We start from the raw sequence: 72089 nt of genomic DNA, 5'->3' as shown, positions 1-72089 counted from the left end.
ACCTGGGTTACCAGCAAGTTGCGTCCGGTAAAACAGTCGTTCCACCGTGACCGCAGCAATACATAGTGCTGTGTGACCAAACACCCTTGTGTTTGGTCAAGAGAGAAAGTAGCGACTGGAGACTCGTGGAGAAAAAATAGCCGAGGGTTTTTTTTTTTTTTTTTTCAACGGTATATAAATCATGACTCACGCGTTTTATGTCTCGAATATCCTAGAGCAAAACATTCAAAATTGCCGGCTTTATATAAAGTAGGTGGACCGTGCACTTAGTTCTATGGTACTCATGAAATCACATGCAAGCACAGAAAATCCCAAAGCACTCAGAAATTGTACACGTGGCGTATATTAACTCAAGTAGCAGTAGTAAAACGCATTGGAAACAGTGTAATTGGTCTGTAGTCAGATTAATCAAACAATCACTGGTCGGTGCTTAATTTGAATTGGGAATCATAATTTGGACTGTTTAATTTGACTTGTCATATGCGATGTATGCAATTTCTTGGTGTTTGCGTATGATCTATCACGCTCTACTAGTGTATATGTTCCCTAGCGTCTATTTTCACTATAGTGGGGACTCGGATTCAATGGATCCACTGAATCCGCGTCCTATAGATAGGCACGGATCCTCTGTTGGCCAAAAGCACGACTTTCCTGCCTTTTTTTCTCGTTTGCTACAGTGATTGGTCCATTACAATGCAATTACACAATCATCACTGTCCATTTCAATGCAATTACACAGTCAGTTAGACTGCAACAACCACAATTTCGCTGCTTGACGCAAACAGAGTATCCGTATTCCTTTTTAAAACGGACTGGTTGTTGAAACGAGGGCCACACAAGACAGCTGGCGCCAATGTTGTCGCCTGCCCAAGCGGGGGGCCACTTCGACTGCCAATTGCAGCCCGTCGTGGTGGCTCCTTAAATATTCTTTTTTGACTTTTCTTCCCCACTCTACCGGAACTGACTTATTCTCTCCGTTTCAGGCGCACCGGAATCTGAATCCAAACCTGTAACGATGGGCGCCGGCGGCAGGATGTCGATACCCACTCCGGCAACGGCGAAACAGGGCGTCGTGCAGCGCGTCCCCAGCGCCAAACCCCCGTTCACCCTCAGCCAGATAAAGAAGGCGATCCCTCCGCACTGTTTCAAGCGCTCCGTCCTCCGCTCCTTCTCCTACGTCGTCTCCGACCTCACCATCTCCATTATCCTCTACCACCTGGCCACCACCTTCATCCCCCTCCTCCCGGTCCTTCTCCGCTACGTCGCATGGCCCACCTACTGGGCCATGCAAGGCTGCGTACTGACCGGCGTCTGGGTCATCGCCCACGAGTGCGGCCACCACGCCTTCAGCGACTACTCGTGGCTCGATGACACTGTCGGTCTCATCCTCCACTCCTTCCTTCTCGTCCCCTACTTCTCCTGGAAGTACAGCCACCGACGTCACCACTCTAACACTGGCAGCCTTGAGCGTGATGAGGTGTTCGTCCCCAAGCCCAAATCGGAGATGCCGTGGTTCTCCAAGTACCTTACCAACCCTCCTGGCCGTTTCCTCACCCTCGCTGTCTCCCTCACCGCCGGCTGGCCGCTTTACCTCGCCTTCAATGTTTCAGGCAGGAAGTATGAACGCTTCGCCTGCCACTACGATCCCTACGGCCCCATCTATGGCGACCGCGAGCGGCTCCAGATACTCATCTCTGACATTGGTGTCCTCGCTGTTGTCTACGCACTCTTCCGCATCGTCTCAGCCTACGGTCTTGGGTGGGTCGTGTGTGTCTATGGTGTCCCGCTGCTGATCGTGAATGGGTTCCTGGTGCTGATCACGTATCTGCAGCACACGCACCCAGCTCTGCCCCACTACGACTCGTCGGAGTGGGACTGGTTGAGGGGCGCGCTGGCGACGGCGGATAGGGACTATGGGATTCTGAACAAGGTGTTCCACAACATCACGGACACGCATGTGGCCCACCATCTCTTCTCGACGATGCCACATTACCATGCGATGGAGGCGACGAAGGCGATCAGGCCGATACTCGGGGAGTATTACCAGTTCGAAGGGATGCCCATCTACAAGGCGATGTGGAGGGAAGCCAAGGAGTGTCTTTACGTGGAACCGGATGAGGATTCTCAGGATAAGGGGGTGTTCTGGTACCGCAATAAGTTCTAAGGCTGTCTTTCTCAGTTTTGGACGGTGATGATGACGACCACGGTGATGAATGGTGATGATCGTGTAAGGCCCATCATCATGTAAGGTATGTAGGGTCTAGCTATTAGTGAACGTTTGTGCCTGGGAATAAGCCTAATGCGGAAGGAGTAAGATTTTGATGGTTATATCTTAGTAGTCTGTGTTTGTGCTTTAAGCCTATATTCAGTGTCAATTGGCATCTTTATTATATAATTAGGGGTACCTAAACGTGGAATATTATCATATGAGAAATGCTCCGCTGCAGATGTTCTGGGAGCATTGTAAGTTATGGTGCTCGTAGTCGCATTGGAACACTTGGTCCTATCCATTGAATCTAGGCTCTTCATTAGGTTTATCACACATTTCATTCTTCATCACAGAAATATCACACTTATCGGACAAATGTTGGCCTTTAATTTGGACGATCAGGATCATTTACATAAAAATAGGCCCATTCAACTATTTGATCTATCAATCCGTTGAGTATCATCAACGACTGTAACCATCCATCTATGGCTTGGAAAAAGGATGGCTATAGAAAACCAGACCAAGTCAACATTGGATTGGATCGTCCTATCAGTGTGCTTACCCCATCAGCATTTCCCATTTATGTACATAGGGGGTATTGCTCGTGCAACTCACATGAAGAGAGGTGCGGGGAAAGGTGCAGCAGTTGAGAGACAAAGAATGGTGTAGAATAGTCGCAAGGGTTGGTGACCCATCCTCACCCACATGGGAGGACAGGCAAGTATACATGCAGAGAGAGAGAGAGGGGGGGGGGGGAAATGATGGATAATGTGACCCACCTGAGTTTTTTTGGGCTGGCATTTAGGTGTGCTAATGGGTCAAGTCGAGTTGGATTGGATGAGGGCTCTGGACCCAATTCATTTAAGAATCGGACCAGAATTTTGTATCTTAATTCAACTAATTAGGATTCAGGTCGTTTTGGTTGTGGTCCAAGTAAAATCTACATGCCACATTTAATAAGTGGCTCAGTTCTGGGTATTGGAAAACACGGGTCCAACCCATTTATCACATAATGATTTAAACCATCTAGCCGAATAATAGAATGCTAATGATTTAAACCATCTAGCCGAAGAATAGAATGCCAAACAGTTCAAATTTAATAGTAAAATCAGATGCTTAGTTTAGGTATATTTTTCATCGACTGAAGGGCCCATGATTTGCTTGGTCTAGATTGTCACAGGTAGTGGATGGATAACCACACTTTAGGAAGACGTGGTAAACCATTATTGTAGTCTAGACCAAAGACAAAATTACTTTATTAACTAAGTTCCTTAGAATCTTGGTTGGGTCTTTTAGCATGGTCGAAGTCAAACCCTTTATAAAACAAGGCCCGATTGAGTCGAGTTAGGGAGGACTTGGACCTTGACTCGTCCAATATGTCTAAATTTTATACCTAGACCCACGAATTGTCTGAGTTGGGTCTAGTGAACCAATAGACCCAACCTATTTACACCCACTAGTGACACGAACACATGTACATGCAGGATGTCGAACATTCATTAGGGTCAGCCCTATAGCTTTTATTTCATGGGCTCCCTAGTTATAAGATTCAAAATTGATATGCCCCAGGTGGAAATGTGGGTGTAGGCAACTTCTTAATAGTTAATACCATAACATAGATAGTATACTAATTAGGGATATTAAAGTTATTTAGCAATTAAATTCAAACTTCAGTAAAATATAATACATAATCTCAATACATTTAGGGCCTGTTTGGCCAGGCACATTAAGTGGTATTAGATGGGATGGTATTCATAATCCCATCTAATACAACTGGTTGACATGTTTGGAATGGAGGATGAAAATCATTTTGAGATTGGTGCCCAAACACCGTGGTTATGGGTGGGATTTTGCCATCCCTCATTGATTCTCTGAATCCCACCTCTACGAGTTGTAAGGGAAGGGGCCTCCACTCGTGGGTCCCAACTTGATGTGTATGTTTCGTCCAAACTGTCCATCCAATTTTCCATTCTGTTTTATCCTTAAAACCTAAAAATGAAGTCTATCCTCATCCTAGGTGGGCCACAGAGACCGAAAAACTCCTACCTCACACTCGCATGCATAGAATTTTATAGTGGGTTTCTACTTATGGGACCCATAATGAGGTAGCTGTTAAATTCACACCATCCACCTCTTTAATTAGGTTATTTTGACCACTGGAACCAAAAATCAAGCTGATCCAACCATCAATGGACCAAACTATAGGTGACGGTGGGTTGGTAAGACCCACTCACATCACTGCTCGCTGAGGTGGGGTGGGGTGTCCCGCTCGTGACCCCACCATGATGTATATGATATATCCACACTATACACCAGTTTCTATATATCATTTTAGGCTATGGGCCAAAAAATGAGGCAGATTCAAGTTTCAAGTGGCCACACAGAGGGAAATGAACTCCTACTGTTGAAACCTTTCAAGGCTCTCTGTGGGGTCCCTGATCATCCAAACGAGTCAAAGTTAGGATCCATAAGACCCGCTCGAGCTAACCTACTTGGTGAATGGGTCGGATTGTCCAAATGGAGCCCACCTCGATGGTGACACAAAAAAATATATAGAAATAGTTTAAACATTTGCAATCTCATGATTTATCTTTCCCAAACAGGATTTGGCTCCAATCCTGTTACATAGAAGTTACTCTCATGTCTTCCAAACATGCCATTAAAAGGTATGGGATACACCCAGTTTAGAGACAATACCTTATACATACATTTAATACTACTTTTTCAATTCCATCCAGCTTAATCCCTCCTAATGCAGGTGGCCAAACCGGGCCCGATACTGTTGAATTATAAGGGATTCCAAACGCAAGTTGCCGAAAAACAACTAGCTCAGAATCACCGTTGATTCCGAATCCAGGTATTTAAAGTGATGGTTGTACTGTGATGTGGGGGTGTCTCCCAGGTACTGACCAGCTGTGTCCTTTGGCACCTTTGCTTTATTTTCTTTCCTGACAAGTATATGATTTTGTGATCATTGGTCTTTGCATCTTGCCAGGGATTTACCATCCCCAAGAAATATCTCAGGTTGAGAGATCCTAGCCACCAATCTTGAAACTTTTTTAGTTGAATGTGGGCCATTGACGTGCGTCTCTTTTCAACTATCCATTGGCAGGCTATAAATATACGTACTTGATCGGCCCATTTGGATGGCTCAACTCAACTGACCATTTATGTAAAGTACTGAACCATGGGCACCACTTGCATGATTTGACGTATCTTCGAAACCAGTACTTTTTACGCAGGTATCACCCATGAACACGATATGCCTGGATCGGGCCATATCCGTCCAAAACAGTCCAGTTAAGCAGCTGTGGAACTCCACATACCTACACCGATTTGAAACGATCGTTGCTCTGTCACATCTTAAAAACCCAGTGCCAACTGGAAAGTTTTTCGCTTTTTTTTTTTTTAAGTTGAAGAATTAAATCGATGGGATATGAGACGAATGGATGTTGTGATACGAAAGGAGATAAGATGCGATAGAAAGGGCATGACAGTCGTCCAAAGTAGGAATCTCTTCCGGTTTTGTAGATGATAAATGCTCACCAGTGGTACCTGTTGTGGTGGTCATGGGCACACACCCAACTCATCCATACATCACAGGTATCACAAAATCAGCCCAGCCAATACTTAGGTGGACCTAGTTTGGAGAATAAGATGGACGGAAATGCCCACCCTTGATTTGCACCCGACCCCACTTAATTTGTAGAACAACCCCATTCTCATGAACCTCTCATCCACCGTTCTTCTCTCCCTGCAAAGAGGATGTGGATTGAGCGGTGACCCGCACACCAGGGATATCCTTAGTCTCTCGCACCCAAATCACGTTCAGAGCAAAAAAAAATTTAAAAATAAAATAAATTCAAGTCAAATATCAAAAGAACCCAAACAGCGACTGCAACGAAACGATACTCCCATCAATCTACAACAATAGCTGAGAGAGAGAGAGAGAAGGAAAATCGATTGAAAAGGAGGGAAAAACGAATGGGAGCTTGCTATTCTTGTATGATACTCTTGCTCCCTATGACACTTGATACACAGCCACTAATATTGCACACGTGATATATAATAACTCACATCTAAACCAATCCGAACCTAGCCCAATCCAATCCGACTCGGTTTTCCTATCGAGTCGGGCCCGGATCGGATCAGGCAATCCACATTTCGGATCGGTCCGAGTCAAGTGACCCAAACTCGGTAACGGATTGGTTCGAGTTTGGGTCAGCCCAATGAGATTTCGGATCGGATCGAGTTAGCCCGAATTCAATCCTAGATCCGATGCCTAGCTCTAGTTGTATTATTAGCTAAGTAGCTTAAGATTCATGCCCTAGCAAAATAGATGGGTAATGTGGATAAAACACATATATCTCAATGAGCCTCGTAAAATCATGCCACCATGGACATTCAGCTCTCCTGGCAATCTACATCCCCCCCAAAACTTAAAACTTACAGCAGAGCTATATGTATTCAAGAAAGTAGTATTATTAGCTAAGTAGCTTAAACAAAAGTGCATGTGGTCAATTCTACTTATCACATAAGGACAAGTACTTGCAAAATACATATGATTATTAAAGATTAAATTGATTGTCTTTGCTAAAGAGGTTGAAGTACTTATCATAATTTTATGCATATGAGAAACAGCCCTCCATATACATGCTTCATATGTTTCAAATGTGTCACATGTGCAACCATGCCAATTCAAGTACTATATGCATGCACATGTAGCACTAATTTTCAAGCATCTAAAAATGGAATACATGTATTAATGTGCCACCATTCATGTTAAGCTCATATATGTGCCATAATTTATCTTACTTTAATATTCAATAGAACAATTAATCATGATAACATGTCCATAAACAATCAGTCCTAACACCAACCTAACTGATAGGTGAATAGGCGACCCATGATATCAATGGGTTGGGTTTGGGCATAGAAAGACCCAGACCCAACCCATTAAAAAAATGGCTCTAGCTTTTTTATTTTTTTTTATTTTTAGACCCCACCACCTAGACCCAAATTTTAATGGCTTGGGCATGGAGCCAAAATTTTGATATTATTAATAAATTGTACACCATCTAGCCATTTGAGAAGCCATAAATCCCGTAATCAGTCTGATATCAGAGATACAGCCATCTACAATGTGCCAGTAATCAGTCTTAAAATTTTATTTTATTTTAAGACTCCACAATTTGGATGGTCAATGAAGGGCCATCATTTTCAAAATGAGGTGGTCCATTAAGAGTCTAGCTGGCAAAAAACCGAGTAGATTTCTTAATGGGCCAGCCCAAGGAAAAACCTAGCTAGTCCAAAACCTAGACTGACCCAGGCCCATCTTTAGACAGCCCTGTTTCTTAGCAAGGTTTGAATATAGGATAGGGTGGCAATGGGCTAGATTTGGAAGGGGCATTGCCTAGATTTGGAAGGGGCGAAGCTAGGCCTGAGGCTGGCCCGACACTTAAAGATACAAGGCCCAAGCTCGACCCAACCCACATCAGATATATTCCAACCAACCTCAGTAAGAACAGAGGAATACGTGCAATCGAAAATCTCTTTACAATTTTCATGGATTAGGATACGACAAGACTCTTAAACCGTTTGTGTTATGTGCCCCCACCTTAAATATTCAAAAACTAATATCCAATAGATTGGAATGCTTAACCTTTTGATAGTTCGATTCTTTTCTTTGAATAGAAGAAATCTTCTTGTTTTAATCTGAGACGTTTGTTGGTTTCCCCATCTACGTAGTGGCTCATAACATAAACAGTTGGGTTATTTGAAAAGCCCCAATCTAACAGCTATGGACCCAATGTCTACCATTACCATACGTTGGTATGTATTACAGAAAAACAATAGTAAAATACAAACCGTTCTCTATTGAGGAAGCATGACACCAATTCATGCACGGATATTTTGGGAATTATAGGTTTTTATGATTTTTTGAAAAATGCTTGTAGGGAGGTTTAAGTAATATTGAACTTGTTCAAAGTAGTTGTATGTATTTTTTTTTTTTTCGACTAGGAGTGAAGGGTAGTTTATACACTGTAGTAGGAGGTCCACGTTCATTCCTTATCACTTTCTGAGATTTGGGTCCGGTCACTTTGAAAACTTTTCAGCACTCGAACTAGTAAGGGACCGTTTGAATTTCAAAATTTTCTAGTAAATACAGGTAAAAAGGTAATAATAACTCCTTGGTGTTTAGGTATTTCCATTTCAAAAACGGTTCAGAAAGAAAATTGTTGAGTCTGACTTAAATTTGTGGCCCCACCATGATGCGTGTGACTTATACACGCTGTCCATCCATGTTATCACCACATTTTAGGGTATGAGCAAAAAATTGAGGTAGTTCTAATGCTCAAGTGGACCACATCATAGGAAACAGCAGCCGTAAGACGTATACTGTTGAAAGTTATTTCCTTCCTAGGGCCCGTAATGATGTGTATTTGTCATCTAAACTCTCTATGAGATCACATAGAAATGGATAAAAGGGAAAACACAGATATCAGTTAAATCCAAAACTTTTGGGCCATACCAGTTAAGCTTTAGATGTGCCTCATTTTTCAGCTCAATCCCTAAAATGAGATGGTAGAAGGAATGGACGGCATAGATAAGTCACATACATCATGGTGGGCCTCATAAATTTTGTGCAATTCAATAGTTTGAAATGAATATGCCTGTCAACCTTTTTGGGAAAACAGTAAAAATTACAAATGGAAATAATTATTATCCATTTACAACTATGTACAAAGGAAATAAAAAATCAAACAGGCCCTTTAGCTTTTACTTTCCCATGTTTGGGAAGAGTTTAAGCTTGGATTATGTCTATTTTAAGGTAACCTGAAATCAGACCCATTTAAAGGCAAGTTATAGGTTAGGTTTGACTGAGTTAATTTTTAGAGGTTTTCAATGCCTGAATTGTTTAGCAACTTGGTTTGATATCTCAAGTCCAAACCCACTCTTAGGTAGATTTCTCATGGTCTAAATCAAAATCATTTAAAAACTAATATTGAGTTTACTTGGGTCAAGCAGCATTAATTTTGAATGATTCCAAACAGAAGTAGATTGCGACTTGATGGTGCATTTAGTAAACTTTGTGGGGCCTACTATGATGCATGTATCTTATTTGCGATTTCCATCCATTTTACTAACTCATTTTAGGGCATGAGCCTAGAATAGGACTATAGCTCCAGTGAAGCACACCAAATAGTGGGAATTAACTGACAACAGTTGAAAAGTTATCAAAGGCTACAAAAGTCAAAAGTCATGGATGGAGCTGATATTTATGTTTTCCCTTCGTCCCTGTCTATGTGACCTTATGAACAGTTTGGATGACAAATACATGTTATTGTAGGCCCTATGAGGGTTGGATGACAAATAAATGTCACTATGGCCATAGGAGGGTTTCAACCGTGGATGTCATTGTCTTGATTATTTCATGTGGTCCCGTCCACTTGAGCTTTGGATGTGATTCAATTTTGGGCTCATGTCTTAAAATGATACGAAAAAAATGGATGAACAACCTAGATAAGACATACATATATAGTGGACCCCACTGAGTTTACTCAGTAGGCAATCCACTTGGGTCCCAAACAAGGATTTAATTTTGAGATGTCCTACCTATGCTCTTAGGACATTCCTTCTAGCTGGCCTTAATGAGACTAATTTAATAATTGATATTGAGTTTGGTTAGGGTTGAATGGGGTTAATTTTAAGAGGTTTCACTGCCGGTCCATTTAATATTAGAGTTGAATTTTTTTCAATCGTGAATTGGGTGGTGACCCATAGCTATTTGGTGTAAGGACTTTGTGGGGTCTACTATGATGTATGTGTTTTATCCACAGTGTCCGTTCAATTTGCCTGCTCATTTTAACGAAGGATTCAAAAATTGAAGTATATCTAAAGTTACATCACAGAAACAGTTGGGATTGAATGCCTATAGTTGAAAATTTCTTGCCTACCACTGAAAACTTCTCAGGGACCACATAAGTTTCTGATTAAGGTGATATTTATGTTTTCTCTTCATCCAGGTCTCAGTGACCTTTTAAGCAGGCTAGATGACAAATAACCATTACTGAGACCCAACGAAGCTTTCAATGATGGACATCATCATCCCTTCTGTTCCATGTGATGTGATCCATTTTTGCTTTGGATATGCTTTATTCTGGCTCTTGCCTTAAAATGAACCAGAAAAATAGATGGACAGTGTGGATAAAACACATACATAACGATGGGCCCACAGAGTCCTGAGGTTTTGGGCCACCCACAACAGGGAAGGGAATTGCATACTGAGTAAACAATGTAGGGTCGACCGTGATTTATGTATATAAATCAACTATGTCCATCCATTTCAACAGATAATTTAGGGCTTGATCCCAAGTATATACAAAGCTAAAGCGGACCTCACCACGGAAATAGTGTGAACTGAAACTCCACCGATGAAAATTTTTTAGGGCACATAAATTTTGGATCAAGCTATTATTTGTATTTTCCCTTCATCCATGTCTTTGTGATGTTATTAGCAGGTTGGATAACAAATAAACATCATTATAGGCCCTAAAAATGTTTCAACGGTGAAAGTCATCATTACCACGGTTCCTATGATGTGGTCCACTCAAGCTTTGAATATGCTTCAATTTTAGGGTCATCCACTAAAATGATATGGAAAAACGGATGGATGGCATGGATAAACAATATACATTCACATTGAGCCCAACTGAGTTGACTCACTACGATGCAAGCATACGCAACTCGATTTGCGTCCAACCTTTGAAATCGAATTGTGCCCTCTTATCATACTGAGTAAACTCAGTTGGGCCCTCCGTGAATGTATTTAATTTATCCACGCCGTCCATCCGTTTTTCAGATCATTTGAGTGGTTGATCTCAAAATTAAACCATATCAGAAGGTCAAGAAGTAAACCATACCACAGGAAACAGTGGGAATAATGATTTTCACTGTTGAAACCTTCATATGACCTACGATGATATTTATTTGTCATCCAACCTGTTCATAAGATCAAAAATACATAGATCAAGGGAAAAATAAATAAAATTATCTGCTTGATCCAAAACTTCCATAGCCTCCAATAAATTTTCAATGGTAGACGTTCAATTCATATATTGTTTCCTATGGTGTGGTCCACTTCAGATATTTATATTCTACATGATAAAATTATCTTTTAAAATAGATGGATGGAGTGGATAAAATACATAAATCACGGTAGGCCCCACAGGGTTTACACAGTACGCAATCAGCTTCCCCAACCTTTTCAACTAAACGTGCTCCACGTGTCCGACTTTTAGACATGGACTCAGTCACCGGGTCAACCTGGCATATCCGTACCCCTCCTTTTCTTCGTGGGATAGCAATCGCCAAAGGGACATCATGTAGGGATGTACACCAGGGAGTTTCAACTCTTGCCCGGGTGGTAGACTCCCGGGCGTTTCTCCCGGTCAAGGGTTCAAGCATCCATACGTGGGGAAATTCCACTAGCGTGAGTGTGTGTGGGTGTGTGTGCGTGTAAAAAAAAAAAAATTTTAATTAAATAATTTTAAAAAATGTAGGGGTGTACCCCCAGTTGATTGAGTCAAGCTAGTGTCAATTCGACTTAGCTCAGCCACTAGCTGAATTCAACTCGAACTCGGCTTGGCTCGGTCCTAGAGCCTGGCTGGCCAGCTCGGCTCGGTTCAGCAAGCAACTTGGGCTAGTTCGAGCCGAGTTTGCCGTTGTAGCATTTTCACAAACACTTAAACTACACCTTTAAAATCTCACTGTATTTTGACAACAGCAATTGTTTTATAGGTATTTTATCAAATGACTTCTAAGTAACATTAAAAAAAAAGTATTGGTTTCATAGACATACCTTCTTTGCTATCGGCCACACTTAAGACGTGTTTGGATCGCAAGCCCAGAATGTACTGTATTGTTTTATTTTAAAATAATATATTATCTTGTATTTGAATTGGATTTGAAATCCGATATACATTAGCCGCCTATATACATCTCCGAACCAGAAACGGATGAGCACACGTCTCTGTTCTAACATCTACTCAGACAACGGATCTGCAAACAACCCCAATTTACTATCAGAACCTTAGTCTTCAAAGAAAAACCCAAATTTTTATAACCAATCAAACCTATTACAAGACCATAATCCCACTTTGCCCCATCACACTCTCAATCATCCAAAGACGCTAAAACAAATCAAATCTAATCCTGCTTTGCCCCATCACACTCTCAATCATCCAAAGACTGATTTTGAATTCCACCTCTTTCAAACAGCTACTTCCATCTCAAAAAGGTAGCTTGTTCGTAGCAGGAATTTGCGAAAGCAATCAAAGGAAACAAATGATATTTTTTAACGAATTTGGCAATGTTGGGGTGGAATTATCAACATTAAGGGTTTAAAATACCAGAAAAAACAAGGAATTAGGGTTTTTTCACTGGAGGGACCTGCTCGAACTCTGGAATCAAGCTCCTTGTGCTGGAGGAGCTTTTTTCGGTACCAACTGACGACACTGCGGCGACGTACTGCTTCTTCTCCATTGTTCATCTTTGAATCGACGATTAATAATTAATCAGATTTTTTTAAAAAAAAAAAAATTGGGAGACAGAGAGGTTGCTTTGGAGAAGGGTAACAAAAGAAGGAAAGTAGGGCTGTTGGAATATTTATAGAGGGGATGAGATACAGTAGAGCCGGAACAACTGTGATATGGTAGAGCCATCTCTTCACGGGATAAATGATTAGAAGATGTGTAAATTAGGATACTTTTCGTACTAGGGAGTCCGTTCCTTGAACAAACATTGAATTCGGTAAATTTGCTAATTACATTTCTATACCAAACATTCTATTGATCAATGATAATACTCATGGATACAATGTACAATGTCCAGAGTATATGCATTTTATAGTATTACATCGCAATACAATACTATACGCGAATCCAAACAAGCCCTTATTTGAGTCATTTCATCAGACACTTGGTGAGCAACATCAGTTTCAAAGTAACCGAGTCATTGTGTTGGTTTGATCCAAGTTCGATATGAGCCGGGTTCGATCCAAGTCGAGTCGAGTTGGGGCCAGCTCGAACTCGGCTCAAACTCATTTTCGAGCTTGAAAAATCAGCTCAACTCGGCTGGAACTCAACTTCAACGTCTGATCAAGCTTTTTCGAGTCAAGTTGAGCGGGCTAACCGAGCTTGCTCGGTTCGTGTACGCCTAGGGACATGTAAGGAGAGACCTATGATACCACCCCAGCACACGTACAACAGTTTCCCGCCTGTGAAAGATCTGGGCCATGTACAAGGTAGGGATCCACATGAGCACGCTCTAGCTCAATATCCAAGCCGTTGGTTTTCTTCCTTCCCAACTGTCCATTCTCCTCAAACTAACGCGACCCCGTCTGATGATCCAATTAGCCTCATTCATGATCCATATGTAAATTCTAACTTAGGCTCCACTTGATGTTTGGGTCCGATCTTTCACACGTATTCTAATTAGGTACGTGTGCCTCGATTCATCTCTTCAATATCTCTCCCCGCGAATCGCCGTATCATACCCATGGGAAAATACACTGAAAGTTGTATCTGAAATTAATATACATCGTTTCTATTTTTGCTAAAATCTCATGTTTTCATAAAATCCGATCCCTGTAAGATATTTTCATCATAATAAATATCACATTTGGAAGAAAAAGAAAACCGAACCGTTTATTTGTAGGGCCACACCATTGAAATTGACGAACAACGGATAGTATGAACGTGTGTGGTCCATATGATCATTATATTGTACAAATTATCATTAAATATGATCTTCGTGTTATGTACATTCGTTTCACGGCTGGGATATTGTATTAAAGTGACAGATGATCAGTAAAGAGGAACGCTGAATATTACAGTTAACATACAATGTTGTATTTGGTCATACACCCCCCCTCTCTCTCTGTCAGTTTCTTCGGCCCTTCCTCCCTGGAAACGGATTTTGGCTACCATACACCCTCTCTCTCTCTCTCTCTCTTTCTCTCTCTCTCTCTCTCTCAGTTTCTTCAGCCCTTCCTCCCTGGAAACGGATTTTGGCTACTTGCCCTTGCCACCAGCTCCATAGCTGATGGTCGGTGCTCTGTGGGCCCTACTATGATGTATGTGTTTCATCCATTTTTACCTATCATTTTAGGGCTTTATGCAAAAAATGAGAGGGATTTTAATCTCGGATGAACGACACCATAGGAAAACAACAGCGATTGGATATCCACCATTAAAATCCTCCTAAAGCCCAGTGAATTGTTTATTTGACATCCAATTTGTTGATTAGGTCATATAGACCTAGGTGATGGGAAAAAAAACAAAGATCAGCTTGACCCAAAACTTTTATGGCCCCAAAAAGCTTTTAATGATCTACGTTCATTCAACATTGTTTCGTGTAATGTGGTCCACTTGAAATTTGGATATACCTCATTTTTTGTCTCATGCACTGAAATGATCTATAAAAATATAAAAATAGATGGAGAGATAGATGAAACACATATATCATGATGGGACCCACATAGCACAGACCACTAGCCATTGGCTGGGGCAGGGGAGTAGCCCATCCAATTCGGTAGCCAATCTCGGGAAGGAAGGAAACGGCTTGGCTACTTCCCTTGCCACCGGCCCCAGTGGTGCGTGGTCAGTGCTCTTTGGCCCTTACATTATGTATGTGTTTCATCCATTTTGTTCATCCAATTTTTCAACTCATTTTAGTACTTGATCCCAAAAATTAGAGGAATATAAATCTCAAGTGAACCACACCATAGGAAAGCAATAATGATTGGATATTGACCATTAAAATCCTCTTAAAGCCTACTGTACTGTTTATTTGACATCTAATCTATTTATTAGATCATAAAGGCTTAGATGAAGCGAATAAAAAAACAAAAATCATCTTAATCCAAAACTTTTATGGCCCCCAAAAGGTACTTAATCGCCGATGCTCATTCAACACTGTTTCCTGTAATGTAGTCAAATTGAAAATGTAATATTCTAATTTTTGGTTTCATACCATAGAATTATCTGAAAATATAGATGGACAGCATGGATTAAACACACATCATGGTAGGGCCTAGAGAGCACCAACCACCAGCCATTAGCTGGTGGGAGGGGGAGTAGCCAATGCGTTCCCTTTCTCTACGTGTTACTGTAGAGTAAATTTATTCTACACGGGCTGCACGTGGGGTCAACAGGCCTGTGTTCATGGAATCTAACCCTTCCATCAGGATGATACTACAGTTAAAGACGGAAGCAACAAAAGTCGGGCAGATCCAACCATCATGTTGGCCACTGAGGGGTTGGTGATTTTGTACGGTTTTCCATTGTTTGCTGTGGTAGAGTCCACTGTGAATTTTTTAAATATGGATGGGCACGGTTTCGGTGGATCCCTAACTTTGGGGTTGACGGTGATGTATGTTACTTACATCCATACTGTCCATCCGTTTTGACAGCTCATTTTAGGGCATGATCCCAAGAACGAAGTAGATGTAAATTTTATGTGGATGGAAACAGTCGTGATTGAATCCCCACCATTAAAAACTTCAATGGGCTCCCATCATTAAAAACTTTACGGAGACTACTGGAATGTTTATTTACCATCCACCCTGTTGATAAGGTCACAAAGACCTCGATGAAGAGACCATAGAAATATCAAATTAATTCGAAACTTTCGTTGCCCACAAAAATTTTTAATGGTCAATTACCACTGTTTCCTGTACTATGGTCGATCAAATTTTTGAATCATGACCTAAAATGACTTTTTAAAATAGATGGACGGCGTGGATATAAGGCATATAGATCAATGTGGGACTCACAGTCAGAGATCCACCACTTGGGTGGATCGGGATCCACCAGAGTGCATTATAAAATCAGGCTTATAAAATCATTCGATAAGCCACAACATTAACCAAAAAAAGAAAAAAAGCCAAAATTCATGTGGGGTCCACATGGAAGTTCGAACGGCCTGATCTTGGCGCATCCAAATTTCATGGTGGACCGGCCCTGCTGGACGGTTTAGCTGCCGCCAACACACCTGGTGGGTGGACCTACACTCAGCACGTGTAAGATAAGCTTATTCAACCGGGATAAGTAGAGAAGCCGCAGAGGATCGGCCTCTCCTCTTCTATCTTGTTTGTCTTTCCGGTAAAAATCTCAAGACAAGGAGGCGGTGCAGTGGCTTGAAACCGCGATTCTTGCGTCGATTTTCCGCTATTTTCAGAGGCGAAGCCGCTAAATTCAGTTTTAGATTAGGATCTCCTTCAAAGCCTGATATTTTTCAAATTCCCGCTATCCCCTTATATTTGAAGGCGAAAAAGCAAGGAAAAAAGGAAGAAGAAGAAGAAGGTTGGTTTCTCCTTTTCCGTTTCTACCCCTCTTTTATTTCTAGGGTTTTTTGTAATCTGAATATAGATTCATATTAGAAAAATCTCAATATGGGGCTGTGTTTTTCAAGGAATTGATATCTAGACCCACCTTGTTTGATGGACCCACCCTCTCTCTACTTTTGGTAATAAAACAGTACAAGCTGTGCTGCTGAATTACCAAAAGTGGAAAAGAGAGGGTGTGTATCTATCAATAATAAGGATTGATGTATGCAGTGGTTTCCCAAATTCAGAGACATGAATTGAATTACTCTCCTCTCTCTATCTCTCTATTTTCATCTTTTTAATCTTTGTATTTTCAGTGGAGACGATGCGAAGGCATGTAATGAAAATTGCTGATGGGCGTTCGGCATTCTGGAGATTGAATTTTCCAGTATTTTCTAATTTCCTGTGGGGAGGCCTTGAAACGGTATCTCTAATTCTTTGTATTATCTGTGGAATTATCTATTCTATCATGTTATATTTTTTTTTTCCCTGCTGAAATTGTGTGTTTGATTTTTTTCATTGTAATTTGTAAATTTTCGAGGTGTGTTAGGAGAAATACTATTTTTTAGAACCGTGTATTGTCGACCACATCTTGGAATGGCCTGATTTTCAGTGCGTCTTGTTGTCCTAGTGGGTATTGTCAAATGAATGGATTGTGTGGCATATAAACACCATGGTGGACCCAATACACAATTTGAAGGTTTTAGTGTTGGATGTCCCCATCCCAACTGTTACCTGTACAGTGGCCCAGCTGAGTTTTGGATTGGCCTGACCTTTTGAGGTAAGTGCCAAACACTGGCTGCAAGTTGTGGCCTCAGCCTTTTCTCTCTATCTTTAGTGCCAAAAGTAGAATAGGGGTTGTGCATCTAAAGTGAGGGTTGGGCTGGGGTGGTAAATGAGATTCTCCGTAGAGAGCACTATAATTGGGACGCGGATTGCCTGTCCCCACGGCCACAGGAAGTTCCTGTAGTCAGAAGCTGTGTGGGGCCCATGGAGATGCCCGTGACAAATCCACTCAATCCATCAGTTTTGCAAGACCATGATAGGACAAGAGTCTAAAGGTAGGCAAATCCGAAAATCATGTGGGCCATACCACACGAAACAGCAGGGTTTGAACGCCCACCATTTGAAACTTTGTGGGAACCACAGAAGTTTTGTATCAGGATGATAGTTGTGCTTACAGTTTATCTGAGTGGTGATAACCCTATGAACGGTTTGGATGCCATATAAACATCATGGTCGGCTCTAGGAAGGTTTCAACGGTAGATGTTTCCATTCCCACTGTTTTGTTTGGTGTGGCCCACATGAGTTTTGGATCTGCCTGATCTTCAGATTTGTGTCCTATTGTGGTCTTGCAAAACTGATGGACGGAGTGGATTTGTCACGGGCATCTTTGTGGGCCCCACATGGCTTCTGACTACAAGAACTTCTGTGCCCATGGGCATAGGCATTCCATGCCCCTACAATTGACAAAGATTAAAATGAGAAGAAAACAAGAAGAATTGCCTAACTGTAGGAGATAGGACTGCCAGAAATAGTGTTTGTCTTGAGACACCTTGTCAACAAGATCTTCTGTGCTCGATACCATTGATCTCACAAAATTCAATTGCATACAAATCAAATTTTAGGATTTTAGTTGTATGAACTAAGGATGGGTTTGTGTTGCTATTTCATAGTTTTATTAGTTTTGGATTTCTTTTACTGAGATTAAAATTGGGATGCCTAATTGGGTTAGGTTTTGGAGGTCTTTTGGGGTTTCATATGGTTGTAAAATTTGTAGTGGGATTCATGCAGGGGAGTTTTGAATTGAGAAATAAAGAATCGTCATTGTTTTAGGTGTCTCTTGTAGAAGTCCTTGTAGAGGCTTTCCACCATGAAGACCCTTCTAGATCCTTACGCCCCTCCCCATGTTAGTATGGATGGAGTTGAGAGGGAGGGAAACTACCATTTGTATGTTTGGGAAGCAATGTGTTTGATCCAATACATTTCCATTGCCTCATAATACGATGTAATTCCATCCTGTTGAACATGTGGATGAATCATTGATTTCAACCATTTGCCTACTGCAATAAAGAAAATCATATATATATATATATATATATATATATATATATAGAGAGAGAGAGAGAGAGAGAGAGAGAGAGAGAGAGAGAGAGAGGCATGCTCACCTACGCACCTACGCACGTGCGCACCTTTGCACACGTATCATGGGTGTCGAATCCGAATGGTCCATAAGATGCGGAATCCCATGAAACCTCAGGGGGTGAATTTTCACCCTGATCTAAGATTCTGGTGGACCATAGAAAAATAAATTCAAATCAAGGGAAGAAACTGTTTGCATTTTTCATGGCCCACCGAACTTTTGGTTCAAAGTAAAAATTGGTACCAAGGGGTTTCAAGAGGTTCTGCTTCATGTGGACCGTTCAGATTTTTGAGACTCATCAGATATGATGAGTTCTCAGAGAGAAGGAGAGAGTCGTGGAGTTGCACAGAGAGAGAGAGAGAGAGAAGAGAGAGAGAGAGAGAGAGAGAGAGAGAGAGAGAGAGAGAGAGAGAACAACACCACCTTACATTAGCTATGCCCTTTGAAGGAAGGATCCATACTGTTGAATAGAAAGTCTGCAAATAACCTGCCTAAGAAGCAGGTTGGGCGAGTTGACATCAGGCCGACCCAACCCAATACCAACCCTATTCTTTTTTATGACTGCAGTGCAGCGCATAAAGGCCCGTGTTTAGCGTCTTCCAGCACTCGCCCTTCCTTGCGAAGCTTACCCCAAGATCATTGAGTCCGACGCTTCAGAAATTGGCTGGGGCGCTATCCTTAAGCAGCTAGCTCCAAGCGGTACTGAGGAACTAGTTCAGTTCGCCTCTGGCACTTGGAACAAAGTAGAAACTCTTATGACTATAAGAGAAAAACTTTAGTAGCTGTTTCCTCACTTGGTGACCAAACGAGTATCAAAGCATCACTGGGAACTACAACATCTCAATTTTTATTTTTATTTATTTATATATTTTTATTTTTTGAGAATTAACGAAATTGCATTAAAAAGGAAAAACATATACAGCAGAAAAGGAAAGAAGAAACAAAGGACAAAAACAAAAACTAAGCAAGAAGGCTACGCTGAGATAGCAAGAGCCTTTAAGCAGCAAGAAAAGCAAAATCCACTTCCCTTAAGGAGTCAGCGTACATAGCCCATTCGATCACCAGATTTAAAGCTCTAAAGGAAACTGTCTCAGCAGAGGAGGAAGAGTTACGAAAGCATCTATCATTCCGTTCAAGCCATACAGACCACTAGATGGCGAGAATGACCAATCTCCAAATCCGCGTCTTCGTCTTCCCAATCCTGATGCCATGCCAAGATTTGAGCAGAAGATCTACTGAGCCTGAAATGCACCATTGGATGTTGAATCTTCTGGCAAACACAGCCTAGATAGAAGAAATAAAGGGGCAGTGAATCAGCAGATGGTCGATCGACTTTGCGTTCTTCATGCAGCACAAGCATATATTGGGAAGAACCATCCCTCTCTTCCCCAGATTGTCGACCATCAATATTTTCTTGTTGGTAACCAACCAGGCAAAAGCCACAATTTTGGGAAGGGCCGAATAAGACCACACATGAATAGACGAGGAATCAGATGAGGTAATCTGCATGGGAAGAAGATGATTGTAGAGGGATTTGACTAAGAAACATCGAGGATTTCTTCTTTCTCCAAATGATTCTGTCCGTGACGAGGGGATTAGGATTAGTACTGTAGATACATTCCAGCAACTTGGCGTAGTCAGGGATCTCCCAGTCTTCTAAATTTCTTCTGCAACAGATATTCCATTCCACCTTGCCTTCTATTAAAGAGAAACATTCAGCCACACTTATGTCTGTGTTGGGGACTAACCTGTAGATAGAGGGGAAGACATCTTTAAGGGGGCTATCTCCAACCCAGAGGTCCTTTCAGAAACTGATCCTATTGCCAATACCAGGCTCATAACCAACGCCTTTGAGCACCTCATTTTGGAGGTGAATAATGCTTTTCCAGATAGTCGAGGCCCTGTATTTTGACGAAGGATTTGTCCACCAGCCCCCGTGCAAACTTCCATATTTACACTTGATTATGGAATTCCAAAGACTGCCACTTTCCGACCCTAATCTCCATATCCACTTCCCGAGCAAGGCCCTATTCATCTGCCTGAGATCTTTGATGCCTGCTCCACCGTCTCTGTGATGCTTGCAGACTTGCTTCCAACCCATTAGATGGAATCTCTTCTTATCCTCTTTTCCGTGCCATAAGAAATCCCGTCTCAGTTTGTCAATAGCGGACAGAATAGAGGTTGGGCATCTAAATAGAGACATGAAATACAGCATTTCAAATTGGCTAGGCCAAATGTTGCCTTCATCCTCAAATTGTTTCCCATTTCATTCATGTGCCTATAGTTGATCATTTCAAAATTATCAAGCAAATCTTATGTTATCAAAAGCACTATTCATCATGGATCGCCATTTTCTACACAAAAGCAAAGTTGATTTACATGGGGTTGTACATGCTGACTGGGTTGGATGTCCTGATACTAGACGCTTGACATTAGGGTATGAAGTTTTTCTTGACGCAAATTGTGTTTTGGGAAGTCCAAAGCAGCCCAACATGGCTTGATCCACTGCATAGGCAGATTGTTAATTCTCACTTCTATAACAGCAGAATTGATGTGGATCACGTACATTATTCTTGATATATGCATTTTTCTATCAGCTCCACACCAACCTCTTCTTTTTTTTTTTTTTTAATAACCAAATTGCCTCTCATACGGCATCAGATCCTGTCCATACTCAGACAAAAAACAGAGTTGGATTATATCTTTTCTAGAGAGGGTAGCCTTTGGGTTCACTTGTTCCATCATGTCTTTAGCTTGCTGGTATCTTTACAAAAGTCTATTGTGTATGATGTTGTCGAATCACATATGCAATCATGTGCGATCTCACAATCGCATATGCAACCGCTTATTTTATTTTTTATTTTTTGAAAAATTTAAAAAAAAATTTGAAAAATGTGGGAAAATTCAATAAAATTGTAAAATATATATATAAGAAATTAAGGGAAACTTATTAACTTAATAGATAACTAATTTTACATATTTAAAATACATTTGAGATAAATAAAATCAATTAAACATCAAGTGCTTGAATCTTGATCTTCCATCTTCCAAGAGAGGGAATGTAGGGGAGAGAGAGAGAGAGAGAGAGAGAGAGAGAGAGAGAGAGAGAGAGAGAGAGCTTGGAATTAAGAAATGTAAGAGAAGAAGAGAGTAAGAGAGTTTTGGAGTGAGAATATTGCAAATAGAGGAGGTTTGGAAGCCTTCTTATAGGCAAAAAGTTGTTCTTTTGCAAAATAATAATAATAATGTGCCAGCTGTTGGCCAATATGAGATCGCATACATTGCATATGCAATCGCATATGCCACATATGCGATCGCATATGCGATCCACATATGGATATGCGCATATGTGGTCGCACATGAAAATAATGATTGTGTAACTCATTTGAATTTGCAGTACAAGTTGGTTGTTTGGTTGATCTTCATACTCAACTTGAAGGGGGTGATATCTTTTTAAAAAGAAGGGAAAAAAAGTTAAAGGGGGTGATATCTTTCCAAAAAATAAAAAAAACTTAAAGGGGCCGATAAGGACTGGGATAACAATCAAGCATGAGATTTTCATATATCTTTGGATACCCATGAAGTGTCCCAGTATAGAAGGCAATTAGTCTTCTTAATCTCATCAACCAAGCAAGTTAATGATGTCCCCTTTTTGTTGTGGTTGTGATCTTATGATTTGTTGTTCTTAATCTTTATGTCTTGTCCATAAGATAACACCCTTATTTTCTCAAATTTCCTATACTTCATTTTAGAAAATCTCTATTCATAAAGGTATGTTGCATGCGCACAACTTGCCTACCTTATTCCAATTACTCTGCATGTTTCATTTGTAATCCGAATGTTTTAGGTGGTGTAATTGATAGTAATAGTGATGAATATTTTTACTATTGTCATACGTAAGGATTTTATATGCTTATTGTTTTAAATGATGAGTTTTTTAATTGCAAGACCAGGCGGATGCATGTTGGTCGAAATTCAAATGCAGAATCAGTTCCCCTTTCCCAGCCGGAAGCAGTTGCGGGCAAGATTTGATTAGTGAAAATCCAACCAGGTTACAGTCAAGGGAATATGCTACTTGTGCTAAGTTGTTAGAAGCCCCATCAAAAGATTCTTCCGTTTCTGATATGTTGATAGATTCCTTTGGGAGGTTACATACATATTTGAGGATTTCTTTAACAGAGCGTTGCAATCTTAGGTGCCAGTACTGTATGCCAGCCGAAGGTGTTGAGCTTACTCCCAGCTCTGAACTTCTATCGCAGGATGAAATCATTCGGCTGGCGAGTCTCTTTGTCAGTTCGGGGGTGGATAAAATTCGGTTGACAGGTGGGGAGCCAACCATCAGGAAGGATGTTGAAGATATCTGCTTACGTCTATCTAACTTGAGGGGACTGAAAACGATAGCCATGACTACTAATGGGATTGTTCTCGCGAAAAAGCTTCCTAAGTTGAAAGAATGTGGGCTGAATTCAGTTAATATCAGCTTGGACACATTGGTTCCCGCAAAATTTGAGCTCATGACAAGACGTAAAGGGCATGGAAGGGTTATGGAATCAATTGATGCGGCTGTGGAACTTGGATACAATCCCGTTAAAGTACGTTTCGTTTTCCCGAATGTATCTTCCTTGTTTCCTTTGCTCGTTTCACAAAGCCATTTGACTTGTTCCAATTCTACTAGCAAATTTTCATATTAGTTATGTGTTTTCTGCTCATGGAATTCTATGTTCCATGTATAGTCCTTCCTGTGCAAGATCTCTAAGTATGCTGTGCTGTATGGTTGTATGGCAGGTGAACTGTGTTATAATGCGTGGACTTAATGATGATGAGATTTGTGATTTTGTAGAGCTGACACGGAATAAACCAATCAATGTCCGTTTCATTGAGTTTATGCCTTTTGATGGAAATGTGTGGAACGTCAAGAAACTGGTTCCATATGCAGAAATGTTGGATAGAGTGGTAAGGTAGAACTCTGACAGATATTCCAGTGTCTTGATCTCAGAAGATCTTAGGGCCTGTTTGCAAGGGGGTTGGTGCTGAATCTGCTGATCAAATTGGAGAGGACGGTGCTATCCATTCATTTCAAGCAGGATATAAAATGAAAAACATTGGGAAAAGGGTTCCTTTTAATACGATTCTGCTTCCTCTCAGGATTTTTTGGATAAATCCAAGCGCTTGATTTTTTTTTCTGATTCCAATAATTTGGGATGAAAAATCTGAAAAAGTTGGGATTCACCCTCCTCCCAAACAGAGCCTTACGCATCTATTCTTAGTTTGTACTGCAAATGGCTTGACCAAGTTTGTGATGATGATGATGATGATGATGTGCATTTGAGCAGGTTCGCCGGTTTGATGGTTTGAAGAGGCTTCAGGATCACCCCACAGATACAGCCAAGAATTTTATGATTGATGGGCACTGCGGAACTGTTTCATTCATCACATCAATGACTGAACATTTTTGTGCAGGTTGCAATAGATTGCGACTTTTAGCTGATGGGAACTTTAAAGTATGTCTCTTTGGTCCTTCAGAGGTATACGATCTTTTCACTCTTCACTGCATTGAAAATTATATTATGCAGATTTAGTTCCTTGAGAGAATGTGGATGACTTCCTGTCAGATATTTATTTCTTATTCTTATTTACTTGTTACTACCACAGGTAAGTTTAAGAGACCCCCTTCGCAGTGGTATTGATGATGTTGGGCTGAAGGAAATTATTGGAGCTGCGGTAAGTAGGATATCTTTGTACTCGTGATTATTTGAGTTGCATACTCAAGCCATGCAATGTTGATTAGGGTGGCAACGGGTTGGTTTGGTCCAGGTCAAGGTTAGCCTGAGCCTGACCTGTTTACTAAATGGGCTAAGAATTCAAGCCTGAACCTGACCTGCGACCCATTACCCTGTGGGCCAACCTGACCCATTTAGATTTCACCAACCCAATTTGTTGTAATCGGGTCAGGTTCAACTGACCCGACCCCTTACCTCCACACTTGGGTTTAAGAATGGAATATGTGGCTAAAGTTATGCCTGCCTGGTCCAATTAGTGAATGCATACAAACGTAGATACATTATGTGCATGTATCTAATTAACGTATATTTATATATTTTGGGTTTTGGGTCATCTGGCCCAGCCCAATAATAACTATATGGGTGGGTCAGGTAGGGTCCAAACTGAGCCTGACCTGCTTACTTTAATGGGCCACTTTTTCTAACTAAATCTGCTCACTACCCATTTGGCTGGCCCAAACCCGCCTCAGAAGTGGGTCTGGCTAGTTGACCTGTGGGCCAACCCAACTCATTGCCACCCCTAATGTTGATTGTCAAACTCTCTCTTATACATAGTAAAATTTTAATGTAGAGGCTTCATAATTTTTTGTGACACTCTGTATGGCCATGAAACTTTTATGGGGTTCTAATAACATGGCCCAACATACAAGTACGTGTTGGGTTCTTGGACGCTTGTTACTCACAATCTATATCTTATTAAATTAAATGCAATTCTCAGTTAATATAATCGATGGTTGTTTTATCAGGTGAAGAGGAAGAAGGCTGCTCATGCTGGGATGTTTGACCTAGCAAAGACAGCAAACAGACCCATGATACATATTGGAGGTTGAAGGCTTGGTACGCCATTTTTCTTGGGATCTTATATGCATTGGTAAAGAGGATGATAGATTGATTGCATTTGCGGCTGAGATCTCATGAAATCTTCTTATCAACAAATGTTCACCTTGAGCGTTAATGGAAGATGTAGACTAACCAGAATCCTACTCGGATTTTACTGTGAAAGTATTTCTTTTCTGTTCTTTTTTTTTTTTTTTTTTTTTTTTTTGAAACAATTCAAGGGGAGGGGGGCAAAGGCCACCGCAAGGGAACTGAAAAGCAGCACAAAAACCCAACCAAGATAGAATACAAAATGATGAAAAAAGAAAATCCTTTTGAGCCATAGGCCCAGAAGAGCCTTCCTAGCAAGGAAGCACCCACCTAGTGCCAGCAATCAGAAACCGCCGCCCTGCAGATTCCAGCCATCCAATCTTTTCTCACTGTAGATGCCTGTAAGATAGGTTATTTAAAATGTAGCTTACTACCTATCCAGGAAACTCAAAAGACTTCCAAACAGATGGGGGCTTGCATTCCTGTAAATGGACCCATATATAAACTAGACTACTGGCATGTTACCCGGTATGACTTTTTTCTCACTAGAAAGGGGGGAGCAGAGTACCAACAAAATGCAGAAAATAATTTATAACAGGATGCATCTTGAATTATGAGATTCCGATTTGGGAGTGGTTCTTTATAAGTAGACATTGCAACTTGTTTAAAGTGGCGCTCCTGTCCGGTTTCCATGTCATGTTGTTATGCTGCCCATGTTTCCCAGCATATGTCAATCCAGAGACGATTAGGGTTTCATATGCGTGCATGTCTTGAAACTGAGCTACCATGTGACGTTACACAACATGTGGATGTGGTTGATGTATCAACTTGCATCTTAAATTGGAGGTCATGCCTGATTCTCACGTCATCCTGGCATCCGCCAATGTGGGTGCCTCTGCAATTTAGCACTTGAACCCCACATCAACTTCATGGCTAAAACATCTTTTCAGAATGCCACAACCCCCGTCCTCCAAACTTGGTTGATGACAGGCTTGATCTGTTGACCTGTCATCATCACATTCTCATTGATGGATTCTGTGGCCGGGAGCTTTTAGTGCATCCTGCCATCACATTGTTCATGATGCCAAAATGTGTGCAGATCGAGTACTTTCCATTCTCATTCTTGGGTACATCCAACAGGCTCCCTTCTGCATTATTTTTGTTTTTTCCCCCCTTAATCCTGATCAAAACCATGACATGTAAGGAAGATGAGCTATGATTTTCCACGTTACTGATAGATCATGGTTTAATTCCATTGCTGAAATGAACTTGGTTTTGAAGTAAACAGACTTATATTGGGAAATTGTCTCTTAGAAGTGTTTCCTTTCCTTGACAGGTTCCTCAAGAGTTCATGTATCATGATACAGCTGGAGAAGGTTAATGAGCTATTTATTCTTTTTTGGTATGGTTTCTCTTAAACCAGTCATTGTCTTCAACAACCAGAACCCAGTTTCTGTATGTTGCATGTTGCTTGTTGTATATTGCAAGTTCAGATGCAGTTGGATGGTGGATGCCAGTGCGATTGCAAACCCACTTCCATCATGGATTGTATTTGTTTGAAATAACATTTTCTTTACCTTAGTATCTTCTAATAAGGATGAAATTTGTGTTTATGATTACAGAGTTCCACCAAATGAAATCGATATTCTTTTTCCTTTTTTCTTTTAATGTGTGATTGTAAACTGGGCAATGCATCCGGATGCTTTCATGTTTGTTTTTTAATCTAATTTCAATATTTATTAATTTGAAATTTTTTAGAATTAGTAAAAAAGGGGATGATTAAGACCTAATTTCTTGTATAGTAAGATTATTTTCCTTGGTTATTATTAAATAAAATATTCAAATGGAACCATTTCTGGTAATGGGGCACCACCCCTATGTTAGTTTAGCACCATTTAAAAGATGGTGGTGACTGTTCAACCATACACTTAGCATAATGGTAGCATAGTTGTACGGCGATCATAGCTGACCCAACTGTAGATGGAGCAAAACTTTGAAATTTTGCACTGAGAAGATGATATCAGAAATCTTATTTTACACTTCAAATTTGGAGCACTCACTGTTTCACTTTTAACCACCCATTTGATGGTCTTTAATGGATGTTTAGGATTGCTTGATCAGTGTTATTCTAAAGATATGCTCCATTCACAATGGGTCTCACAATTTGGATGCTCTGAATAGATGTACAGAAGTGGCACATGACGAGAAGGATGCGCCACCAACATTTTCAAAATGGTGCTAAACTAACATAGACACAAGCGCTATTTCGTTTCCCTTTTAGGGATTTTTTCCAAAAAAAAAAAACTTAATTAATATAGAATCTACTATCTGAAATTTTCTTAAGAAGTTTTTCAAAAATTACCTCATTAATCGATATAATTATCATTCCACTACTTTTTCTTTTACTATGCAGGTGGGGCAAAATTCAGCAAATGGGCAGGTGGCTCGGGTGGGGTCCACCATGATATTTATGTAAAATCCACCCGATGACCAGGTGTGTCACCCCATGTTACGGTAAGAGCCCAAAAATCAGCTCCATTTGTGATTCAATGGACCACATGAGTTGAAACAGTGTACAGGGCAATGCTCGCCCTTCAAGTTGTTTCCATTAGTATGGCCCAGATGAATAACAGATGGGTATGATTTTTGGGCTACATTTCAAAATGTTTGTTTCCAATCTAATGGTTGGAGTGGCTTTCATAGGCCCTATAAAAATCAAGGGTGAATCTCTCTCAATTACCTTGTAAAAATGGAGGGTGAATCTCTCTCCAAATATGAGACTAAATATCTAATTGATGCAGATCCCATCAATATCAAGACTCCTCCCCACATTTTCTCTCTTTTTTTAAATAAAAATAAAAATAATAAAAAATAATAAAAATTATAATATCTGTGCATCCAATTGATTTTTGGCGGGACCCACTAAGATTTTTTTGTGAAATCCACTCCAACTATTAGATGCCTAATCCTTATTTAGTGCCAAAAATAAATAAATTGGGAGAGTGAAACATGCACCCTTTTTCTCACCAGGCCCACCGTGATAAATATATGAAATTCATTCCAACCATTAGATGCTACACCAAAATTTAGGGTCAGGGCATAAAATCAGGCTCATCTGAATTACATTATTTATAATCATGTGATTCAGGGCCTTGGTATAACATGAGGTGATGCAGCAGTGGTTGAGATAAGAGTTTACATAAAATGACAATGGGGCCATCCAAGCAGCCAACTCATTTGCTCACACACCCTACTAAGCGACCGTCAAAGAAATGCGAGGGACTGTGATGGAGATATGGTGTGATAATTACTTTTAAAAAGCCTTTTTGAAAAAGGTGATCCATATTAATTTGGTGTTTTTTCTTTTTAAAAAAATAATAATAATCCCGAGAATCAATTTAATAAGCCAGAAGAACAGGAATTAGTAGAGCAATCTCTTTACTGTACAAGTGGCAAAGGGATATACCAATCAGGTCCGTCCATTGTGTGGGCCTTGTGTTGGGTGGTATGTCTTCCAAAAACTGAACCTACGGTATCAATCATAGCCACCTAATTCTTGCATTTATCACTGCCCAAGTTTGACCGTCGACGAATTTGTCTCCTACCATCCATTTGAGGCCCACTGATCGAATAGTTAGATCACGTGATTGGTGTTGTTTTTGAAACATTTTCCACCGTGCCGCAGTCTGTTTAGGTGGGGCCATGATTGATTCATCTAGATCGTTGATTCAGTGGCCCCACCATGGACGGGGACGCACCATCTGCTAAACTGAAAGTTCCTAACCCTACTAAATTAGTAGTGGCCTGCTAATGTTAGGTTAAGAGAACTATAATAGCGGTTCGGATTTTATTTTATTTTATTTAAAGAGTCAAAGATTAGATACGTGACTATAATAATCCAATCTGGTAGAGTTTTGGTACATCTCTGTTCATAGTTTTTACCAAAGCCATGGGCACATCGGTCTTCTAACTGGTGTTGTGGCTGTTTGGTATGCGGGCTTAGAAGGGATGGAATTGCATTTGGTTGGTACAAATTTCATCCCCAGTTTGGAATAATGGGAAGGGTTCGGATTATGTGGGATGGAATTGCATTTAGTCCATGTGAAATTTTCAAGGATTTTGAAACCCAGTATACACATGGGCCACACATTTATGCATGTGTTTTATCCATGCCTGTCCATCCACATACATCTTTTAAACCTAACATTCTAGTTAAATGTGTGTATATCATTGTGTGTTTGGTTCGTTGATTACAATTCCATGATCCATCAAACAAGATTTTGCTTAATTTAATGTTTTTCTCATAATAAGAATTTTATCTCAAATATAAAAATTGGATGGTATTTCTAGACATTCAATCAATGATGCTAATCCCAACTAATATAATTTCTTACCATTTAATCCCATTGACAAAACAGACCCTTATTGCTCCATTGTAAAATCTACTCCACGATCAGGTAAGAACCAAAAGTTCAAAAGATAAGTGTAACTTACATGGTCTGCACCCATGGGAGTAATGTAAATTTACTCTCAAAGCTGCTAAGTTAGCGCATTATAGCCCACTTGAGTTCTTCATTAGGATGAATCTCTTAATCCCAATGAGTTAAACCTGATTAACAACTTTGATGAAAGATACATACATGGTGGGCCTCACAGAGGATAGGAAATGTGTTTTTAATGGTGGGTGTCCCATCCCACATGTTCCCTTTCATGTGGCCTATATGATGATCAATCTCTGGCTGCTCCTTTTGGGCCGTAGGAAAGTATCAAGGGCACACATGATGGATAAATTGAATGTACTGAACAGATCATGGTGGACCACATGCAACATGAATGTGTATTAGTCATCTATGCATAATGTATTTCCAAATGTAAAGACTTGATTGGGAAGGGTTTTTGGTTCAAATAGCTCTGTGTCATGACGTGGTTGTGGCAAGATTCTATCTTTTCATAACTTTAGTTTTTGTAACCCTGAAATTATTATTTTTATTTTTTTAAGGATGAAAATACCCCATTGCTATAGCTGTCCTTGGTACGATAGGTTCTAGTCTTGAAAGAAGAAATTTTTTTTTGTAACGGACACGGGTCCCATAAAAAAATAAAATTCGGCTCACTTGGCTCACTCATTAAACGATCCGATCCATTTATTTTAATTGGATAGCCATAAACTCACGATAATGTTTTTTTTTTTTTTAAAAAGTTATTCATGCCTACAATTACACTAATGTTGTGTGTTAATTCTAAATTATTTCATTTGGTGTGGTTCATCTACTATGAGTTTTGCCTTCAGACTTGAACTGATTATATAAAATTAAATCCCTTACATGTGGCGTATTAGATTTACTTCACAAAATCCAGTGGGCCCCACATAAGATGTGGATGGGTTCAAAACGTGAGGCCCTTCCGCACGAGGACTATATGATTGTTTTATTCTTTATTCCTTGGTTTTTTTTAAGAGATTGGAGGATTATATTTTTTTCCCTCTTCTTCATTCCTTGGTTTCCTTTATAATTGTTATTTGAGTTTTTTATATTTTGTATGAATACTTGAAGTTTGTGAAATAGAAAATTAGTGTGGAAGAATGTTGTAATGGATGAATTTTTATAATGGAAGAATGTTATAATAGAATAATATTGTAATGTATGAATTTTGTAATGGAAGAATGTTGTAATACATGAATGTGATAAACATTATAATTTATGAATGTTGTAATGAATGAATTTTTGTAATAAAAGAATGTTGAGATGGAAGTGTTAATGCACTTATTTGTCAATCATGTTAGTCCATGTATCAGTGAGTTAGTTGTGTAATTTAAAAATGAACACCAAAGACACAAGAGGACATGAAGCATGAAGGAATGAAGAACATGTAAATCATGAGGTGCCTTGATGACTCTAACCTTATACCTAGGGATGTACATCGACTAGCTGACCTCAGCTCGAACTTGGCTCGGCTTGGTTCGGTTAGCAGCTCAGGCCGAGTTCGAGCCAAGATTGAGCCGAGTTCACCATTGAGGCATTTTCACAAACACCTGGACTGCACCTTCCAAATCTCACTGTATTTGAGATAGCAGAAATGGATTTACATGTATTTTATCAAACACCTTTTAAGCAACATAAAAATCAAGAAAAAAAGGGGTGTTGGTTTCATATACATACCTTCCTTGCCACTAGCCACACTTCTTTGAGTCATTTCATCAAACACTTAGTGAGCAACATCAATCTCAAAGTAACCGAGTCACCGAATTGGTTCAATCCGAGTTCGATTCGAGCCTAGTTCGATCCGAGTCGAGTTGAGCTAGGGTCAGCTCGAACTCATTTTCGAGCTCAAAAAATCAACTCAACTTGGCTCAAACTCAGCTTCAAACTGAGTCGAATCGAGATTTTTCGAGTCGAGTCGAGTTGACCGAGCTAACTGAGTTAGCTCGGTTCATGTACACCCCTACTTATACCAAAACCAACATAACCTCTAGATGATCCATTCTTTAATAGGTAAAACCTCATTTAACCATTCATCAGTCTTAAGAGCTCAATTTAGGACATGATAAAATAAGGTAAAAAAGACTCAGAGTTGTTGTAAACTAAACAACCCAAAACAACAAATTTGTTGGTGAGTTCGATCGATCAAGGATGGCCAAAATAGTCAGGCAACATTTCAGGCCAAAGTCAAACAAAGTTCGATCGATCAAATATGTCATTTTCTTTCCATTTATGATTGTTGGAACTTGTTTCCTTCATAAAAGGGCATCCAGACCTTGGCATGTTGATATGTTTTGTACCTTTAGAGATTAGGTGATTCCCCACTCATATCTCTCATCTTAAGCCTCTAAACCTATGAGATTTAAGTCATCTTCTTAAGCTTTATTACTCTAATAAGAATTCCAACACCCATTATGAAGATGCACTTGATCTTCACCATATTCTTTAAATCAAACACTAGCTTATAAGTATATCATTGTCTATATCCTTTAGAATACCCATATACCCAACTCCAACCACCTTGGTCATCTCATAGGTGCATTGCATGCGAGGTGTTTGAACATGGAATTGAACCATTCAGTATCAACGAATGTGAGAGCAATTAAGAAGTTGACTCAAGCACAAGAGAGTATTGAACAAGCATCTCAAGAAGGCATAATAATGAGTCTTAATCTAACAAGTAAGTTGTCAATTGTAAAGTCCACACGCTTTTTACTTGTGCATAATTGAGTGTAAGGTTTGTAACTCAAACTTGAATATGTTCTTGTGTATGATATATGTTCTTGCATAGGATTGAATTTATTAGACATCAGGTGCACACATATTAGTTTTCATAAGGAGCCTCGGGGGAAGAGTGTATGTAGGGCCTTCGATTAGGATCACATTCATTGGACACATGTGCGTACTAGTTAGTCTGCATAGGGAGCCTCCGGCCGGAGTATACATTAAGCCTTGGATTGAAACTATTAATGGTTATTGGTTAGCCGATAAAAAACCAATTAAATATCTACGGGAACCACTGACATGGGTGGAAACATGTTCCTCCAACATTGGAGTGTATGTGCAGGTTAGTGGTTAACTCATGAGAAACCATTATAAATATTATAAATGAACCCGATTTAAAACCTCCGATAGTGACATACAGGTATACTCGATGAGTGTGTTCGCCGGGAGTGGAGTGGGCAAGTAGCCGAACTATTATAAATGTCTGTGTTTGAGATTGTTATTTGTGCACATTTTTATTTTATGCTTATGAGTTTAGTTAGTTGAATTATATGAATCTATGATTAGATGTATGCTATGTGTTGAATAATTAACACATCATACATATAAGATCACTATCTTGTGTTTATAGATTAGTTGCTTATATTGTTGCATCTATTATAGTCTATGTGATTGGATATGCCTTGGCTTGAAAGCTAAGCGTTATTTTCCATATTGAATTGAAGTAGTAAATTAATTAATTATGCAAAGAATTTTTAAGTAGTCATATTCACCTCCCCCTATGACTTAGCTGTAATTCTAAGCTCCATTAAACTTTTGTGTGTCGTGTTAGATAATTCATGCAAATTTAAGAAGTATGTTGTATGGTGGATAATTGATATTTACCGTGGATCGCCCATTTTCACTGTAGATCAGATATTCAATGTAGATTGTCGATATTCACTATGAACCGTTGATATTCACCATTAACTGTTGATATTAAGAGTGGGGCGTTGATATTCACTGTGGACTGCTAATGTTCAATTGGGGACCATTGATATTCATTTAGTCTTGAAATATCAACGATCCTCAATTGAATATCGGCGGTCTTTAACAGAATATCAGTGGTCCCAAATTGAATATCAGCGGGCATCAACTGAATATCAATGATCCACTTTAATAATATTCGTAGTCCTCGATGAATATTAGTGGTCCATTGCTAATATTTGCAGTCCACATTAACTTTAACTGTTAATATCAGTGGTCCTATATTAATATCTACGGTCCTCAATAAATATTAGTGGTCTACTATCCATAATAAAATCTGCGATCCATCTTGTCTCACCATTCATAAATTAAAAAAAATTAAAAATGGGACCCCCACACTTTTTTCCATTTCACAAACTCTCATTATTCATAAAAATAAAAATAAAAATAATCTATAACAACTATAAAGGGAACCACCACACTCTCCTCCCTTTCACAAACTCTCACCAATCATACTTAATCAGACAAAAAACAAAAACAAGCATAAAAGGAACCACCATACCCCTTATCTTTTACAAACTCCCACCATTTAAATTTCTTCAATTACAAAATTTCATCAATTACAACATTTATCCACACCCTCATTATCTTTCACAAACACCCATCATTTATACCCAACAAAAAAACAAAAAAAAATAACTATAAAAGAACCATCACACCCTTTTCTCTTTCACAAACTTCCATCATTCATTAAAAAAATGAAAAACGGTTATAAAAAAACAATTATAAAGGAAACTAAGGAATGAAGAAGGAAGTGAACCAAAAATGCAATCTTTCTTTCAAACCCTCCTCTTGGTTAAAAAAAATCAAGGAGGGAAGAATAAAATGACCAAATGATCTCGTGTGGCAAAGGCCTTACATTTTGAACTCATCCATATCTTATCTGGGGACTCATTAGGTTGTCTTGAAGCAAATCTATCCCCTTCATGTATAAGAGATTTAAATTTCATATCATTAGTTCAAGTTTGAGAACAAAACTCATTATAAATGAACTCCACAAGAAAAAATGATTCAAAATTAACATACAACGTTAATATAATTGTGAGCCATAGAGAACTTTAAACAGACAACAAAAAAATCTCTTTCCATGAGTTCACGATTGTTTGATTAAAAGTTGATTAGATCAACGAATGGGTGGGCTAAATTTATGTTTTTATTGATCTAAATTTATGTTTTTAGCAGGGATACGTTGATTTTTAAAAGTACATTTCTCTTTTCGGGATGGAAAAATAGTTCCAAGGACTATAAAAACTTATGTTCGATCCATACAGCCCCTGCCAAATAATAGTATAGAGCTATTTTGGAACAAAATCACCGTTGGAATATAAACGGAAGCTGATTTGGGTCAGATCTTTAACCATCATCCGATCATATTTGTGTGGGCCACCGTCATTTATCTGTTTATCAACAATGTACAACCCTTTTTGTCCAAAAATGAGGCAGATCCAAAACTCTAGTTAACACTACGAAGTATGGTAAGCTTGCGTTTCAAACATGGGAAGTGCTTACAAGATGATGGCCCCACAGATTTGAGTGTTATTGTATAGTATTACCGGTACCTTCCAACCTCCAATGATTTCGATCTTTTCATTTCCCAACGGCTCCGGTTTTCCCTTTCTTTCCTTTTATAAATACCGCAACCCTCTGATATCTGTCTGAAACCTCTTTCTCCGTTATCTGGACTTTTCTTCTTCCATGGCTGCCCTTCTCGATCTCACTCCCGCTTTTGGAGGATTCCGTACGACCAGATGGCCAGAAAATAGCCGGATCCCCGGGAATGGAATCCGTCGTCGGGGTCCCAGAAAATTGAGTGGCAGAGGTTGCAGGGCCATGGTGCAGCAGACAGTTCAGGGTGCCTCGGCCAATTACGCGAAAGAGATGGAGAGACTGTCAGCAAAGGAGTCGCTTCTTCTTGCTGTAAGTACCAATTCATCCTGTTTTTTAAATAACTCTCTGGTTCTTATTTTATTTATTTATTTATTTTTTGGTTTGCTGCGTTAGGGTTTCAGGAATGTGGGAATCGATGGGTTTGAGGATGTTTAAAGAATTTCATGAGAATTACGAGAATTGTATGCATTCGTACCTGATGTGTGGATTTTTCTGATTTTTCAATTTGTTTTGATGTAAATAAGGTGGTAGATCTCTACTCACGAATGAGCAAGATCTCTGTGTTTTAATCCACTTAGAGGGTAGATTGGCCTCCTAGTGCAAGAAGTACTGCTTTAATGAAAATTGATTAGCCTCCTGTGTGATTTTTCATATAATTTCATATGTACGTAATAGCCAAGACTCTCACCATACTCGGAAACAAATAAAAAAAGGAAAAAAAAAAGAGTAACATCTCGACACTAATCACACATTATCCTCTCAAATGCCATCTCACTTGCAAGATGTCCTTCCAAATAGAACTTATTAAGAAAGAAAGAAAAAAAAACACCCACAATGTTCTTCCCTCCTTCAAATGAGCCTTGCCCTTAAGTTAGGTTCGAAAATGGGAAGTGCCCCTTGAGCCGATAGTACTCCTCCTACAATGCATCTTCCTCTGGCGAGTGGGTCCATTGTACTAATACTTTTGTTATTGCCATATTACCTTTCTTGACTACTTGCCTATCCAGAATATCATAGTATTCAAGTTGAAGAACTTCTTCATCGTTCACCAGAGGTAGCTTTGGATGCAGACTAATTCCACTTCCAATTTTCATTTTAAGCATAGAAACATGGAATATTGGGTGTAATTTAAATCCTAGTGGAAGATCAAACTTATATGCCACTGGTCCGATTTGTTGAATCACTTGAATGGCCCATAATAACGGGGTGCCAACTTGTGACTGGAACGCATGGCTAATGAAGCTCGTCGATGCCGCTGCAGCTTGAGATAAATCATGTCATCTTCATTGAAACACCACTCTGATCCGTGTTCATTGTGTTGCACTTTCAATCGGTTCTGTTCCATAAAGAGATTTTCCTTCAGTTAACGAAGGATTTGATCAGAGCTACGCAGTTCTCAGTCAACGTGGTCTGCATTGGTTGTCTCAGGCAGATTGGAGCTTATGCTTACAGGTGGACAACCGTACACCACTTCAAATGGGGACATTTTGGCAGCCATTTGATACGTGTTATTGTACCGCCACTCAGCCTATGGAACCATTTTACCGATTGTCATGGCCTTCCTCCTGTGAAACATTGCAAACGTGTTTCTAAACAACGGTTAAGAGCCTTTGTCTGACCATCAGTCTGTGGGTGATAGGGCATGTTCATGTGTAATTGTGTTCCTTGCATCACGAAATATTCCTGCCAAAACTTGCTAATAAACACGGGATCACCTTTGCTGACAATCGAGCAAGGCATCTTGTGGAGCTTCAAAGCATCATGTACGAACACTTGCACCCCCGAAGTTGCCGTATAGGGATGAGAGAGAGCCAAAAAGTGTCCATACTTAGAGAGCCTATCTACAACCACCATTACCTTGCTCTTCTCTTCCGGCAGAGGCAACACATCAATAAAGTCCATCGAGATGCCTTGCCATATTCGATCCGGTAAGGGTTACGACTATAACAGTTCCAGTGGAGAAACTGTTTCATATTTATTCTGTTGACATATGTCGCACTCAGCTACAAATATTTGACTTCCTTGCGCATACCCTGCCAAAACAAGCCCTATGATAACCTCTTGTACATCTGCAAATACCCTGAATGTCCTGCAGATGTAGTTGCATGAAATTCACATAAGAGAGCGTCCTTTAATTGTGACTCAATTTGCAGGACCACCCTCCCCTTGTAGTACAATTGAGAGGTGTGCAACTTGTATCCTGGCAAGACCATAGGATCCATTTGCAGTTGTTGCATAATGTCGTCGGTTTCAAGGAACTCCTGGTGCTCTTTCTTCATCTTTGGTAATCATGAATTGTGGCACTGAAGTAGTTACCTCTGAACCTTCCTCGAACTGGTGGGAGAAATCATTGACCACCACATTTCCCTTTCCTGGCAATATATTATCTCACAATCATGAGGAGTTTAGACACTCACTTCTGTTGCTCAAGAGAGGAGACCTGTTGTTCAAGAAAATACTTGAGGGTTCCATCGTCCGTATTTATTTGGAAGTGCCTACCAAGGAGGTACAGGCATTACTTAGTAACAGTGTGGATGATTGCTAACATTTCTTTCTTATAGGTAGAGAGTGCCGGATTCTTTCCAGATAATTCCTTGTTGGAAAAGGCAATAGGCCTTCCTTCTTGTGTTAGTACCATTGTAATTCCTTCCCCAGAAGCATCACACTCAATGATGAAAGTCTTTGAAAAATCCTTCAAGGCCATTATTGGTGTAGTCGTCACCGCTGTCTTTGGAGCTTCAAAAGCACTATCTGCCACTTTAGTCCAATGAAAGCTATCCTTCCGCAATAGCAGTGTAAGAGGATCACTAATCTTGCTGTAATCATTTACGAACTTACTGTTATAACCTGTCAATCCCAAAAATCCACGCAATGATCGAACTTCCAAAAATGCATTTGGATCTTTTATAATGGATTAGCTCGTAAGTGGTCCAATGCTATCCGTACGTGATGTAGATGGTCCTTTGAAGTGGGGCTATACACCTGAATATTGTAAAGAAATATCTGAATAAATCACTGTAAAATGTAAGTATGGTCTAAATATATCATTAATGAGGATTTGCAATGTTGATGGCACGTTTGTGAGACCGGATGGCATAACGAGAAACTCATAATGCCTGTCATGTGTGCGGCTATCTTTCTTGGAAATGTCGGATGCCGTAGAATCTTTTCATTGAATGCAGTCTAGTAGGCTGGACCTCTCCAGCGAACCACCCCTCTATAAGTGATACGAATGCCCATCCATATTGAAATCCATGGTCAACTTGTTAAAGTCCCATACAACAATACTCAGCTGTCGGAGCCATTGAATTCCGAGCAACACATTCGAACCTTTCAATGGAAGAAGATAGAATCATAGATACCAACCTTAAACAATACCCTTGGATTGCCATCTCCACATCCTTGCATTTTCCCATGCAATGTAGCTTTTCTTTGTCTGCCACTGTTACGTCAAAAGCCGAAATGCTGGAGATTAGGCATTTGAGGCGTTGTGCTAGGCTCCCATCGATGAAGTTATGTGTGCTCCCGGTATCAATGAGAATAGATACTGTCTGCCGTTTAATCATCCCCATAACTCACATGGTTTGCAGTGGAGAAAGGCTAGAAAGTGCATGCACTGAAATCTCCGGCGTGTTGCTCTCATCATCTGGTTCCTCTTCGTCTTCTGCCCCTTCCTTTCATCATCATCCAACACAAATAGTTGTTGCAATTTTGCAGTGATGGATCATGGCCTGGACCAAATTTCTCGTCACAGTTATAATGGAGGCCCCTGTCCCTGTGCTCCATTTCCACCCAAGTTGGTTTCTTGATTGGTGGAATCCCGAGTTTGGAGGTCGTCAGGGTAGGTCTGGTGGCCTGGCAAGTTATTGGAATCTTCGCACTACACCTTAGGCATTGAAGTTCCTCGTCTTGCATGCAAGCTAGGCTGATAGTGGTCACCAAAGTAGTGGGACTAAACATTTGGACTTCATTCCCAATCTCCTCCTTCATACCCAACTTCAGGAAATCGAGACATGTATCTTCTGGCTTGAATCACTGTCCCTCCATTGCGGTCGGCTCCACTTTGGATGCATCAGAATCAATCTGCTCATCTCAACCACGGGTATTATCTCTCCCCATCTTTGAGCATAGATGATGCTGGCTGTTTATATTGGAGGCTCATGGCAGCAAGTGTCTCCTTGATTCCACGTAGGGATTTAGAATGTTGTTGGGCCTCCTCTTCTAACCTATCTACCTTAGCCTCCATTGTCTTCTCCTGCCCTTGTTCCTGCTTGGGGCATGCTCAAGATTGCTGCATTGATATGAAAAGGGTAGATCTCTACTCATGAATGAGCAAGGTGTATGTGTTTTAATCCACTTAGAGGGTAGATCTGCCTCCTAGTACAAGAAGCACTGTTTTAATGAAAATTCTCTGTGATTTTTCATATTATTTTGTGCTACTTAATAGCCTAGACTCACCATGTTTGGGAACAAATAAAAAAAAAGAACAAAAAGATAACAACTCTACTCTAATCACATCTCATCCTCTCACATGCCATCTCACTCATGTGCAAGATACCCTTCCAAATAGGGCTTATTAAGAAATAAAAACCATAACGTTAGGGTTTTGAAAATGAGATGGTAGGATATATCTGGGATTGTGATTCTTTTGCTGAATTTTCATTAGTCATTACTTTTCACAAATTATTGTTTGCTCTTTGCTATAATTTGGTTATTGAAGTAAAAGATTGTTCATGTTTCGATTTTGTTGGTCAGTTTCATTTTCGTAGTTTTTTTTTTTTTTTTAAATAATCCTTTGATGTAAATTATGGTTTTGGAAATGTAGAGATCGTTAGGATTTGTGTCACATTTCCTTGGTTATTTTGAATTTTTGTGTTGCTGAATTGCGATTCTTTTAACTGAATTGCTTGAATGTTAATGGATTCTTAGCATTCTAAGAATTTTCTGCTTTGGCCATCTTTGAACATTCAGGAGCTTCTCTTATTTTTAGCTTGAAAGAATTATCAATTCATATCAGGAAGTCTTTATGGATGTACCTTTTCAGTTTAAGGATGCTGGGGGTCTTGAGGCTCTCGTTAGTGGAAAGACGACGGATATGCATCGGATCGATGTGAATGAGAGGATCACGGGTCTGGAGCGCCTGAATCCCACGCCCCGACCCACAACGTATGTTTCTTCTCCAAGAAATTGGAAAATCAGAAGTTCATTTTTTTTTTCTTGTATGTTTTGGACATGGTATTTACTTAATTTTGTGTTTAGGTCCCCCTTTCTGGAAGGTCGGTGGAATTTTGAGTGGTTTGGTGCTGGTAGCCCTGGATTATTTGCTGCAAGGAGTTTGTTTGAGTAAGTACTATTCTGGCTGGAATTTTTCAACATAATTCATTATGCCACTTGATTGTTAGTGTAAATGTTGAAATCTTTCAGCAAGTCCATTCCAAGGGTCTTCTAAAGGCAGCTTTGTAAGGATATACTGAAATGTAAATTTAAGATTTTGTGAATCCTTTTTTCTTTTTTTCTTTTCTTTTTCTGGTCAGTTGTTTGCAAAGAATCATTGCCAGTTCCTCCACATTTACATTTTACTATGTACTGAAAAATGGTTGTCACTCCATACACAAACATGGTTTGTGATGCAATGTGTTATTAAACAACATTTTGTTGCTTCAAAACTGTTATTGGTGGAATGCAGTTTTCCATTACATGAGTGCATGTAAATTATCAATGTTTTGACGAGAATGATTGATGGAAGAAGATGCTTATTGCAGCCCTATCTTCTGGTGTCAGATTGGTTGAATGAAAGGTGAGCTAATTTTATTGACACAACCGAGGTGTCTTCACAGGAGATTTCCATCGACTGTAGCAAACTTATTAGGATTGGATGTGCTGGTCAAGGATGGATATGCAAAAGCTACAGCAAATCTGAAGTTTTTGAACTCGGTATTTCTCATTGTGTGACTTGAATTATGCTCATCACTCTTTTCTTCATGTTAAAGCAATGCTGTTTGTTTCTTGTGCTGTTGATCCTTGCAAAAATGACCTAAAGAGCAGTGAAATGCCTGTAATTTGAGAAAGTTCTACAGCTGTTGCTGATCATTCCTTAGAAGGCTAAAGAAGATATTTAGATCCATCACAATTCTTTGTCATTTTAAAACCATGCTGTTGGTTTCTTGTTCTGTTGGTCCTTGCAAATATGAGCTAAAGAGCAAAGCTGTGAAATGCCCGTAATTCATAGAAGTCCTATAACTGTTGCTGATCATTCCTAGGCAGGCTAAATAAAATATTTAGATCCATGTAATGTACACATCTATAATCTGATTTAGAAAAGCTGGGTCCATTGTGAAATTGTTAATAAATAAATAAATTAATCTTCAAAGCATATGATCTACCTCGTATTTCTGTGTTAGCCCTTTATGAAGTCGTTAGCATTTCACATTTTACTTATTTTTACTGAAAGCTACATGCTGTAAGTGGAGGTTTTTTTTAGCTAGTGTTTTGTGAACATAGTGTAGCCGTTGGTTTGGTTTTCCATTCTATGTTACACTCATTACTTACATGCTTATTAGCTTCCTAATACTCTCATTGCTTGTATTGTAAAAGCTCAATACAAGTGTCTGGCTGGATTTTGAAGTTCAGGTTCTATTTTCACTAGATATAGCATGGATAAGGCACTGGTATGACATGGATGCAGCTTGTCTACTAAAGTAGCCCAAGGGTTGAAATAAAATTAGAAGCAAGAAGTACCATATTTGATGGTCAATTCCCCATCTCTCTAGGTGCTTCAGTCGATCTCCAATCAATCCCCACACCTGGAAGAATAAAAGGGGAACAGAAAATAAAGGATAAATATGTGGAATTCCTCCATGCAAACCAAATGGAGTCGCACCAAAGGGGTTCTAGTGGCATTGTGTTGCTATGTTTTTAAATCCCATCACTGGAAACAAGAATGAACTAAACCAAAAATCTCAGTCAATCAATAATCAATGTGTCATGATGTTTCACAAGTCCAGCTCTGTGCCATTCCCATATAGGCTACAAAATCATCTAGAATACTCTAGAAAGTAACTTGTAGATGTTCTTTCTTACTTGCACCTCAGTGGTCCCCACATGCTTATCTAGTCCTGCTCCAACTGCTTTTAAAAGAGTATTCAAACTAGGAAACTGAATAAAGACTTCCAATTAAAAAATTACTTCTCCAAATATAGCAGAGCCATATGGGCAATTATATAAAACCATCGCTGTATATGCGGTTCAATTTCTGTAAAAGCCTCGAAACCTGCATTTCAAGCAACCGTACGGCTGGATACTACGGTTGCCAAAAAAAAAAAACCGCAAACATGCAACCAGCTGATATATAGGACCTTAAACATCACCTGATTGGACTTCTGTGCCCCACTGTTTACTCAGAGTCCATGTAAGCATTACTTTCATAATTTCTAGGACTTTCTTCCAGTAGTTTTTGTGTATTATAATTGCACACATTTCCGCTAGTGTGCCACTCGTCTTCTTTTCATATGAGTTTACCTACTGTAAGCATTCCTCTATGATTATATAAACTCTTCATGGCTATAAAATTTACGACGAATCTTGTCGCCTCTGGCCTCAACGATTCTTGTCCGCCTGTAAACTTCTTCATGAGGGCAATTATCTAAGTGTAATTGTATATATACGTTGTAATCAACCTTGGCTTCTCAACCAACTTTGATACACTCTTCTTTTTTTCCCAAGGTGACCAACCAGATGAAGCTTCTTCTCCAAAAGTAACTTTCCTGTTGCCTTATATGATGCCTCATTATCAGTGACAATATGCATGACATGACTCGCCCATTTTCTTCCACCATTCTATCTATCGAGCTAAATAGATATTTAGTATTCTTCACTTCATCAGCTGCATCAGCGATTCTAATGAACATTGTACCCAGTTGGGAGTAGGCTATGAAATTTATCATGATCAATCTAGTTGGGCCAGTCCAACCAAAGCACATGATTGTGCATCCTCTACTTGTCATATTCTTCTAAATGATTGCACATAAGCTCATAATTCATTCGAATACTTTGTGTCAATGTCATAAGAATCAACAATATGTGGATGGATGCTATTATAGGAAAATAACTTCACTGGTGTCTTCCCAAGATTATTTATAATCTGTTTTGATCACATTTGCTTGCTTTTGCTTGCCAGTGGCCTTTCTAAATACCATCTCATCACCAAGAGGTGCCTGTTGCTCCCCCCTGTCCTCATTAACATTATGAATATTGGGCTAAGAAGGTTGTCAACTGAGGCCACTTGGCTTTTGCCATCGCATGCTAAAGGCATAATGAGAACCCCTCATCCTCCACTGCCACTACCAGTAGCCCCACTACTCCCCCTCAAATCACAAACTGACTCAGTCTTCCTGAACATCTGCCGTTGTTGCTCATCTTCATGAGTAGTTTGTATACTTTTCCTCCTCACCTTAGTAATCTCCCTATTTGAGTTCTCCCCTAACTCAATATCCTCATTGATGCCTTGCCCATGAGTGCCAAACACCTCTGCCTGACATGCATCAAGGGTGACCTTTTTCTCCTTCTCTCTCATCATCTTTTTCTCTTTAATTTCTTCTAGATTTTGTTTCATCCGCTCCCTTACTTTCTTAGGGACACTTGGACACCTAGAAATTTGACCCTTTTAATGGGTCAAGTGTTGTTTTAATCGAGCTATGCCCAGTTTGTGCTCCTATTATAATACCTGCATATTATTTGCTGTCTATTCCCTCATATTCTTACCCGTGTTGCCACCCTACATCCTTGTTATCATTCTTGACTGCTTCCCTAACGTCAAGTCATCGACTGTCAACCACCAAGCTCAAGCAGCAACCCAATCTCCAATAGACAACGGTTGAAACCCAAGTTACCCAATCCAAATCTCCAATAGACAACAATTCATAGTACATTCCACTAAACAAGTGCCCACCATAAGGTCTACAACTCAAGTTATCTAACAAACACAACTCCACAATCGATAGTCCAATTTGCAAAAACACCAAAATAAAGAGAAAATGTTGTACTGTGACATACTAAATAAACTAATTAAAGAAATACATGAAATCGCAAAACAACTGACATTCAATAAAATACAATAAGACTAATAAAACAATTACTTCCAACTTTAATAAAAATAAACAAACAGCAAAAAATTACAAAAATTGATAAGAAAAGAAAAAAGAAGTGAAAATGACAATTCATTCACCATTGGGCCTATAAAAAAACAAGATTACAATTCGTATGGTAGATCTATGTACGAACAGTGCTAATTATTCATATCTCCAATCTGATTTTTGAAGAAAAATTAGAAAAACAAATTAAAAATTTCCAAAAAAAAGGGCGAAAATACATTGAAAATAACATTACAACATATAAAATTTAGATCTATGTTCAAAGAACTTAGATCTACGTTTAAACATCATATATCTATCATTCCCTTCAAGAAATTTTGGAAAAAAAAATAATTGAAAAATTCCTAAAAAATGGCCCAAAAATAGAAAAATAATTTAAATCCAGTATTGAATGATAAATGTAGCAAATGGTAAATCTATATTCAAAACAAACATAGATTTTCCTAGATATATCATTAGATTCATTTCCATAAAATTATTTTCGGAAAAATAAAAATTCCAGAAAATGCCCAAAATATTAACCTGAAAATACAAAAATTAAAAAATTAAATTTTTTTTTTAAAAAAAATCAACCAATGTATGTGTGAAATCTGTAGATCTATAGTATTAAAGGACTACTTATGCATCATTACAACATTTAGTTGAATTTTTATTTTTTTAAAATCTGAAAATTTCAGAAAATTCCAGCGTAAAAATTTAATTTTTTTTTTTTAAAAAAAAAAAAAAAACAACAAATTGAGAACAAATCAAACATGATTTAACCAATTTGGGTTTATAATATTGTTTCAACTTGATTCTAGTAATAATAAAAAAATGTTTTTAATCTTTTCTTTTGATTTTCCCCAAATCGGGTACCAGCCCTTCAAACCTTCATTTTGATTTAAAAAGCCATGTTTAGATCCTCAAATCTAGCATAAATCTGGTCAGAAATATGCTTTGAACAATCTCTTTGCCAAAAAAGTTTGAAAGGAATAGAGGAGATAAATCTGAAAAAAGAGGCCAGTTGGGGTTTTTTAAAGATCGTTTCAGTTCTACTGATACAGGTAAAGTGTAATGGTGCCGAATTGCCGATGCAGGTTGGATTTTTTGACATGGGCCAATACAGACCCCTGTCTTGTATTGTCTCATGCTGATACGAATACGATACACCTGTATCGGCATATAGGATACCCTTTTTCAGAACCATTAGTGTATGTCAACCCCCACCTAAGAACCTGAAAAATCAAGTGGATTTTTATAGTGGAAAGACAATCTTTTGTATTCTCAAAAAAATCCTTCCGTCCTAGAATAAATAGAAGCAAACAGAACATTTTGAGCCATACATGGAATATGGTATACTTACCTTGCTTGAGCATGTGGTGGCTGGTGCATTAAGAAACTCCACTATGGAACATCACTGAAAGAATGGCCATACTATGTGAGGTTCTCTTTCATAGAATATTTGCATGACATATAATATTTCAAAATGTCCATTAGCCATCAAGCTGGAAGAGGACAAGAAGAACGATCTAGTTTTGGATGTTTGCTATTTTTATGAGACTAGTTGAAGCCATGCATAGTAATTTTGGTAAAGATCAAGTATTGACTTCTCTCTTTCGCGTGTCAGTTGCTGTACATCAGGGCGTCATGGACACTGTTGACTTAGGTCCCAAAGCATAAACCTATCTGGTTTATAAATGGAGGCAAGGGCATTTGAATAAAGTGGCACGATGGTTACATGTCATGTGACCTCCGAATGCCTGGCCCTCTTCTATGGTTGCCCTTTGAAGTTTGGGTTGATCCCCATATTTACATGCCCCAGGGGAATTTAGTCTTGATGATATCATATTATTCCATTGTTTTGTGCTGATGTTCGGATGGCAAGTTAGGATTTTAAATCTCTGCATAATAGAAGACCTGACATTTAGTTTCATTCAATGAAATAAAATGGAAAACTTTTCCATTTTGCACATGCAACTCTTATTGGAATCACAACTGTAATTGTTTTGGTTGATCTGAAGTGTTTTTGAAGCTTATGTCCTTCAATGTGCAGATAGAAAGTAAGTTCATTCTGAGCACCAAACTCTCTGTAGAAGGACCACTTCGAATGAGGGAAGAATACGTCGAAGGGATTTTTGAAACACCAAAAATCAGTGATGAGGCAGTACCTGAACAACTAAAGGGGGTGTTTGGACAAGCAGTTGGTACATTAGAGCAACTTCCTGCTCCTATAAAGGATGCTGTGGCCAATGGACTGAAAATTCCACTTAGTAAGTAATACGGTACCTTGCAGTTCTTATAATATTATCCTGTTAAGACTAGGAAGACCATTTCTTCTAATTCACATTCCTTTCATTCTCATTATGAACTTTATGGTTTCAGATGCCTTTATTTAGATGCCATGCAAATTTTGATTTTGATTTTTTTTTTTTAATTCATCTGCTGGAAGACCTCCATTACCTTTTTTTTTTTTTTTATAAAGTAAATTTCCTTGTGGGGTATCCAAACATGATGCGTTGCAAAGCTCCTACAGGCTCTGAAGCAATCTACATTGTGAAAAACATAGAAAACAAAGGCAGAAGTTTCAGACACTGCCTAAAGACCACCAGAAATGTATTGTTTAACATATTGTCGCTTGCATGGTCTCTATAATATAGTATATTACCTTTTCTATGGAAATAGATTTTCTATAGGACCTGTTGAGCCTTCCTTTTAAAGGTAAGTTTTTGGTAAGCTACACTTTCAAGCCAGTCCCTTTTCCATCCACTTGTTTGATCCTACCTTGAAATTACGCACATGGAGAGAGGGAAGGAGAGATAAGGGGGAGGCTTAGGGAAGAAGATGAAGGAGAGGGAGGGAAAGGTTGCGGCTACACTCCAACGGTCGACAACCCATTCCAACTGTTTCCAACTTTCTGGCCCATTCGAGTGTCTGCTTCCCTATTTTGGCTTGAGCTGTCGATCACTGCTTGAATCTAAGCCCTTCAAAGCTTTTATTTGGGTTATATCTGAACTGTACGACTCACAAAAGCCACATTTTTTAGTTCCCAAAATAACCCTACATTTGAAATTCTTCCCACATCCTTTGAATATCCAAAGTTCTCGGCAGTAAGAAAATTAATTGCAGTGGCGAAAATGTCTAAAAGCTCCGCCCATTATATATAGTATAGATTTATAGCTGAATCATATAGAGAATCGAGGACAATTAGACATTTTAAAGTTGTGTTAAGCTACATTTGGGCTTCTGCCAAATCCAGGAATTTGACATCTCCACTTTTGTTCCAAACTGCAAAAAGTGGTGTTTGCTTGCCGCGCAGCTTTTAAGATTTGAAACCAAAAAGGCACTATTTCCACCACAAACCATGAATCTTGGGGTTTCTATTCTGAATAAAGAAATCCAAAATTTGTGATTCAATGGATGATACTTTTTGGGGTTTCACAAACCTGCATTCACTCAAATGCACCCTCAACATTTCACTGCCATTCCATTTAATCTCTCTGTTATTTCATAGCATAAAACTTCACTTGAAACAATTGAGATTCTGGAGATGCATACTTTGGCTTTTGGTAACAGACTTTAAAAACACTAGTTAGCAGGCTCATGTTCTGTTTTATGCTGACTAGAGATTTCTTTGACAAATCGGATGTAAACTCTACTAAATTTGTGCTTTGCTGCAGGTGGGACTTTTCAGAGACTGTTTATGATTTCTTACCTTGATGAAGAAATACTGGTGCGCTTCATTTATTTTAGTGTTGCACAACAAATTTCACTAACCTGTGAAAAACATTTACAATTGCTTCTGAAAATTTCAAGACTCCTATTTCTTGGCTTCTTATATGCTGACCTTGTTACAAGCCAGGGCCCTGTGGAAATTCTTGCCTAGAGCTGTCAGTTATATTCACTAGGGCCGGGCTGTCAATGACTCAATCAGTCAGGTCTGTGCCAAGCAAAATAAATGGAAATAATAATAATAATAATAATAATAATAATAGGCTTGTCATGACAGGCTGTGCTGATGAGTTCAAAATCACTAGGCCCAAACCAATGTAGGACTCACCCGCCGGCAGCCCTAATATTCTCCCTTTAGTTAACTTAGCAAGAGAGGAAAATTGAACCCAAAAGTAGGACAGACCATATGTATTGATTTCATGTTGAAAATTCCACCATATCATACTGAATATGACATGCAAGTTGGTGTCGATGTTGGTGGGTCTGAAGATGACATGGAAGAGACGTCAAGTTCAGAAGTTGGAGACGAATGCCCCACTAAAAAGCCTTGTGGATATAGAGTTGGAGCCTTATGTCAAGCAGCAAACTATCACTACAATGAATATGCTAGGAGGTTGGGTTTCAGCATGGTTGAACCATTCACAGTTAGGTCAAAGAAAGTTAATGAGGTATATTGTGCATTGTCAGAATGTTTGTGTTATGGAGATATGGAGGAAAACGAATATGTAGATTGTAGACAACTTACAAAGTACATTAAAGAGCGGGTGTAAAGCAATGATGAAGATAAAAGAATTGAGTTTTTTTTTTAAAAAAAAAAGATTGTGGGAATACACACATGAGCTTGATCCAAGAAACGTTCACCTTTTCACTCACACAAGAAACTCCTTTCACCTGAGAATAATGCAATGAATATTTGGTCTTCTGTGGGTAAGTCTGTAAGATCATCGAAGATTTTGTATTAGCAAACAAAATTGTGGAGTTGGAAATCGTTCATTTTCTCAGAAGATTGTAGAAATGCTATTGATAAGCAGTGACAGGCAAACTGCATCAAGAGATGTGAATGCACTGCAGGAGTATTTTATTTGTAGCTAAGCTTTAAACCCTTTTTTTTTTTAATGCAATGGATCAGGATGAAGAGCTGTGATCGTGCAGTGCTTTCTGGGTTGATGCTAGGGCTAGTCTGGCATACTCTAAATTTGGAGATATTGTTACATTTGATGTCATGTATTTAACAAATAAATATCGTATGCCATTTGCTACATTTGTCAGCATAAACCATCATGATCAGTTAACTTTGGTCAGTCAGCATAAACCATCATGGTCAGTTAATGATTTATTCTATCAATCCACCAAATTTGCAAAAGAAGTGTCACTGTCAAAGGAAGGTTATAATGAAGCCTGTAATGCTTTAAATGATCCAAACGGCAGTCAATCTTGCGCGTTTGGATGCACCTTGCAAACCCTGTGTTATCTCCCGTTCGACGAAATAGACGCTAAAACCCTGACTGTTTGCTGCTGAGTCCACTGAAAAGCAGGCTTGAAACCAACTTTTTTCGGGAAGCTGCTATTGAGGGAGGGTGTCCAAACAGACCGTAAAAAGACTTCCCCTGCCTGTTCCATACTGCGGTCACAAGATGGATATAATTGTTGTTGCTATGTTATTATTAGGTCTACAATTTTGAGTATTGTTGTTAGCTAAGAGTGGGTTTTGGATCTTTTCTTGCAGATAATAAGGGATACCACTGGAATACCAGATGTTCTTACGAGGTTGGAAGGGCCTCCATCACCCATGCCCGTCGAACCCATTGCAGAGTATGAGAGCTAAGTACTAGAACCTCCGAGAATGGAAAAAGTCCCATTCAATGTGAAATTCATGCAAATGATGTACGCCGCTATTTTGTAAATTGAGGCTTTATAACATCATGGCATCAAATTGAGGTCTTGGTATCGATTCCTAGTGGGGGTGGCTAACATGGAGTGTGTGTACTGACATGGGTGTGTACTAACAAGCTAACCCAAAAAAAAAACATCATGGCATCATTGAATTTAGTGTTTGGTTTGTGTTTTTTGCTCCTCCTTTGTTGCATCTGCTATTTAGTCTTTGGGATGAAGGTTCTCTTGAAAGAGGAGAAGAAAATTCCATTACTGATAGAGGAATCAGTGGGAAAGAGGAGAAGAAAATTCCATTAATGATGGAGTAATCAGTGGGTAAGGATGAAAGAGGTTCCAGGGGGACTTTTCCATTTCAGAAGGGTATCTTTCTGACCTTTTTTTTTTTGTGTGTGTTTTAGCTGTTTGGGAAGATGAAAATTGTGAAACGTCATCGACTTATAATTAAGGATTACTCACTTGGATTTTTCCTATTATAATGTTGAGGTTGTTGCCATCGTGTTTGACTTCTGCAGAAGCTAGGAAAGTAGCGTTGGGGCCAAGCTTAAGTCGTTAAGTCTACCATTCTACCATCCTATGATGCAGGGAATGATGGATCTTGGGCATTATATTACAAATGCGGTGCTGAGGCAGATTCCCCACACAAAACACAGCATGTATTTAAATTCAAACACGCAAATAGCGGGGAATCAATGTAGATGATTCATTTCGCCAAATCAGATTGATTAGACAATTTTGACCTTTAATAAATTATCATTTGTTTCACACCCCCCATCAATCGCTGTTAGCGTCATGTCCAGTGCGTATTTTGGTCAACCACCCATCTGTGGTGGGTCCCACTATTTAGGCCGATTGATTTTGGTGAGTATTGCATATACAATAGGGGAAGGTGCCCATCCGTACAACGCCCAACATCCTATCATTCTCCTTGCAATGAAATGCATATTGCTTGGTTTTGGTTTGCATTTGCATAGCCCCACCGACCGAATCGAAAAGAACGTGAAAGGTAGGAAGCATGGTTTTTTTTTTTTCTCCTTTTATCAGGCATCTACTAGGGTCAACAAAACAATCATTGACTTGCAACCCATGTGTTTCATATTAATCCAGACTCTTGCTCTCCCGTCCACATTCTCTAAATACGGCCACATGGGCCAACCTAGCATGTGTATGGGACAACTGAGCCTACATGGCCCACAAATAGGACGGTTCCATTCATCCGGCCAATCACGTGTTTGTGTTTGGTCAATGTCTTTGGTGATTTTACCATTGTTCCAAAACCTCATCTCGATTTGATGTTGGGCCAAGTAAAATTCCTCTAATCGAGTGATTCGGTTTCAGTCACCATGAGTCTCCCCAAGTTCAAGCAGAGCTGTTACTGGACCGAGTTTCCCAGCAACTTGGCTCGAAATCTTGCTGCAACTCAGGCCGGAGTTTCGAGTCAAGTCGGCAAGTTTTAGAACTACGTTTTTAACCATCTAATTGAGCCATGTTGTCTACATGCTCAGGTCTCGCACGCGGTAGAAGGGCGTGTATGATTAATGCAACTCTCGTTAATGTCGAAACCATCGTTTTCAGGTTCTTAATTATTTATTGATGGGTCACTGTTGCATCAAACACACCTCTTTGCGCCGGTCGACTGATGTGTTGGTTGCTGCCTACAACGCTTAATTAATCAAATCCCAACTAAATTCGTGATTAAGATGTGCCGTAAGAGCTTTTTTTAGGTTGTAAGATAGGCCTAATTCTCTTCTCCTATCTTTTTTAAATGACAATGCTTTTAAGCCTCTGCTATTTTTCAAAGGAGATGTTCACATACAGCATACAACGTTTTTTTGTTTTTTGTTTTATGCTCATTTGTCGCTTCAGTGAAACCATCCGAGCTGTGGAAAAGGTGGGCCATACCAGTAAATCTTGGACCGAAAATTGGAATAACCCACTCATTTGGTGGGCCACCCACCTACTATGAGTCAGACTATTGGTTGCTGATTGATTTCGACAGTCTTAACCTGCCTGATGAATAGGCCATCCTGGTTTTCGTCATAGGTGCTTCTAATGATACGGCCCACCTATTGCACGGTTCTGATGTCATACACAACTAACATATCATTCGCAGGAAAGGAGAGTTTGCGTGTGAAAGTTCAAACCGTGTGTAAGAATATTTCTCTTTATGTCCGAGAAACATGGAAGGTTTGTCACTTTCTGTCACTTAACTCATGTTTCAAGCATATGTGGGTCAGATGTGTCAATCGTCTGGTGGGCCTCACTTTGGATATATTTCAAAGTTCACACCGATTGGTGGATCCTAACCCTTGGATTGGACTGTTTTTAAAAAATAAAAATAAATGGGAATCCACTTCGGTTGACCTTTCCTTAACAGCCATCTATTTTCTTTTACAAGTCCACCAATGGAAAATTTAGCCAGTTCGGTGTGATTTTTGGGATGTGGCCCATCATAGGTGTGGTGTGGTCCACCTGATTTTCAATCACCACTGATTCCTATGGTGTGGTCCACCTGAGATTTGGATCTGCTTCATTTTTTGGCGCATACCCTAAAATGAGCTGGAACACCGGATGGACGGTGGGTATATACAACACGTCCGAACTCGATGTTGCTCCGCTCCGATCAAATCCGCCCCCATCATCTCCGACTTGTTAGTCGAGCTGGTAGAGACATCAGACATATCTCCTCCAATGGAATGAACTGAGTTTGATCTCTGTTGGAATCTCTTTCTTGCATAATATACCTTACCGAGACATCTTGAGGTGATTTCTTTGGACGCGGATTGCGTGAAACTTCTGTGGCCAATGAAATTTTCAACGGTGGGCATCCAATCCCCACTGTTTCATGTGGTGTGGTCCACTTGAACTTTGGATATGCTTTAATTTTAGCCTCATGCCCTAAAATAAGCTGGGAAAAACGGATGGACGGCGTGGATAAAACACATAGATCACAGTGGGCCCCACAAAGTCCTGCCATCATGGAGGTCGGTGGTGGCAGGGTCATCACACAATCCGCGTCAGATTCCTTAAGGATATTTATAATTTTTTTTTTTAAAAAAAAAAAAATGAAAAAGAGAACATATCCAATTCATCCATCATGTGGACCTCGCCATGTGGATGCTACGACCGAAAGATGAAGGTTGTCTACTTAGTAGGTCTGCCATGATATTAGAAATAAGCGGACGGGTTAGAAAACCTCAGCCGATTTTTTCACAACCGTACATATGATTAGTAACTTGTGGCCCATCTGACCAGTGGACCAATGTGATTTTTCGAAGAGGAAATCAACAAATTGGTGCCCTTCTGGTGGATGGCTTGGATATTACACGTATGCCACGCTGGCATATGTGGTGGCCTGTGCATTAGCTGACTTTTACACGCGCCTGGATTTGGCAAAGAATAAAGATCGTTCGTATACATTTTATCTTTGTACGTATATACAGTCAGCACGTATATCGAATCCCTACCATTGTATAATGCAAGAAAGTTAATTTGAAGCCATGTTTTTGGAAGCGGATTACGTACTGAGTAAACTATGTGGGACCCGCAGTGATGTATGTGTCTTATCCACACCGTCCATCTGTTTTAGTAGCCCATTTTAAGAAATGATCCAAAAATTTAAATATAAAAAATCTCAAGTGGATCACCCCATAGGAAACAGTTTGAATTAAACGATTACTGTTGAAAACTTCTTGGCAGCCACAGAAATTTTAAATCAAGCTGATATTTTTATTGTCCCTTTATCCATGTCTGTATGAGACCTTATGAACAGGTTGGATGACAAATAAAAATCACTGTGGGCACTATAAATATTCCAACTGTGGACGTCATTATCCCCAGTTTTTCTTGTGGTGTGGTCCACGTGAGATTTGTATACAGTTAAATTTTAATTTCATCCTATAAAATTAGAAGAGAAAACTTAGGGACAGCGCGGATGAGACACATACATCATCGGTGGGCCCCACAGAGTTTACTCAGTACGCAATCCGCTTCCCATGTGTTCATGCACTCTACGTCTTCGTAAAATAAAATAAGGTTTGGGTCGTCCATCTGTTGGGCCTACCTTGCATGGACCACACGGCAAAAGTCACCAATCAGGTAAAACTTTTATTTATTTGTTTAAAAAATAAAATAAAAAATGGTCCAATGAATGGATATCATCTGCTCAGCAGTTGATTTTTTGTTATGCCAACCCTCTTCCCTGTGCCCCACTTAAATAGTGGTGATAAAGATGTAAGATACATTTATGTGAATTTTTGGACCGTCTAGATCGTAAGCCCCATTGTTTTGGGATCATCTCATGAAAATCACACTTATCAGATGGCCATAAAAATGACTTTTAAAAAGAAAATGATAGTGGCCCAAATTCAATCCCATGTGTATCAGATGCTAGTGTACTTAAAATCAAATTCAGTTGAGTTGACTCAGCCGAGTTTCATGAAGAGGCACTTTTGGACCACAAGCCCCTACAATCTCTCTCTCTCTCTCTCTCTCTCTCTCTCTCTCTCTCTCTCTCTCTCTCAAACGTCTCACCAGAGAACGAAGGGATACCTATTAAAATAAAATTAAAAAATTAAAAATAGCTTTTCTAAAATTGCAATCAGATTGTTTACATTTATTTAGTGGGCACTTGCGGGTTGAATTAGGATAACCGGATATTTTAATTTTTAACCAGCCAATAAATGTCCGTCAATCCGATGATATCATATAATAAAATAAGTGTAACTCTTGGTTCATTACCGATCTAAACTGGGACCTATAGTGTGGACCCTTTAACTTGATTAACTTGTATGCCACGTATGCAATTTCTAAATAATTTCTAAGTGCCTGCTTATCATACATCTTACGCAGCCAGAGTATCAAAGATTTCCTCCCTGATAATACACCGGCTTGAATAGTGATAGACGACTTGCCGCGTGATAAAATAATAATAATAATAACAATGGAGGGTGGTTCAGTGGCGGTAGAATAACTAAGCTTCTTTTAAGACAAGTTATTCACCTGCCTAGCGACCTGCTTATACACTATTGCCTTTGTGGGGCCCAACATATTGTGTTTGTCCCATCAACCCGTGCATTAAGTGATCCTTGCCGTGATAATGGGATGCACAAAAAATCAGGCCTATCCAATAATCAGGTGGGCCACACTATGGAAAACAATTAATGGACAACCATCCAATAAGGTTTTGCAATCCAGGTTACAATGACTTGTTAAGGAATAAGCTCTTTAAATAAATGAGACTTGAAAGAAAAGTAAACTAATACAATATCTTAGTTCGTGGTTTGCCAAACGATATTCCTTTTAATTGAAAATTAGAGGGGGAAAAAAAAACAACTATCAATGGATGCATGCGCTCCATTTCTATCCAACGACAGCGCTAAACTCGCTCGCAACACGCGTGCAAGATCTGCACCATTCATCAGGTGGCGTCTACTAGGATGGTCTGGTCATCAGGTGGGCCACTTGAGTATGACACACGGCTGAGAGACAAGTTGGCCCACCTGATGAGTGGCCTGGATCTCACTCGTGTTTTAACATCAATCCCATGTTCTGTTTCTCCAACATGGAAATCAATCCGTTGACATCATTTGAGAGAGAGAGAGAGAGATCCAAACAGAAAAGAACGAAAGCAAGGGAAACATGAAAAGAACAAAATCTTGACTCGGACATGAAAATGTAGCACCAGGATTCGTGAAACCGTCACACACATGGACAGATCGAAACCGTTCATCTGGTTCCTACTACTTGATTGGACATTTGGCCATTTTCCATAATTCACAATCTCTGGACAATCCTAGCCTTTTAATTAGTGGGGCCAAAAAGGAGGGCAAAGGTTATCATTCAATAAGGAAAAGGAAGGCCCATTTATCAGATGATGATTAAGATAACCAATCAAAGAAACTTCTGGTCATGACCAATCAACGATGGGGCCCACTGGATCCCTTGTTCGGATCACCATGCACATGTTACATGTGTATCTGGCACACAATCTGGATTATCGAAAATGCCAGGCATGGAATGCACTGTAGATAGATAGATAGAGAGAGAGAATTGCCCAAGTAGCAAAAATGAGATATATGTATATGTCCCTCCAATGTATTTACAACAAAGTTCTAGAAGAGGCAAAAAAAAGAAAAAAAAAAAAAAAAAAGGAGGAGAAAGAAAGATAAATAGATGGAATTAAGAAAAACCCACATCTAAAACCCAACAAGGAACAAAACCCACACCTTAAAAAAAATAATTTAAAAACTTGCATTGAAACTATGGTTTTCTAAGAAATATGTGTCGACCCAAACACACCCAAATGAAAAGAAGATGGATTTCTAAGAAAGGTGTGTTTCCCCAAACACATCCAAATGAGAAGAACTCAATGGAACTAATGGAAATTCACTCAGCCCCTGAATAAAACTATCCAAATCTCCCAACCCACCAAAGAAACTCGAATTCTCAACTCCCCACATCTCCTCTTCCTCCTCTTTCAGTCTCTCACTAAACCCCAATCCCTGCGGCCCGCTTCCCAACTCGCCCATCCCCTCCGCTGGATTGAACCACGTGCTCTCTGATGCGTCGCTCTCCGATACGTCGCTTGATGTGGCTGGCGCCTTCTTCTTCTTTCCGGCCCTCCTCCGGGCCGGCTTCCCTGTGAGCCTTTGCACCAGCTCCCTGAAATTCGCCACGTCGGTTTTTATGATCTCCGGCGCGAATATGTGGACAATGCGTATTTTTGGCTTGAATTTCGATGCCAGATGCGATTCCTTGCGTATGGCGAGGGCCGGCGACGGCGAGATGGGCTTGCACGTGTGGGGATTCATCACCTCCTCCATGCTGGGATTTGAATCGAAGTTCTCACGTGAGAAAAGAGAGAGAGAGAGAGAGAGAGAGAGGGGAAGAGAGACGTTTCGAAGGAAGGAAGACAAAGGCGGCTTAAGTAGATAGAGAGACTTGAACCCGATTTTATTACGAGTTCATTTTACCTCCGTCGCGTCTAACATACATCTGCATGTGTCGCAACCCATTGGAGCCCAAATCCTTAGATGATATGATGATTTAAACCGTTGATTTTTTTTAACACTTTCATTCATAAGAAAATTTTACATAATCAATATTCAATAATGATCCTAACCTTTGATTCTCAAAGTTGAATGGAACCATTAAAACTTTTTCTTTTGAATGTTATAAATTTGTTTTAAGATATTAATTTTCAAAGGTATGTATTCAGTATAATTTTGTTTTAATTATTTTAATATAATGTATTTAAAAATATGGACGGTACCGATTATATGACTACTCACCATGTGGGCCCCTGTGGACGGCGACTGACGCTACTTTTTGAGTCGCGCAAAAGGATGAAATGAAAAAACAACAGACCAGTACGTCAGTGTAAAGCGCGAATTGGATGAATGAATTGCAAGTGGGCGCGGATTAGCTAATGACAGTTTGATTAGCGAGACTACCTACTGAAGTGACGTCATTAAGTTCCGTGGGCCCCACCATGATGTATTTTTTGTATCCACACTTTCCATCCATCTGGAGAGATCATTTTAGGCAATATCCAAAGACCGAGTTAAATCCAAGACTCCAGTGGAACTCAGCACAGAAAATAGTGTGACAGCGACGCCCACGGTTAAAAACTTCTAAAGGCCACAAAAGTTTTAGGTCAAGCTAATGTTTCTGTTTTCCCTTATTTCCTGTCTTTTTCAACTTTTGAAGAGGTTTCAAATAAACATTACGATAGGCCTTAGGATAGCATAAACGGTGGGAATCACTCCCCCCACTGTTTTCTTTGGTGGGGTCCACTAAAGATTTTTATTTGCTTCATTCTTTGGCTCATACACTAAAATGATATCTAAAAATGGATGGACGGTGTGGATATAACACATACATCATAGTGGGGCCCACAGAACTTGGTGACGTCACTTCAAGAGCCGACTCGCTACTTAACCTGTCAGTATCTAATCCGCGTCCGAATTGCAATGCCTGACAAAGGAGAACCGTCAATAAAGTATCGAGAGTTCGTTTTGCTCATGTACGGACAACCGTGTGTGTGGTCCCATCTGGACCCACACGTGGATGTGGTCCCATGATCGGAGCCGTACATTTTCTGGGCGGTATCCTAGACGATCTGCTGTAAGCACATGTGCTCAACTGACGCGAATTTCCTACCGCCACTAGTACAAAAAGCCCGTGTAACCGCAAGCACTGTGGGCCCACCACGATATCTGCGTGACATCCGGTCCGTACGTCAGTTTCGACAGCTCATGTTAGGGAGAGGGCCCAGAATCGAGGCAGGCCCAAAAATAATGTGGGGCACACCACCGAAAACAGTGGGGATGGAAACCAACAAAAATATCAGGCTGATCCGAAAATTTGTACAGGCTCCAAGATGGTTTCAATGATGGCCGTTCAATCCTCGCAGTTACTCGTGGGGTGGCCCATTGAAATTTGAATCTGCCGGATTTATGATCTCACGTTCTACCATGAGCTGGCGCAATGGATGGACAGGATGGATATGACACAGACATCACGGGGTGATCAAATTGTAAGCGTGATCACTGAGAATAGGCCATCCAAAATGATTATGAGAGGATGAACGGTTGCGATATCGAATCATCTCTGCACGTGGGTAACGTAGCTACACATAGCGGTTGAATAATCTGTGTGAAGCCATCATTTCTTCACTGTAACCCCACAGTAGGGTCTTCCGTGCAATCGATATGGTTTGACTGTTTGGGGTTAAGATAGCTGTGTGGCCCACCGTGTTGTGCGTGTCACATCGGCTCGGTTCATTAGATGAGTCTTTTCATCTTCATCATACAGCCGAAAAATTAGTCCTAGCCAAAACTTAGGTGGGCCCCACCACCGGAACAACGTGAAATCGTTCCTAAAAAAAATTAGTTGTGGTGGCCCAACTGATGAGCGGGTTGGATGGAATACCACACACCACGGTTGGGGTTCCCTCCCCATTGTTTCCTGTGGTGTGGCCTACCTGAGTTGTGGATCGGGCTGATTTTTGGTGCCGGGTTCTAACGGCAAGGATTGCACCCGATGGACGGAGTGGATGTCACATGGAGCTTAGGTGATATACGTGCTATGTAGATCAGACGTTTAGATGATTCCTGTGCACAGCTGTCTTTCTGATTGTTTCTGCTACGGCTGTTAGTGGCCCACTCTACACGTGTCATATATGTGCAACGTGGGCCTTATTTTGGCTGAAGCATAGGCATGGATCAGCTTTTGGTCTGCTCACCAGTTAGATGGTTGTGATCGTCTGATCGGTGTGATTTTTGAGATCCATCATCCATCCACATTTGGGCGGTCTGGATAGGCCTACATTTTCTCTGTTGGGTTGATGAGTCACCACCATTTAATGCTATCGACAATCACAGATGGTATAGTATAATTTTATTACAAAATGACAATAATGCCCTTGCTGAAAAGCCAGCTTTATGTTCACACGGATCATCCCATCCATAAAGCCTCTGATGAGGTCCGAAGGAGTGGTTAGGATGTGAAAATAGTGGTTACGTTGAGGTCATGTAAGGAAATTTTTCACTGAGGGATGAAATGACTGATTTGCCCTCTCTAGATTGAAGAGGTAGCTTGAGCACTGTAAAGTCACAGGTGCAATTTTGTAATATATGAAAATCTAAGGCCTACGTAGGTCGCTCCGTTTCGTGAAGTTTTTCATTTTCAAGAGCAATATCTATCCATGCTGCCGCTGCATGCGAGCTTCATAAATATCCAATGTATATAGAAGGTGGGTCACGCCATGATGATATCATTGAGCGGAAAACTTTGGAAATAAATTAGCATGGTGTGGCATATCAAGCAAGTGGATAGGCCTTATCTTCATAGAAAAGTGTTAAAAGTAATATAGTATAACTTTAGAACGGATTGGATTTACGCAGATATGATCTGATGGCTGAGAAAGTAGCCGTTGTATATGAAGGTTCACGTACAGCAGCCGCTGCACGTGATCATTTCTCAATTTATAAAGCTTCTCTATTTTTACACGAATCCGAGTAATGGAAGAAAAGAAGACGCGGATTTCCTGCAAAGCCTTTTGCAGGAAGTTCCTGTGCGCAAGGGTACTGGGTGGGGCCTATCTAAATATTTTTGAGAAATCCACCCCGTTCATCCGTTTTTTGAGATCATTTTAGTACTGACAAACAAAAGTACTAAAATGATCTCACCATTTAAAGTGGGCCACAAAAGAGGAAACAGTGGGAAACGGTGCTCACTGAATTTCCACTGTTTCCTCTTTTGTGGCCCACTTGAGTGTTATATACAACTAATTTTTAGTCATACATACTAAAATGAGCTCGAAAAATGGATGGACGGGGTGAATTTCTAACATACATTTCAGTAGGCCCCACCCATCATCCTTGCGCAGGAACTTCCTGCGAAAGGCTTCCGCAGAAAACCGCGTAGAGAAACGCATGTCAGCGTTTTCACAATCGACAAACGCATCATATCCGCGTTACGGAACAAAAGAAAAACAAATCAAATCTCTCTCTCGTACAAAGTCCTCCCAATCTACATGCAATCACACGTGCCAACATGGAACACGTGATCAAGATCCGAGATTTGCTTCAGGTGGGCCATACGATGTGAACTTTTGTCCTAAACTCACGCCCTTCCAAACCTCAAGCGGGCGGAAGTATACCAATACAAATGGACGGCCAGAAAATAAGTTTTTCTTTTGGTTTGTGCCTTGTCTAACGTGTAATGTGCCCATTTTCACTTATCCGAACCATCAATATCATGGGCCCCACTGAATAGTGCAACCCCAAAAATTTTAAAGATTGAAAATCCTAAGCCTTTCAATAGGGGACCATATTGCATCAACGGTTCCTATTCAAGTAACAAAAGGCCAAACACTGTGCATCTGAGATATTTTCAGTTGGGGGTGTTTGGATGCATGGGCCATTCAACTAAGATCATGGAACCATGGACCCCACTTACACAAACTTAAACACGAACATGAACATAATCCTTCTTCCGAGCATCTTATAACACCAACGTCGTTGTACCTAACTTTCGGGTAAAATCACTTCAGTTCTCTTTGTCCCATGCAAATCATCTCATTTCTCTCTCTGTCCCATGCAATTAGCTGCACATGTACGTTGGAATTGCCGGTTGCTGCTAGTGGCTCTTTCAGACCCATCAAATTCCAAAATCGAATCTACAATAAACCGGCAATCTGCTGATTAATTATACCCTTAACATAATGAGAAACTATCTTTGTTGGACGGTCCAAACGTTTGATCTGGACCGTCCATGAAGTTCAATATTCAATTCATGCCATACAACGTGAAATTCAAACCATACAATAAATCGCCTATAAAATGGATGGTCAAGATCGCACATTGATCTTTTGGGGGTCAACATGGAGTGGTTTTGGTTTTAAACCATTATAGTGCGATCTTACGGATGGATTGGGCCATATCTATCATCGGTGTAATTTTTTTCATGGCCCACCATGGGATATGTGCTCAACCTAATGGACAGCTCAGATCAACCGCTTTCATTGTCCAAGTGTTCCAGTGGTTCGGAACTGGATTTAACTAGGCCTTGTCCGAATCGACTCGGACGAGTGGAATCTTACTGAGACGTGTCGGCAATCCAGGGGTACATTTTGATTTCTAGCTGTCAGTATTATTATTGAAAATTAGAGTTGTAAAGCATCTCACGCACTCATGGCGGTGTGGGTTATAACCTGCTTAATATTAAGATCTGAATTCAAACATTTGGACAACCAATCAATCGATCTGGACCATACGTCAGTATTGGCCCACAATTTATGGGCCACCCTGAAAAAATTGCTTGCATTGGATGGTCATTCAACCCAAACATTGGCCTTCTTTTCTATAGTGGCGCAGTTCTGAAGAAATGAAAACATGGAATGTGCGGTTAGGATCTTCTAATTGAAGTGATCCTTTAGACCACAAATGAATGGTTCAAACTGATACCTGGACCGTCCATTTTGTTGGATGTTGATCTGATGATTAGAATGCCCCAATAAATGTGATTCTGAGAGACTGGCCATTAAAACTGAGCTGGATTGAATGGGGATGGTCTTGATTGATTGAATGGATTGTTCGGGTGCACCAATGTAACCAAAATAACTGGATCGAATGGACGGTATGGATCGGTTGATTGATCGACTGGGATCAAGGTGATCATTTTCAGGCACGTAGCTGGGGCAAGGCCGGCTACGGATTTCCGTGCAAGATAACCGTCCGATTCGCACGTGAGTGGGGCCAGCTCTGACGAGAGGTAAAGAGGAGATTTGGATTACATAAGCGATACGCGGTGAGAGAGAGCACGCGATTCTTGCCGGCTGTTGTAGTGACCATGGCCGGCTGACAGATTCCCAATCTGGCAAGATGCCACGTGGCGTCCCTTCAACGGCTCCATCACTTCCTGAGCGGGAACCAACTATCACAGGTGACGTGTCCAGCACTCTCGGGCGGTTGGGCCGCACGATCGCAACACGCTCAAGATCTCCCGACCATTTAAGCGCGGTTGAATCTAACGTGCGCCATGTGAGTCCCTTTAACCCCCAGCTGGCATTAACAATAAAGAGAATGTGGACGGCATAATCGAATTTTTATTTTGTGCTAGTGGGGGTCCCACTGATAGGTTCACCACACCATTGATATGATCGGGTTCACGGTACCTGTGTTTATTTTTATTTTATTTTTACTGGGCCCCCAGAATCATTCCTGATGGGTAAAGAAAATATGCCAACGGTCCAGATTTCATGATAAAAGGACAAATATTGAATGCTGCTACCATTTAATTCATGACTTTTGGGAAATGTCCAATTCACATGTGGTCCACCAGATCAACCGTCTTGATCAACGCGACATGTGTCCAATCCACACAAAAGCCGTAGACAAGGATAACAAATCCTCGGCCTGAGGACCATACAATTCCTATTGCCACGCGTATGAACAGTATAATGAGTCTTGAGTCTGTGCAAGTGGGCCCAATGATTCAATCGTCCAAATCATGATGGCCACGTCGTGGATGGTCCACAGAGAAGTAATAATGCAGATGGAGAAAATCCTGACCCTTCAATTCGTGGCCAGCAAATAGACAGTTGAGAACGAAAAGACCCAAGTTTCAATGATGACCATCAGATCGACGTTTTGGATCAATGAACCATGGGCCCCACTAGTACGAAGTGAAAACGGTGCAAAGGTGCACATCTGCTAAAGTGGGTCCCATCATCCCACTAAATGGGGTGATCTGAACCACAGACGCATGTATAACTGAATGTGAAGCGTTGAACCGATATTTTAACGGCTCACATTTAACTCAACAAATCAATGGTCGGGATCCATTTTTCGGTCTCCAGCTTGTCCAATTTACACTAGAAATTATACAGGATGATTAAAACCATTCATCAGGTGGGCCACTTCATGCATGGGCCATTAGTCATGAACCGAAAGTCACTGTCATAGCGTAGTTATTTGATACTCAGGAAAAGTATGATGCTTGATAAGCAGGCGACCAGAAATATTGCACACGCTGCATATATTACTCAACTTAAACAGTCCAATTTGAAGAACCCACCATGAATGTGGGACCCATGGTTGATCTTGACCATTGGTTTGATGGACCGTGCAGTGGAGAGACCATGCCGCAGGAATCTGTTCCACAAGATAATCGTAACCTTTAAATCTGTGACTGTGACCGGGGTTTAAGAAATAGAAACAAAGCAATGGTCCACATTCATTTTACAGCTGGACTCGGACTTCAACTGGGCCTATCTGAGACTTGTAATGACCCTACATCAGCGACTCAGACCAACTCGTTCTGACTCGAGTTGAGTTGCAACTCACCCAAGTTTGGGGTGAATCGGTCTGACTCGCACAAGTCAGGGTTGACTCAGTGCTTCAAAATGGGTCGGGTCAAATCGAGTCTGAGTTGACTCAGGCGAGTTGGACCGCACATTTTTAGTCTTAAAATCATAATTTCTGGGCCTGGACTCGCCGGAGTGGGTTTTCATCACCTACGGATACTTGAACCCTTGACCGGGTGTTGAAACAAACTCCTAAGAGTCCACCACCGGTGCAAAAGTAAGGATCCAAAGGATAAATTTCTAGGACTGGACTTAGGCTTGAATATAGACCTACGAGCCCAGGCTCACCCAAGAAGATTTAGGGCTGATTTGGATACCACCTTGTAAGTTACTTTTTCTACTTACAACAATATATGAATAACTTATTTGAGATAAGTAAGTTTAGTTTAAGATTAATTATAAGTAACTTTTTATTTAAAGTTAATTAATCACTTTAGCTTTAAAAAATAATAATAATAATAAATTTACACACACACCTACACCCCCACACACCCACGCTGCAATGGGATTTCACCACCTATGGATACTCGAACCCTTGGCGGGTGTTGAAACTCTTGAGACTCTACCACTGGACCAAGAGTAAGGATCCAATGAGGCATAAGTTGTTTATCTTAAGATAAATTACTTGAGGCATAAGTTGCTTATCTTAAGTAAAACTACTTCCGCTTAATAAGTAAAAACTAAGATAAACTATTTGATGTATAAGTTGCTTAAGTAACTTAAGATCCAAAGGCACCTTAAAATCAGTCCCACCACGTGCTCAAAATTATAATGTGGGTATTCTCTTGTAAATATTTTTCAAAATCTGAAATTAAAATCTTTTAGTTCTTTAAGAAATATCATTTGTGGAACTTAATTATCTTAAATTATAGGACTATGGATACTTGTATTTTTTTAATTTTATTTTATGCGTGCTATAGTTGGAAATAGGAACCCAAAGAAATTCAACCCTCGTGCGTGACTAAGCAAAATGAGACTGTGATCAATTGCAACCTGCTTTATGTTAACTTGTAATGCATCCACAGCTTTCTGGTGTACATGCTACTCGTGTGGGAAATCCATACCATACAAACGGTAGGCCCCTAGAGGAAGATTACCTGGTGCAGAAAGTAGGTTGATTGGCTCATCATGTGGGCTACACTGTTGGAATAAATGGATGGCTGATAATCTAATTCAGCATACATATGTGGCCGATCTAGCTTGATTTTCGAGAGGGTTCATATTCATGGTGCAGACTATGATTTACATGGTACGCAAGCGCTGGTGTTTGTGGGAAAAGTTGGGGTGCATGAGAAGTAAGCATGCAGCTGGTTGTATGTGATCATTTCTCAAACCTAGAAAGAAAACGAAATTTTCATTCAAAAATGTTTTCAAGAGTTGGTAGATATAGGCAATGTACCAACTATGAATTTTCACTGATATTAGTTGAGTCGGTGAGAAAAGTATTTGTAGGTTTTAAGAATTTTAATCTTAGTACAATTTTCAAAGATCGTAAAAATGATTGGATAACATGGCGTGTGCAGTGCAATTGAAGATAGGAAGCTATTTGAATTTCGTGGAAAGAGAAAGTGGAGGAGCAATTGAAAAGGGAGTAGTATTTGATACTCTAAAAAAGCGTGACAGTTAATGGACTACTTCATGACATAAGTTGTTGGATCTGAGGCTTAATTGTAAGTTTGGAATTATTTAAAATAATTTTTATATTGAAATATTTCAACTCTAAATGACTTAAAAGTTACTATAACTATCTAAATTCAAAGAAAAAGAGTTAAATTATTCTAATTTTAGATATTTTATTTTTTGTATATATTAAATTGAAGGTGAGATCTGCCATAGAAATGGTTTGGATCATTAGAAAATGACCCTAAGATATAAAGGCTAAAGTCATGTCCTATCACACACAATGTGTTGGGAAGTGTCGATGCAAACCTTGGCTTGGTTGGATGTGGGCTACTACAAGTAAAGGCATGAGGGCCTATTCTGGAGCCTGAATTTGAAACCCCTTGGATTCAGAACCTCCTCGATTTGAAATCTTCACGTTGTGTTTGGCATCCTTAGATTGAGAGTCAACTTAATTCAAAAGTAGTTATTCATAATATATTTGCAAGGGTTTGAATTTAAATAGTAAATCAACTTAAATATCTCTAATTAGTGAAGTTATGTAATTTTTGGCACAATAGTTGTAATAAGCCTGTTGAAATATATACTTTACCAAAAAATGATGAAATTCCAAGTCTCAGATGAGCCACAAGCACAAGATCACGTCCAAGTGACTAACCAACGATTTTTAACTGTTGATTTACATGGACAATGTTTGGACAGTGCTGATCACCGTATTAAAGTAATTATAGCGATGCAATTGATAATCTAATTATTTTAGGATATCATTAGTGGGTAATGTGTCCAATAAATTAATAGTCTAGTGATACACATGTTACAGATGTAACTATTGGAATAATTTTAGATGTAATCCAAAGTCATATGGTGCCAAATAACGTAGGGGATCTGAAATTCCCTCAAATCCTTCCAAATCTATGGTGCCAAATGATCCTTATAGGTCTTTCGCATCAATATTTCAAAAGGACAAAAATAATTTTAGGAAGCAGATAATTGTACAACATTGATGGGTTAAGCATGCAAAATTTCAATCATTGGTTGCTAAGCAGCCTAACACCTCTAATTTACCTAAGTACTTGTTTGGAATATGGGATTAAGTGGGATGGAATTACATTTGGTCTCATACAAATTCCATCTAGTGTTTGGAAATTATCTACAAGATTGGAATATTAGTCCAAATATCATGTCGTCTAGTCCCAATGATAGATATTACAAATTTTCAGTGATTTTGGAAATTCATTATATTTGTGAGCCTCACTTTAATGCATGTGTTTTATTTACATTGCCTATTTATATGCATCATTTATACTTTGACATTCGAATTACTTATGCGGATAAGTAACCAACATTAGTTGTAAAATGTGATTCGTTGATTACAATTACATGGTCCACTAAACATAACTTTCACTTAATATCATGTTTCCCCTGAGGAAGGATTTGATCTCAAAATATATATATATATATATATATATATATATATATATATATATATATATATATATTGAATAAAAAAATTAGTGAGGACCATTTATGTAATTACATGTAATGGAGGAGCTGGCGTATGCCAAACTGGCCTTTCTTTCCACTGCAATACAAGAGAATTATCACATTTCATGAATTTAGACATTCAATTCAGAATATAAATGCCAAAATCATAAATTCTTATCTTGGATTCTCAGTTGGCTGCGACACTGCCCTTTCTTTCCACTGCAGTCCAAGAGAATTATTACATTTCATGAATTTAGACATTCAATTCAGAATATAAATGCCAAAATCATAAATTCTCATCTTGGATTCTCAGTTGGCTGCGACCCAAAAAAACATGGACGGAGCCGTTCGATCGTCCAAGGAAAAATCGTAGAGGCCATTCGGGTCACGTGTGCCAGCATGTCATGTTTGAAAGACTGATGTCATTGGTTAGGTGGTGCACAATGTTGGGGCCACATCATCAAGGAGGCCGCATGTATATGAGAGGATTGGACGGCTAATAGAAAGACTACGTGTGTGTTCGACAAAGTCTCGTGGCCCACCTTGATGGATCATGCATCAATTGTGTCCATCCATCTACTGACACCAATCATGGATGGCCGATATTTCAAAATTCATACGTGGCTTTCCAAAATCCTGCATGTACCGTTTAAACATGCAGGCCATGTGTAATATAATTATTCCAGATTGGATGTCATTGTGAGAGTACTGTTCCACAAGGGGCCCACGATTTGGACGGTTTAAATTGGGATACACGGATTACCTATGTACCTTGGCTCTGTGACTCTGTCCATGTGCATTGACCACCATGGTGATGAATCCGTTCTCAAATCTTGGTTGGTCCCACAACGCACAAACTGAGGGATGCAGATTTGGTTGGTGGATCTGGTACTGTAGGGTCCGCATTGATGTATGTATTTTACGTACTGAGCTGGGAAAACAGATGGACGGAATGGATTTCTCATACGGATTACAGTGGACCCCACCTAGCTTCCTGCGCTCTGCGGTTGTAGGTAATTCGATCCCACAAAACAATTTACATGGGATCCGCGGTAAATAGGACAAAAGTCCATGTAATGGAGATTTGTTTAAGGGCCCTTTAGATGGGAGTAAATGCATGCAGGTAAATAAGTGGAATTAGAAGTAAATGCACGAAAATGGCAAAAGTGTGGTTAGATGGCATGTAATATGAAATGGCATAAGAATAAATGTGCATTTTAACAAAATCTGATGTCAGAGAAGATATGAAAGTAAATGTGGTGAAATGTCTTTTTAAACTACCTCATGGAGTTGCACGTATAAACAAATGTGCTGCTATGCACATATGTACCATACACATGCCATACTAATAATACTTTAAAACAAAGTAAATATTGGTTTCATCACTAAAATTACACCACCAGAATAATCCAAACTATCTAAATGATGACTATTTAAATTGATGGTTAAAAAATATTGATAAGTTTGTAATGTATTTGGGACTTAAATTTTTCTTGTTTTTTACTAAAAAATATATATTTCAATGGCCTTATTACAATCCTCCTATAAAATATCACAAATGTACATTAAATTAGGATATTCAAACTGATTTGGAATATCACGTATATTCCAATTCCTTACATTTACTCTATCTAAACAAAATATTTTGATTTCAAATATATTTATTTACTTCTATTCAAATACAATTTTTATTTCCTATTTATTTCCATTAATCAAGCCCTTGCTGAAGTGGGGATTGTTGATATTTTCTTTCATTTTAATTGTTTTGGTCTCTATTCCACAAAAAGTGGAGCCCACATTTGGTGGCGGCTACATAAATACCATGTGGTCAATATTTTTAGTGCATGGTACGAACGGTCCTTTATCCAATCAACGGTCAGGATCATCAGGGCAGACATGTGCCATGTGGACACCGTGAACCATGACACAAATGCCTGTCGACATGATCTGAAATAAAGGGAGAAGGCTGCTTTTAACGTCAACCTTTCTAGCACGCACATCTCACATGTGTCAAAGCTGCAAACGCATGCAAGATCCAAGACGCTCATCTCATTCACACCGGCCTTACTTGCAGATGCCTTCACGTGCACACGCATACAAGATCCAATCTTCTTATCAAGCTGACCACATGTAAAAGAAAGAGATGGCTAAGAGAAATCAACCAAGGGTCCACATTCAACATTAACATGCAACCCAAATAATAATCAGATAACTCCATTTTTTCAGTTGAGGCATCTACAGTGAGGTCTACCTGATGAACGGTCTATATCTTAAGTGATAATTCCACTTTTCCACGTTGCGAGAGAGGCGAGAGTACCAAACAACAGCACTCGCTTGAGTGCACTTGCATTGCCAAAGAAAGAAATATGACTTTGAGCATATAGCTAGTTGACTGACTTGAGAGATGTCAACTGCTCACTAATGGTCAACTAATATTATTACAAGCTTAACAAAATTATTAATAATATTATTATTATTTACCAATTCATCGGTCCTGGATCTTAAGTTGCAACTAAGCTGTCTCGTCCAATTCAAGGAAGTTGGGTCTATTTCCACTAATCACTCATGGCGTCCAGTACGATCCAACCGACAGAGTTATAGTCAATTCAGATGATCCGCATCCCACTCATTACATGGATATTTCCAAGAGTTAGGATCTTCATAACTAAGAGATCCCTGTGCATTCCCAATTCATTTTGGGGCCCATCAGATCAATGGTTTAGATTAGTAAACCATAGGAGCCATTAGTCTTGGAATTGCTGATGAGCAGGATGTTCGAGTTTTTTTTGTGTTCTTTCACCATCATGTTAACAGGTTATACATGCATGCATGTAGAAGTAGAGATGGGCACGGGATGATTCGGCTCAGTAGACTCAACACATCTGACTCGTTTAGACCTGACTTGACTCAAATTGAGTGGGCAAGTCGATTTGGACCCAGTCGACTTCGTCCAATTTGAACTCAAACCAAGTTGAGTTGGGAGTCACCCAATAACTTGACTCAACTTGACCTAAAATCTGACTCGGTGCTGATTCAACTCAATCCAAAACATCACTCATACATTAAAAAAGAAATACTCAAAGTTTAACGTTTCAAGTCTGAGATGCCGTGTAGCTGATGGAGAGGCCACGAGCTGTGATTTTAGCCTCATAGATACCCACTACACCCAACCTTTTTTTTTTTGTTTTTTTTTTCTGTTAGCTTGTTGGTATACCCATTGTCAGTTCACACTTAACCGCCCCCAATGAGGGAATCGATATGAAGACCTAAGTGTTGAAACGAGATATCTTTCACTCAGTCTACCACTTGAGCTATGGATCAGGGTTTCACTACACCCAACCTAACTTGGTGCTAACTTGAGCCAACTCAGTACCTGTGACTGGGTCGGACTTGTTCCGGGTTAGTCCAGGTCAGACCCGGACTCGGATCGGTTCAGGCATGCTCAAGTCGGTACCGAGTCAAGTTGAGTTCAGGTCTATTTCAAAACTAGGTCGAGTCGGGTCATCCAACTCAACTCGATGCACAGCTCTACCCATGACCTGTATTATTAATAGAAGTCATGGGGTTGTCACAATTCAAAAGTAAACGCCCAGGTAGTATTTTCCTAACAAACATCTTAACGTGCAAGTTGATTCTCAGAAGCAGCCATTCAAGTGGAATCGTGCGGTTGATCAATGAACCGCATTTACACACGGACACTGATTCAAGATGGTGTCTTGGACTATGTTGTTATCATTTCCTGCTGGAACCTATCAGTTGAATTTATTGATAGTCCTGACCTTGGGCTCAAACCAGGCTTAACAGAAATTTCAAAAAACCTATGCTGAGTCCGTAATTATCAATCTAGCCTCAGATCAGATATGGGTTGGCCATTTCATCAAACCGTTAGTGCAAGACTTTACATAGAGAGAAACTTTGATACTCTGGAAGAGTGTGATGGATGATATGCATGCACTTAAATTTACATCCTTTGCATGCAATTTCAATGGTCCCAGTTTAGATGTATCATGAACTGAAAAATCAGACTTATTTGATTATCCCACTATCAGATTGACGTTTCTTGGATGGTTAAAAATAAAAAAATATTAAATAATCCTATTTTAATAAATAAATGTCCACAAATCAGAGGTTGGGATTGGTCCGCATATCAAATGATCCTATTTTAATAATTTAGTGAGTTTAATTTGAGTTAATATGTGCTACAAGATGCCAGAATTGCAGGGTGGGGTTTGATTTTGCACGATTCACCTTTTCATTGCAGCCCCATCGAACGCACGTATGCAGACTGTTTCATCTACGTCAGCCTACAGAGTAAAAACCAGACCCAAGTCTGGCTGGGACCGTTGCTGTCTAATATAAATAAGCCCGAGCCTAGCCTGTGATGATTATGGCCCGAGCCCAAGCCCAAGCCCGTCCAACCTCTTTGTGCAAGATCTAGGATTGTTCATTTAGTGTGTCTAATCATGCATGATATTGGCAAAAAAGGCCTTTAAGCCTTAGATGGGCTGGGCCGGGCTGACGGGTTCTTAGATTCAGCTCAAGCCAGGTTCGGTTGATAAATGGGATTAAAGTTTAGGCCCGAGATCGGCCCTAAGGCCTTAGTAGCCAGACCCAAAGCAGACCGAGCAGAAAGTCCAACGGGCGAGGCCGGCCATTGACAGCCCTATTTACATGCCACATCCGCAATTTCTGAGTGCCTGCGTATCAAGTATCATACCCCGCAGAGTATCATATAAGTCCCTTGGGCAGGAGTTTATTAATGTGATTTTGGCACCTCATTTTCAACTCTTCACACCAAGTTGATACTCAATTCCATTAATTTTTTAAATTGGCCACACCAAGCACGTTTACATTTTTAACAGTATTTTTTAAAAAAAAAAAATACCATTTATTAAAAAATGCGATAGATGAGCATTGAGGATTTAAGGGTGATGATGCAAGAGATGCAACGCAATGCCCCGTCCCCTTCTTTCATCAACCTTCCTAGCTACTTGCCTCTCCCTCTCTCTCTCTCTCTCTCTCTCTCTCTCTCTCTCTAGAGAATGTGTTTGGGTGCAACAAATATCATGATATTTCATGATAATTTTGCACCAAATTAGACTGATTAATCATGCAATATCATGGAAATTCATGATATTTG

At 39.8% G+C, this 72089-nt stretch overlaps 4 protein-coding genes across 7 annotated transcripts in view; 3 read left to right on the top strand and 1 right to left on the bottom strand.

Moving 5' to 3' along the window:
• LOC131222383 (delta(12)-acyl-lipid-desaturase) overlaps nt 1–2362 on the top strand; it is a 9690-nt gene extending 7328 nt beyond the window's left edge. The window contains exon 2 of the mRNA XM_058217426.1: nt 984–2362. Coding sequence (XP_058073409.1) covers nt 1016–2164 — 1149 coding nt within the window. The 5' untranslated portion in view covers nt 984–1015 and the 3' untranslated portion in view covers nt 2165–2362. The remainder of the gene's footprint in view (nt 1–983) is intronic.
• A 13973-nt stretch (nt 2363–16335) lies between these two features.
• Nucleotides 16336–27005, top strand: LOC131222381 (GTP 3',8-cyclase, mitochondrial). Of its 3 annotated transcripts, none has more exons than XM_058217425.1 (8): nt 16336–16575; nt 16916–17022; nt 22695–23333; nt 23527–23694; nt 24075–24266; nt 24394–24462; nt 25268–25392; nt 26725–27005. In XM_058217425.1, exons 2-7 carry the CDS (start codon nt 16924–16926, stop codon nt 25349–25351), a joined length of 1251 nt encoding a protein of 416 aa, XP_058073408.1. In that variant the 5' UTR covers nt 16336–16575; nt 16916–16923; the 3' UTR covers nt 25352–25392; nt 26725–27005. The 3 variants fall into 3 exon arrangements, with proteins under 3 accessions (XP_058073408.1, XP_058073406.1, XP_058073407.1); XM_058217423.1 differs by having other exon boundaries at nt 16337–16575; nt 25268–25358; XM_058217424.1 differs by having other exon boundaries at nt 16337–16579; nt 25268–25358.
• Nucleotides 27006–35130: 8125 nt separating this feature from the next.
• On the top strand, nt 35131–50030 carry LOC131222380 (probable plastid-lipid-associated protein 13, chloroplastic). 2 transcript variants are annotated; one of them, XM_058217421.1, is made up of 7 exons: nt 35131–35533; nt 40269–40390; nt 40484–40567; nt 41062–41158; nt 46406–46622; nt 48030–48082; nt 48571–48879. In XM_058217421.1, exons 1-7 carry the CDS (start codon nt 35312–35314, stop codon nt 48808–48810), a joined length of 1035 nt encoding a protein of 344 aa, XP_058073404.1. In that variant the 5' UTR covers nt 35131–35311; the 3' UTR covers nt 48811–48879. The 2 variants fall into 2 exon arrangements, with proteins under 2 accessions (XP_058073404.1, XP_058073405.1); XM_058217422.1 differs by lacking the exon at nt 48571–48879 and adding an exon at nt 49808–50030 and having other exon boundaries at nt 35137–35533.
• A 6070-nt stretch (nt 50031–56100) lies between these two features.
• LOC131224007 (VQ motif-containing protein 25-like) lies at nt 56101–56842 on the bottom strand. Its single transcript, XM_058219595.1, has one exon. It carries the CDS (start codon nt 56793–56795, stop codon nt 56295–56297), a length of 501 nt encoding a protein of 166 aa, XP_058075578.1. The 5' UTR covers nt 56796–56842; the 3' UTR covers nt 56101–56294.
• Between the last annotated feature and the right edge of the window lie 15247 nt (nt 56843–72089).

This window comes from Magnolia sinica, chromosome 13 (assembly GCF_029962835.1).
Source record: "Magnolia sinica isolate HGM2019 chromosome 13, MsV1, whole genome shotgun sequence".
Classification (NCBI taxonomy): Eukaryota; Viridiplantae; Streptophyta; class Magnoliopsida; order Magnoliales; family Magnoliaceae; genus Magnolia; species Magnolia sinica.
Note: the sequence above shows the minus strand (reverse complement) of the source record. Positions and strands in the feature narration are given on the sequence as shown.

Excerpts from the sequence above, each read along its gene's own strand:
- LOC131222381 (XM_058217425.1), top strand. The coding sequence starts at position 16,924 with ATGCGAAGGCATGTAATGAAAATTGCTGATGGGCGTTCGGCATTCTGG. Across the intron at positions 17,023-22,694 it reads TGTGGGGAGGCCTTGAAACG|GCGGATGCATGTTGGTCGAA; the intron begins GTATCTCTAATT and ends TTGCAAGACCAG. Across the intron at positions 24,267-24,393 it reads GTCTCTTTGGTCCTTCAGAG|GTAAGTTTAAGAGACCCCCT; the intron begins GTATACGATCTT and ends TTACTACCACAG.
- LOC131222380 (XM_058217421.1), top strand. The coding sequence starts at position 35,312 with ATGGCTGCCCTTCTCGATCTCACTCCCGCTTTTGGAGGATTCCGTACG. Across the intron at positions 35,534-40,268 it reads AGGAGTCGCTTCTTCTTGCT|TTTAAGGATGCTGGGGGTCT; the intron begins GTAAGTACCAAT and ends GTACCTTTTCAG. Across the intron at positions 41,159-46,405 it reads ATCTGAAGTTTTTGAACTCG|ATAGAAAGTAAGTTCATTCT; the intron begins GTATTTCTCATT and ends TTCAATGTGCAG.
- LOC131224007 (XM_058219595.1), bottom strand. The coding sequence starts at position 56,795 with ATGGAGGAGGTGATGAATCCCCACACGTGCAAGCCCATCTCGCCGTCG.